This window comes from Homalodisca vitripennis, chromosome 6, assembly GCF_021130785.1.
Source record: "Homalodisca vitripennis isolate AUS2020 chromosome 6, UT_GWSS_2.1, whole genome shotgun sequence".
In the NCBI taxonomy this organism is placed as follows: Eukaryota; Metazoa; Arthropoda; class Insecta; order Hemiptera; family Cicadellidae; genus Homalodisca; species Homalodisca vitripennis.
The window spans coordinates 7,385,919-7,458,007 of NC_060212.1; the positions used below are offsets into that span (position 1 = coordinate 7,385,919).

At 32.6% G+C, this 72,089-nt stretch overlaps 1 protein-coding gene across 1 annotated transcript; it reads right to left on the reverse strand.

Annotated features, from left to right (window-relative positions):
• Positions 1–22,601: 22,601 nt before the first annotated feature.
• Positions 22,602–58,662, reverse strand: LOC124365139. The gene is given in 11 exon segments (XM_046821092.1): positions 22,602–24,032; positions 24,034–25,121; positions 30,296–30,464; positions 33,690–33,838; positions 36,868–37,025; positions 39,194–39,308; positions 41,412–41,541; positions 57,494–58,061; positions 58,166–58,260; positions 58,295–58,454; positions 58,547–58,662. Coding segments are annotated over 11 exon segments (2,778 nt in total). The 3' UTR covers positions 22,602–24,002.
• Between the last annotated feature and the right edge of the window lie 13,427 nt (positions 58,663–72,089).

Here is a 72,089-nt window from a genome sequence, read left to right on the forward strand (position 1 = left end):
TTTTAGTGGTGGTTATTAAAATTGAGCACGTTTCCTCTGCCAGTCATCAGGCTTACACTTGCATGGCGCTAGAGGTGAAGCGGTGAGATATGTGAGTTAAAAATTCACGTTTAAGTGTAGGGATGTCTGTTGCGTGTCAGACTTTGCGTTGGGACAAGTTTAATTTCTGATTACACTTCACTCACAACTAAGCGCAAGCAGAGTTTAACAGCCCTGAGCCTGTACGGATCAGAGTGTTATACTCTCAATTCTGACTAAACGAATATGTTGGCTCCATAAAAAGTTCGTAACTGATCGTGGCTATATGGATATTCAGTTACTCGCTAAAGCGTAAGATATCGATCCGAAAGTACGCTATATTTTGACAAAATACAATTATTTCAGCCTCTCCCACTTTCTCGACACGTTCATTCATTTAAATGTAAAACTTATATACTATTAGAGTAAGTTACTTTTAATATCACTTGTGTGAAAAGGGTAACATAATCAAATATGGATGAAAATTTGATTTAAAAGCAATAAAACATCCAGCGAATCCTATTATTAAACATTTATCGACGAAAGGTGAAACGTCATATTTGTATATCTACTTGTCAGCATAGGCTGAAGATGGATCTGAAGCTTTAACTGACATTTTCCACGCCACTTAAGTTCTAAATGGACAATAATGAGTTTGATGATGGTACATTTTACTTCCAGAGATTATTCAGACCGTTAGAAAATATTTTTACATTAATCTTATAGGTAACCAGGGTGGTAACAAAAATAGCAGAATATATAAAACTGTAAATAGAGTAAAGCCATGTGCTATTTTAACATAATACATATTAGTAGTATTAGTAATTATCTATCAACTTTTGGTGGCCTTTTATGTAGACTTCATTATTTAAATAGAGTTGAGTATAGTACTATAATGCTATTCTCAATTAAGATATTTTGTGAAAGATTTCATCTGCATGTAGACTTTAAAACTATATATGCAACACTTTATTCATACAATGAGATGTAGTTATGTCAGTAGGCTTATGAAATTTGCCATTAAGTGGATGGTAAATAATTTTTATTCTGTATTAATGTCTGTCGGTTTAAGATCCGCAATACATATCGAGAAGTGCAGCACTTCTAAATTTTAACAATAAGATTAATTATTAACCCTATCAATACATTTTTTATAATGAAAATGTAAATAAATTTAATTTGGTTTTGTTCTTAAATCAAGTTTTGGCCTGTTTTGTTTGAAGGCTTTCCTTTTGCTGTGAATGAGATTTAGATAATTAAAAAAAAACTAACAGGCTTTACCTGAGAGTATACGGGATATAATTTGCCCATGTGTGTACAACTGCAGTAGAAGCATCAATGTTTCCATTAACATATATTTTACACAATACTTTAAATACTTATTAGACTAAACATCTAATTGTAGTTTTTATAAATATAATTGCTACTGCACAAAAATGCTTAATCGTCATCATGACATACCTAAGATATAATAATTGGTAATGCATAAATGTAATGTAATTTGAATAACACTGTCTGAAATTTGCCCTGTGTAAGTATTCAGGCCAAGGGACGGAGCAGCCCAGGTACATGAGGCAGATGCGGGAGTACGTGGCGGGAATACGCTGCGGTTCTTTACCTTTCATCTAACCAGCTGCTTTATATAGGCAGGCTCACCTTCACCTTACATTTTCATTCACAAATTCTATATAACTGGATTCCTTTTGGAGTCAATAAAAGAATTTGTTTTAAACTTACGTAAATTCTTCAATTCCTAATATTATGATGTTTTTTTTTTAACTTTGTTACCTAATATCATACAAATGAAAACATGTTCTATGTTATAATCTGACAAAACAAATATAAAATTGAGATATTTATTGGATCAGGTTTAAAGATTTATAATTATTTATTAAATAATTTAAATGTAGAATATATTACTAATTTAACCGTTTTCTTACACAAATATTTGATTTAAAAAATGTTGTAGTACAGTAATGTGTGCTGTATCCTGTAGAAAAATATATAACTTCTATAAAATATCGTGAATATTTTGTTTAGTGTTAATCTAAGGTTTATATGAATTTACAATTGAACAAATATGTGTAATTGAAGCATTGTATATATTAATGTAAATGTTGAGATTAACTAAAATATGTTTATCTATGGATGTTATAACCTATATGTTAAAACTGAATATAAAAATGAAATGCGTATATTTTGTTAATAAATGAGACATTGATGTTGGTCAATGACTAATAGTAAAAAGGATTTTCTGTAATAAAACATAATCTATTTTATTTCTTACTTTTGTAGAGGCATATCATCTGTTATGGGCATCAGATATTACCAAAACAGAAACATAGCTTATACCAGAAGTATATTATTATGTAGTCGATTTTTGACGAAAGAAGACTACTCAGACCTACATAAACATATATATTTAATTTATATTTTACTAGCGACCAATGCAAACGCTTCGTCGGCACCAAACTTACCTAACACCTGTCGACATTTTTGACCGAAGTTAGCTTTTCATATCTACAAATGTAATTTTATTACGACAACAATGCAAAATATTCTTTAAGGTCTAATAATTCATAATTTTTGAACACAGAAGTGTTATGTCATACGTAAAACCTAAATAAGACCAGGAGTAGTTTTTCTTAACTTTTAATCCTCTTAACTGTGAACGCTGAAATAATGTAAAACATAATATCATTTACCTTCACAATCAAATTATTTCAAGGCTCTTTCATGTCACCACACTAGTGATATAGCCTAATGTAAATTATACTGAAATCACTGGTGCTTTTAAATTATATACAGTGGAACTCTGTTTGGAAATGTGTGTTTCTCTCTATTACTCTTAAAATCTCTTTCACTCTCCATTTTCCCGTAATTCCAAAACATTGCTCTTTAACTTAAAGATCAATTATATTGAAATGGATAAGGAGATTATAATATATTCCAGTGACCATTATCTATTTTCTTGAGTGTAAATTATGATATTTAATAAGTATATACCTACGACGTGACTGTTACTTAATAGGACATTGCGTGCCAATCTGCTAGTATAATATACAATAATAAGTTATATACGTATTTCCTTTAATTATTCTAAATATGAAGATATTTTAGCAATAAAGTGTTTTTAGAACGTATAAACGGGATTCCATGTTGACTATTACTGCCCAGAATCCTAATTTTTTGTCTACCAAGTATTTTGTTTTTAGCTCTTTATTGTCATACATGTTGTTTAAATGAGCAGACGAATATAGCATGGAAGACCAAATACCTTTAAAACCACTTTTAATATTTATAACATTTTACGAATCTCAGTTTTATAATTTAATTTAAGGAAAATTCTTTAACAAAATTACTCGCTCCAACGGAACTTTGAACTCGGATTGCCCACTTGCTGAGTTTTAATGTTTAGCAAAATACTACAGAGCTATAACTATACTCAATCCTTTATTCGCCATAACTTACTTAAACATATAAAACTTTTTAATTTTAAAGAGTTCTCACAACTGCCATTAAAGTGTACCATACAGCCAGTCTTATGAATTGATATTAAAATTGTAATTGGTTCAGTGAATACATATTATGACGTGTGATACCTATCAAGTAGAATCTTAAATATGCCTGATTATGAGTAATTTTTAATATAGACCAATACTACTAATACGTCGCGAAAATACAGAATTGCATTGAGGAAACACATTAGCAATCCAATAACATAATAATTATCGGCAATATTGATATTAATTTACTAAATAATTTAGAATACGTGTACTGTAATTGTGAAAATGAAAATAACGAACCAAGGGTAGGTAAGGATAATTGGAGCCTGCTTTACAAGTACTACTCCACGACAAGCATTTTATGTGTTTTAATCAGTGGGAACAATGTTCCATAATGGAAATAACCAAATTCTACTCGTTGTAATATGTTGCTTTGCGACTTCTTGAGTAATTTTATGTTGTATGTATGTGGGGTAGTACTAAACATTGGTTATTTTTAAGCTGATTCATTTAAGAGAGCTATAACGTTTTTTTGTCACGACATTTTTCCAAATCAATCACAAGGTATGATAAAAAGTTTTTTTTGTAAGATATTAAAAAGAATCTGAAATAAGAGTAGATGTACTCAACATAATCCGATAATACTGTTGGTACATATCTTAATGTGCATTGTTATTTTAATACAATGTATCGGATAGATTTAAACCGCTGATGTACTTATGTGATGTATTGAACATTTTGATGAACATTGATTCATAATATTCCCTATTCCCATTACTGTTGAGAATTGAATATCTGGTAGTGCGGTATAGCTCAGAGTTGAAATTTACGTTACTGGAGCTATTTTATGAAATATAAATACTGTTTTAATAGCATTTTTTAAGTTTGTAGTGAGTATGGTTTTATCCAATTTATATTATTGAGAACTATCAATGTTGAGTTTAGCTCCAGATCATCTTCCTCGTCGTCAAGTCTGGAATCTGAAGCTGCCACACGTTTGACTCCTAGAATGTGAATTCATTTTTTTCTGAAGGGTTTTGACGATGAAGAAGCTCACAATATACTTTTTATGCCGGTTCGAGTTCAGAGTCACCTTGACTAAACCATATAGTGTAATCTAGGTGAAGGGCTGTCCTATTGTCTCGTCAGATGCACAATTGAGTTCAATAGCGATGTTTTATACAAAATCTCTAAGCACGTTGGAGCATCCAAGAATTCTACACACAGCTGTGGTGGGAATTTTTGATTCAATATGAATGTAAAGTCAAGCTTTGTTTCACTTTCCTCTTAGTGCAGTGCCTGGAATCTGATGCTGTCACAGACTTGACTACTGGAACCTGACTTCTTGTCCGTCTGAAGAGAGACGGCGATGAAGAAAGTGTGAGGAAAATATTCTGTTATAAATAAACTCATAATGGACTCCTTATATCTTTTAGACATGACGGAAGGTGCGGTCTTGTTAAAGGCGCATTTTCATAGCCTCTTCATGTGTGCCAGATTCCCATAGTCAAGCATGTGGAGGCACATCTTTATTTTAAGCCAGATATTAAGATGTATGTCAATTTGAATGAATATATAGGAAGTGGTAATATAATACAGGTAATTAAAACGATTCCCTCCATTATTGAATGTATGAGATAGTTTTGAAACAATTATAGTGAAAATTATGCTGGGCTACGTAGTAATGAATGAAGCACATTGAAATAGCTTCGTAGTAATTTATAAAGATTAAATGACTACAAAACCAATTTCATTTACTGAGCCAAAACAACAGAAAATAAAGACTGTAATAAATAGTATTAATAAATGCAAATTTAAACGTTTTATGTTGTATATCTTAATAATCATTATTTCTTGGTGTAGTATGTGTTTTTTCTTTCGTGTATTATCTCCAAAGGAAAAATTTATTGGAATCCTATGGCTTCTTAAGTCTAAAGATATATTCGGTACAATTGCAGATAAAAAACCGATTAATTATTAAATATATAAAAAATAAATCTTTGACAATAAGTACATTTATGCAAACAACTGATTTGGCTTATAAATGATGAATAAATTATTGTTTAAAGAGTAGCCACCCAAATTATCAAAGGAAAATTACAATATTTATACATATTATATACTGTAATGTTTTATAGAAAGTTGTATTTTCTATAATTTCAATCCATAACTGATTTACACGTACTGAGTTACTATATACTATTATCTGTTACTAAACCTTAGAAATTAATACAATAAGTTCTTTTCCCATTTAAAACTAATCATGTAGTTCAGAGACACAAATACATTTAAATTTTAGTTAACATTGAATTTACCTAATGCCACTTTCAATCCTGGAAATGTGGAGTAGAAACACTATTACTTATTATTAATACCTCATAAAGCAAAACGAAACATTCTTGTTCCAATTATATCTAATCCTGCAGTAGACAAACCTAGATAAATTGAAATTTCATTTACTAATGAATTAAAAAATGTATCCAATGCCACTTTCGATACTGGTAATGTGGAGTAGAAACACTTTAAGTTAGCAACAGAGTAACGCGTTGTCAAAAAGTGATTTACTAGCGAGGCCCAACTGTTTCCTTCCTCCAGTTGACGAGGCAGTCGATCACCTCTGTGGAAGGGAGGGGTTATTTGATGTGACTGTAACTTGATCTCCAACTTGGCTGAACACACATTATATAGAGATAACATGAGTTCTAAGAAATGGAAGCAAAATTCTAAGATAATGTATTCGTACTGTCACAAGTAGCGACAATTAAGTGGGTGCAAAAGATATTATAATACACCCAGTGCATACAAGTATCCCTTTAATATTAAAAAATCATATATTTAATTAGGTAGATGATTATTCCTTGTCTATGCAGAACCAAAATGTCTTGAATACGAGTACGCTGTCTAATAAGGTTTATATATCCATTTGAAAACTAAGATGTGTTTTATCCATGTTCTGAGAGTGTAACTTGTATGTTGACCAAATACATTGAAGCTTATATGAACTGGAACGTATTTTACGTTATGATTAGACCGAGAGTATTTTCAGGATGTACATGAGGGAACTGGAGAGTTCTTTTGGTGAACATGATGGATTGTGGTACGTCGCCACAGTCATTGGCACCATGGAGTATTTGCAATGTTCCAACCATATACCAGACATAAAATGGGATAATATATTCCTTATTTGTATCACGTACGAATAGAAAGGAGCTAATTATAACCACCAGAATGTGGTTGAAAGTTGGTTATGATAATCAGTTAATTTCCATACCAGAATAAGCAATATCATGAGGAATTTCATTGTCATCTACGAATAAAGTGGGAAGCATTTCGCAAGTTTTGACATTTATAAAAAAAGTATTGAAGTTATCCAGATTTTTTTCAGAGGTACAGAGCTTTTCTGTTTATGAACAAAAAATTACGTAACAAACTGACATAATACTGTAATTTAAAAGTTAAATTATATCTCCTACATAAAGCTATTACATTTTAACAGCAAGTTATAAATTTGGCTATAAACTGTAAATCTCTACCTCAGTCCCCAAATTTGTATTGTCTGTTATTAAAGGAGAACCACTTGGCACACTGGTTCCAGATAATATAATATAAACATTGCTTTCTTTTTCATTCAGTTGGTGGTGTCGAGTGCACCAAACTGATCGGCGATGGTGATTTACCATAACATGCGCCCAGGAGTACACGTCTATTTTCTCTTGCCTTATTTGTTTTAAATTTCCTTATTACTTGTTACTTTTTATGAGCTTTTTGAAAATTGTTTACAATTTATTTATTTGAATTCAGTACGAAGCTTTAGAGAACCAATGTACAGTCATGTTCAGTAAATAACAGCAGACCTTCTAGAAGTGCTAAATTTCCTATCCACCATTTCTTTTTGGAAGTGTAAAGTCATAATCTTAATAATACCAATATAAATAAATTGCAATCTCAATCACCTTTAATATCACAAAATATGTAGGTGTCACGATGTCCTTGTAAACCCAGAAAGAGAGGGTCGTTCACGACTCTATGTTGACTGATACTCCTTTGTAATATTTAATCATTCAGTACTCTTCCAGGCATTTTCCAGAGCCATTTATAAACACGAAACAAAATATCACGGAGGGAAGTTTTCAAGGATATTACAAAAGTGTTATTGCACGTTTTACCTCTGCTATCATTGTCGTATTCAATTCACTTGAAAATGAACTTTACGTCCGTAAGCACTTATTTCTATACTGTTAAGTTTATATCTTTTTTATAATCTAGCTAACAGTAATTTTTTAAATTTAATAGTTTATTTTTAAAAATCAAAAAATACTTCAGAGATAGGGCATCTGAAATTTAAAAAGTATAAGCTTTTTTAATATTAAGCTTTTCAGCAAACAACCCTGTTATCTCTAAGAGTTATCTCCTACTTAGGAATTCAGAAGCACGGGAGCGAGAGATATCCAACCCTTATTATCTCCACATCTGGGTAGTTATGACGGCAATTCTCTGCCAGTAATGTTATACGTGACCTTTAATACTTGATTCTCGGTTTTTGTTTTAAGTGATTCATCGCAGCTGTGACGTAAATTATTAAATTTATAAACCTTGCCCATATTGACTGATCTAAAATAAAAAGAAAATATACTAACAATGAATATATTAATACAGATAATTCCAATATAACATATTAAAACATCACTATATGCTGCAATTTTTATTTAAAATTAAATACTGGTTTTCAAATAAAATTTAGTACATAAAGATGAACAGCCTGTTGACTATCCCTAAGATTACAACTTAGTAATCTTTCGTTATAAAAAGGTGTGTTTTTTGAAAGTGATATTTCTCTGTTTGATTATTATTATACAATGGACGTATAATAAAGCTCGGTTATGACCACTATTACCTCTATTCTTGTACATGTTGTTACTCATTTAAACTAAAGAAAAATAATATGTTGTATAATAATACCTCTAAATATTTAGTCACATTAATTTTATTTTTCTGAGGATTTATAGTGATCGTAACAGGAATAAATGGTACTGCGGAACAATTATTAAATAATGCAGTTGAAGATACATTATATTGACCTAAACAACGTGTTAAAGGTTTGATTGTTGTAAGATAAAAATTAAAATTCTCCACATATATCTTTAGATCCAGTATATTTTCCCACTCTATTCCTCAAAAACATTATATATCCGTTTCTATTCAAAAACGTATTGACAAACTCACTGCTTTAATATATATATATACTAAAAGCCATATATATATATATATATATATATATATATATTATTAAAGGATATATATATATTATATATTATCACTTCCCTCCGTGATATTTTGTTTCGTGTTTATAAATGGCTCTGGAAAATGCCTGGAAGAGTACTGAAATATTAAATATTACAAACGAGAATCAGTCAAAATAGAGTCATGAACGACCCTCTCTTTCTGGGATTCCAAGGACATCGTGACATATATATATATTATATGATTAATAGTTGCGATCTTTTTAAGCATTTGATCTCTAAGCATGCATGTCTGTCTGCACATATTCGGTCTGGGCACTTCAAATTAAAAATAAAGTTTACAATTAACAATAATTCAAATTTTCTCAACCAATCAGCTATTCTTAAACGTTTGGTGGTTTACAGGAAAACCATACTAAAAAATTGATGGATGTGTCTTTAAATGACCTTGCTGTTTTAGAAGGTAGCAGTGACCAACTACAGTTGTAAAAGTTGGTTGTGGTCGGGCGAATTTATACAAATCTTGCTGCTATAGTGGTAGTTCTGAGCGTAAAGAATAAAGATTCAATAATTAGAGTTATAAAAAAGTGATAAACACTAGAGTACATAATTTTATTGGTAATCAATAATCTAACAAGTTCTACAGATTCCCATACTAGCAAACTGTTCATAAGAGATACATTAGTGGTGCTGTGATGGCCTCCTGGAACATGTCCATAGTGTACAGAAGATTCGGCTGTGTCTGCAGAAGCAGTTGTCTGAGAATGGTGGCCATCGGCGTCTTTTTTGTCTTTCATGGTCCTTTATCACTGATTTTCTACAGTTATAGTGTGTGACAAATAAATAGTTGTTGTCAAATCTCCGCCGCTAATTTGATGTTTGGACAATGACGGAATCTGCATGTTTTTGTTCAAAAATAGTTCTCTAGCAAAACTTAAAGTACACTTTTAATTGTTAGATAATTTTTATAGTTGTCTGAAGTTCATCTCTAAGGACATTACTATTCCAAAATGTTAACAGGTAAGGAGTAAGTCATACCGCACGGACATAACAGGCTTCACTCAAGCTCCAAGCAACATTCAAAGTTTATACTTCAAAGTACTTACTTTATTATGTCACATGTTCAAATGCAAAGGGATTGTAAAGATTGATTTACAAACATATTTATTTCTCAATATTATAGTTCTCACTTTAATTACCCATAAAATCAATGTAATAAATATTGCCTAACTCTCAGCCAAATCCCATTGAGTGATATGCAGTATCATTTAACCCAGAGTTGATTAAATATATATGAGAAAACTCTGTGTATGAGTTCTTTTCCAAGATATTGTGTGGAAATACAGACAGATACGAAATTTTTCTAACATCTCAAGTGATAGGATTATATTTACTTATTAAAATGAGAAAATATCCATACAATATACAACAGGAATTTATCTGTTTGTGGCCAAGACATTGTTAACAATCAAAAGGACATGTGATTGGTTGCACGCGATGACAGAATTACTGCTGCAAATGCTGACTTTTTAATGTCATTGTAGATGAAGTTAGCCCACATCAATAACAGCGCCACAGCCCGGCGTGCCGGGCCGCTCGTGCTGACAAATCACCGCCCTGATCAATAAATCGTTTGTCTATTAGATTTATGATCTCACTTCTCTGCAGATTCCTTGTATACTTGTGTATACGGTGTGTGATACCATTGTTGATGAATAATAACAGCACCACAGCCTGATGTGCCGGGCCGCTCCTGCTGACAAATCACCGCCCTGATCAATAAATCGTTTGTCTATTAGATTATGATCTCGCTCCTCTGCAGAGTCCTTGTATACTTGTGTATACGGTGTGTGATACCATTGTTGATGAATAATAACAGCACCACAGCCTGATGTGCCGGGCCGCTCCTGCTGATAAATCACCGCCCTGATCAATAAATCGTTTGTCTATTAGATTTATGATCTCGCTCCTCTGCAGAGTCCTTGTATACTTGTGTATACGGTGTGTGATACCATTGTTGATGAATAATAACAGCACCACAGCCTGATGTGCCGGGCCGCTCCTGCTGACAAATCACCGCCCAGATCAATACATCGTTTGTATATTAGATTTATGATCTCGCTCCTCTGCAGAGTCCTTGTATACTTGTGTATACGGTGTGTGATACCATTGTTGATGAATAATAACAGCGCCACAGCCCGATGTGCCGGACCGCTCCTGCTGACAAATCACCGCCCTGATCAATAAATCGTTTGTCTATTAGATTTATGATCTCGCTCCTCTGCAGAGTCCTTGTATACTTGTGTATACGGTGTGTGATACCATTGTTGATGAATAATATCAGCGCCACAGCCCGATGTGCCGGGCCGCTCCTGCTGACAAATCACCGCCCTGATCAATAAATCGTTTGTCTATTAGATTTATGATCTCGGTCCTCTGCAGAGTCCTTGTATACTTGTGTATACGGTGTGTGATACCATTGTTGATGAATAATAACAGCGCCACAGCCCGATGTGCCGGGCCGCTCCTGCTGACAAATCACCGCCCTGATCAATAAATCGTTTGTCTATTAGATTATGATCTCGCTCCTCTGCAGAGTCCTTGTATACTTGTGTATACGGTGTGTGATACCATTGTTGATGAATAATATCAGCGCCACAGCCCGATGTGCCGGGCCGCTCCTGCTGACAAATCACCGCCCTGATCAATAAATCGTTTGTCTATTAGATTTATGATCTCGGTCCTCTGCAGAGTCCTTGTATACTTGTGTATACGGTGTGTGATGCCCTGGAGCAATCATCTATCAGATACATTGTAATGTAACAAGGAATCAGTGTTGAGATAAATGGGAATGTGCCGATATATCTATCTAGTTGGAAAGTATTCATCTCATTATATTCTCAAACGAAAACTTATATTTAGTGTTGCACTATCAATTTCAAAGATTTGGATCTGAATGTATTACGTAAAGATTGCAATACGCACGGGAAAAATGTCACTAAATTTACAATTTAATAACAACGAGATATATTTTTATATATCTTTAACAAATAGTAATAATAATGTTATAATAAATTAACTGTGAAAATTATTAAATACCTAATAAGTGAAAACAACCTAATAAATCTATTGAATAACTTTAAACAAAGAATTGCATGGTCACTCACTAACCACACACAATTTTTTAATAACCCTCATAAGCTCTACAGTCTATTCTTTTAAATTCTTTTGAAGAAAAATGCTTCATAATAATATACCCATAAATCCTATAGCTATATGTTTTTGTTTGCATCTTAACATTAAAATCCTTAAAATGTGTCAAAATATTTTCCTGACAATTTAAATTAAATTGGTAATAAAACGTTGATAAGTGTTTTAAAGGACATAATATTAAGTTATTTTTGAGTGACAACCAGAAAATCTGTTCTATATAATAATTTATTAGGCGTCGGAAATTTGTATTGTTATTCATGTAATAGTTTTAAAAACTACTATGAAACGCTTTAAAATTGAGTGTCTGTTTTTTCCCACTTAATAAAGTTCACTAAGATACTTATGCGTTTTTTTGTACTCGGCATGAGATTTTCAACTGGTTACTAACAAGAAAATCCTTTGTTTATCAAAAAGAGTTACAATTCCATAACACTATCATGTTAAAAAAATAAATCTATAGTTACAAATGGGGAAAAGTATTTTTCTGTTAAGTGCATTATATACCTAGGCTCAAATTAGGAATTTGAAAAACTCTCTCGGTAAAAGTACGTTTTTTATTGCTCGTCAACAGAATTCTTAGTTAGATTTATTGCGCATTATAGGCTCAGACTAATCGAAATTTGAATATAGGCGACATGTAGGCTCAGGTTTACGACACAAATTCTTGAACTATTAAAATTCATTTGACTTTAAAGCATTGTGTGTTCCTGGCATTTTTTAAAGAAATTTATTCTCGTATTTACTTATGTTATAAAAGAGCAAAGACATACAAAACAACCATTATGTTCCAGTGATCCACCTGGCTAAGAAAAGACAAGGTAGAAGTGTGCAACACCAGTGTCATGTATCACGCTTGGCTGAGGGTGTACTAAGTATATGGCGTTATAACTTCATGACTTATTATGATACATGTTAAAATATCATATAATTGAAGAGAATCTCTTATCAGCTTTAATTTCTCGTAGCCATTATGCTTAACAATAAGACCAATGTTTAAATGCTCACTTACGTTCATATATATCATATGGAGGGACGCATCGTAATCGAAATCCATTATGGCTGTATAGAAACGTTGAGTTTAAAATCTGCAAATACATTCCTATCAGTGATGTGGTAACTACATTCGATTCGAATATCATTACGGAGAGTAGTTTTATATGTTTTTATATGTTTGTAGTCTGTACAGAACGGATTATAATCTGTATACAATATACGGACATTATACATGCACACTATACATAGTGTATAATTTTTTCTAGCAGGAAACAGGAAATTTGAAATTACTGAAAAATTGTTTAGTTATTACTAAGAGAGGAAAATACATGATTGAAAATTTATTTATTAATATTTTTATTATGAAACACCTGCATAAGTGGAAAGCTGTTCGTTTATATTTTTCAGACAATCGTATAACTACATGTGCCAAGAAAACTGTAAAAATTTACTTGGAATATATGACTTATTTTTGTAAGTTCAGCTTGAAAAGTTCAAGAAATTCACAACTTTGTTCATTTTGATACTTACGTGAATTCACTCACCAGCTCACTAAATATTTAGTAAATTTTGTAAGGAATAGTGACTGATTCAGGTATAGTTTCTCGTTACGGGTCTCTATTATGTAAGAGGTCACAGAAGGGATAACACTGGAATGTTAGATCCAGTACAAACGGGAAATCAGAGTGCAATAATAGAGAAGCTGCAGTAGAGCAATGGAACAGTGGTAGAGCTCGCGATGTGCAAACAATGGAACAGCTGTAGTGTTCTGGCCACGAGACGGTTCTACATTTTACTCGTAAATGTTTCTCTCTCGTGCATTACCTATTGTCTCTTTTCTAGTGATAGTCAGTATGTTAGGCTAAAATAATACAATTATTCCACCTTTAATTTGTGTATATTTATCATGTTTATAATCATACAGAAGATGTTTTGATTTCTTCCTAAAGAATAAACGTTTTCTATTATAAAAGGGAGTGGATTTTGTAATTTTAGCTAGAGTTATGTCTTTTAAAACATATGTATATGAAGTCATTGTTAACTATGTCTAAGGACACATTCAGTTGATTCCAACTTCCATGTATTGTAGAACAATTACATCACTAAAATATGTTGTTTAAAACATAGTTCTTCTACCTAAGTAATAGTATATAAACATTATCAACCATGTTTTACCGAAATGGTGGCTGTTTGATGAACGTTCGCTGTTGGTCTGACAGACTTGCCATTTTATAAATGTGAAGTTTTGACTTATTATTAGTAGTCAGTACCATATTAGACCAATTGCTAATGTTTTAAGATACAGAGTGTTGTCTTGTTATTTCCGGAACATGACATCTAACTCAATAAATACGGTAGTGATAACACTGGGTATAAAGTATAATGATAAGAATTGGGTAAGTAATGGGTCAGTTTTAGTTATTGTAATGACAATAACGAAAACTTGGTGTATCATGCACATATTCTAGTTGTCAATCGTGATGGCCTTAAATTGTTTTGGTGTTCAGTAGAAATTTAATTGATGTGATGTTCCAACGAAAGACGAGAAGGGTATTTCGAATTTCATTGCTAATCTTCAGAGCAGTGATCTTATATCCTGTTTTTATCGTTACTCTACCATAGACTGGTAAGTTCAATTGTGGTTGAAACCGGTCGAAAACGAATAGAACTTATTTAAATAACGCAATATTGTGTCTGTTCATCTGTCTATTAGTTAATAGCAATTATCTTGAACTAAATATAAATCTCGCATAAATAGAATATTGGGAAGAGTTAAGTTTTTAAGAATTATAGCAATACAGTATTCATTTATTGACTGTTTCGTGAAACACAACGAAAATAATAATCAAAGTTAGTAGTCATGTATTGATTAAACTTAGCAATTATTTTTCCAGAAATGATTTAAATGATTGAAAGCTATGTTAAATAGAAAAAGATTATAAACATAATTTATTTCAGAAACGATGTTCCATGTTACTATAGAAAAGGCAGATATGATGTAAATTGGTTAACCAAGGTTAATAAGACTTGTACAAACGACAGGTTGATCCGTTAATTCGACTTTCAAAGTTATTGCAAAACAATCAATTTAAAAGTAACCATTAGAAATTCTTAACTTGTTCTTTCTGATGTAAATCTAGATTTATAACATCTTTTTATGTCCCAACTGTCAATATTATCACTAAATAAAGAGTGTTATAAAATGGGATATTGAAGATGGTGGATTTTTGAAGGTGAGGAACAGCTGAAAGCTGCCGTCATCAAATATTGATTACCAAGACAACACATCTTCCTTGGCCGTTAACGTTTTTTGATCGATTGAGAATCGTGATTAAATCAATACATTTTTTATTAAATATCGTACATAAAAAAGTTAATTTTGCACAAAAACGTTAGTAATTATGTTAATCATTAATAATGTATTAGCCACGTAGTGCTAAATCTTTCACATCAGACCAATAAACACTTTCTTGCTTGCTTCCTTTAATTTAATTTCATAATAGGATCTAGCAAATAAAGCAATAATGATGAGTTGTACTAATTATGGATTTCTCTACTAAGAAATTAAATGTAGGATGAACGGATTTCTTTCTTTCCACTTCCAGTTATTATATCGGCTACCACCGGTATGGAATTGATTAGTAGTTAAATGCCTTTGTAATGGAGAAAGGTACATTCCAATAATTTTTTTATTGGTATAGATTATTTTTTTAGAGTCAAAAATCAACTAACTTGTTATTCGTTGAAAGGTTTGTGATATTAGTCCTTGAACATTGTTGATATATAGTTCAGAATATTTAAGAAGCGAAAAACGTATATCCAAGTTAAGAGTAGTGACAGCACTACAAGCGGCTTGATCAAATGAGAATATTTGATACTGGAGTGTTTACGCTGCTAGAGACCTCCATAAATTTTCTATTTACGGAGTCTCAATGTAACCTTTAAACTCGTATTAACTTGGTAATGCGGTGATAAGTAACAATCTCATGGCTAATTTCCTCTCCAATGGATTCCAGTACTGCACATCATTGCCACTTCCGAGAAGAAATCTTGTTTAGAGCATTCTTAATTTGGCATGCTGAAGAACGATATAGTAATCAGAAAATATATGGTAAAGGTTTAACAGGTACTAATTCAAATAACTTTCATCTCCTTGGTTAGGTATATTATGTTTTGGGTTTATGTGCTTAAACATATGAAATACTCTAGATCTTGTGAAAGATGTGTTCTTTCTCAAGAAAGAATTTGAATACAGTCATGAGCCTGGAATCATTCTACGGCTAGTGCCTTTAAAACTTTCTATACATGACTTCTATTTAGCACCAACACGGGTTTTTAATATACACTGGTGACGAAATAGGCGACGAATTATTAGTAAATTTTTTTTCTTGCGCTTTATTTGAAACATTCAATCTAAAACAGGAAAACTTTTACAAAATTCTGTTTTTAACTAACACTTACAAATTCTAGAAAAAGGTAATGTATTTGAAACAGGTTTTTAATTGCTGGCGTAAGTTATAATGTTTGATAACAGAAAAATAATCATGTCAGGAAAATATAAATGTGCTTGAGGCTGAGTAATTTGCATTATAGACAATAAAGGGTTGACTTTAATGCAAATTATATTAAGCCATGGTGAAGGTAATATGCTTTGCTGATGACGTAACAGACATGTGTAGCCGTGCCACAGACACTATATCGTATTTCTCCTACATAGTTACACCAAAACCTATAGACTTTGTAACAAAAACATTTTTATTGCAAACCAAAGGAATTAGAGTGTTGAACATATTAATCAGCCTCGAATTTCTATACTACAAAGAAAATATGTAGTGATTTTAAATTCCTTTTGTAATGTAGAAACTCAAAAAAATACAACTTTCATAGAAGTTTTTTTTCTCAAACTTAAATCCTTGTATGTGGGGTCAGGTTTATCTGTAAAGGTCCAAAGAACGTAGGCTACGAATAAGCTAAAAACTAACATTTAAACGTTTTGACATCAAAAATTGCCACTTCACCTATTTATAATTGTTTTGATGTCGAAACGATGTAACATAAAAACAATTACAGGAAACGAAACGATTATACCAATAATCCCATATCTACGCAGGTATTATGATTATTTTAACATAATAAGTGGATAAATTATATTTATTGACATGATTGGAACTAAATGGTGCTTCAAGTTTATAAATAATTTCATTACCCTACATGTATTACCTGGTCAGATTTTAAAATCCGATATGATTTTATTTCATGCATTGACTAATTTAATTATTCAGAAATTATCACGTTGCCATAGTATTCACCCATAAGAAAAAAGTATAAACATGCAGAAAACACTTAGTCAAATCTCATAACGTGACAAGCACAGTAAAATTATCAACTCGATATTTCGTATATAGAAATAATGTTTTATCCAAAATTTCAAGTCTCTGAATATTCTCACTTTGGATGTATCTTGTGGACAGGCCGATATATACACACAGACAAACAGACAGGAATTACGGTTTTCCAGCCCCTAAGGTGATAAAAGCTCAACTAATAAAAGTGGAATATGCTAGAGTATTGTACCAGAATCTACGATGAACTTTTACATTCATTAAATTCTAGCCATGTTCCATAAATTTTAAAGAGGATTTGAATTTTTTTAATCGTTCTAAAGTGCTCGATCTAACTGTTGTGTTGTTACTTGGGTATTCGGTGTATAAGCAAAGTACCACCAATCACATATTTTAGAGGAGTTGGACTCTCGTTGTTCGTTTTGTGGAAATGAAGCTTTGTGCATAGTCTTACAGATATCGTTCAGTTGATTTTCAAGATATTTTGCGGGAAGAATGACTAATAGAGTGACAGGCGGAAATGAAACGTTTCCAGTTCATCAAGAGATAATCTGTGCTAACGCTAATGCAATAAAATGTTGTAAGCGTAACTTTAAATGTATTTTTATCACGTTTATCGAACTAAAAACTATTTAATCAATGACATTGTGGTTCATGATAATTTTCGTAGATAGGCAACAATGCAACGCGTATTTGTCCTCTACTAATCTGTTTTGCGTTGCCCATAGAGCGCTTTCCAATGGAACCCAGATAAGATGCAGTAATAAAGGTAATATACAAGATCCATCATTTATATGTTTAAATTACTTAAGATATTCTATAAAGATACTCGATAGTGTAATCAAAAATACCATAAATGCGCTTCACACAGAGTCAAAACCGTACTAATTTAAATGCAACCTTGATAAATTCTATGAAGGGGTACTTAATCAATATATGTTAAACTAACAGACAATCTCATTTAAACTCGTTTATTTAATATTCACGAAGCCTTGATTCTCTAATCTGTTACAATAAAGATAAATATAAAAGTCCTAAAAAGTTACAATATTTCAATGTTCCATTAGACAAATATCTTATTCAAAGGAAATTTTTGAAATTATCGAGCTGTTAGATTTTAATGAAGAAACCAAAGTCCTGATAGCCTCAGTCAGGTAATGGCCTTGCTGTAGGGGTGGGTAATGGTGTGGCTTCAGGTTGGGTGGGGGGTAGTTATTGATGGCAACGTAACGACTTGACGGCAGACACTTGACGTGGCAACTTCCTTTACTCCTTTGTCTTGCCATTTACTTATTCTTAGTTAATTCTTATTTAACCTTCATTTAATAGTAAACCTTACCATCTTGCTACCGGATAATTGTTTTCTATATTCAATTTCCCAACTCTTTTCCTCACCTAATCAATTAGATGGAATTAACTTTATTTTCTTACAGATTATATAATTTCGCATATAAGAGTACGGAATTTGTACCTAATCCTATTTCGAGTCAACAACTGTAAATAAATATTGATCACAGAATATCGATAGGTTTTATGTGATTTCTTTTCTTAAATTTTTACAAATGTATAATAATACTAAACGTGGTCTTATAATTTTAATTTAGAGTTTATATGTGGAAATGCAAGAATTTTAGAGGCTATAAACTAATATTAGGATGCAGGGTTAAGGTAAGGATACAAAGGTAAATATCTGAAAGACATCATAAGGATTTTTATTAGAAAAGGTTCTTTATACTTTTTAATTAAAAATGTTCAGAATAAATTACCACGGGGGAAAGTACTTTTGAATAGGCCTTAGATATAATGCATAATTTATATACTGCTATAGTATGAACATAACGAATAAATATACATGATTGGGTTACAAAGGATAAAGTTTAAACTTTTTAACTTACTAAACTCACATATATAAAGCCTAAATTTTTAAATTTAATTATTTATGGCACTTCATAAAATTATATTGTATATATTTAATGTAGTAACTTCTTGCATGATGATTTTGTTGTAGACGAATAGACTCTTTAAGAACAGCTGATAGATATTTTCGTTATGTATTGTTGTAGGATATAACACATCTATATAAAGTGTTCGTAATTATTTTATCATTAAAATTCTTAAATATAACCCTTAAAAATTTTAACGGATATTTTCATAAAAACCGGAGATTTAAAGATTGTTTTCTGATTCAGATAGTTTTTATGAATTTAAAAGATTTTTTATATTGTTCAAAATTAACTATACTTAACTTTAATTAGGCATGAAATAGACATCGATGCAGTAGGTTTTCATCAGTGGAACCCTTAAAGACTTCAAGTTAACTTGCATTTTACTAACATTCCACTAATTCCAGTAAGTTTGAGATGTGTATTTGTTTATCCTTCCTTAAGTCTATATTCAAAAATATAGTTCCATAGCCTCTACAATTCCGTGTAATAAATCGAGTTGAACATAAACCAAGACAAGTGAGTAAGGAAGGACCGAGCGCAATGAAAGAGGTAGTGAACAGACAGACCCACAAACGGAATTTTCGGTCTTATAATCAATATATTTTTCTCCGTCTACGAGGAAGCTCCATACCAAGTTATATTTCACTCACACATTTCTATTAAGAGTTAGCGCATCACGGTCAGGAGGAGTAACATACAACCCGTGTGCCCTGCGATAAGTTTCTTTCAAAAACAAAATGATTCTTTCTACAATAAAAATATATCTATGTACCAAGTTTCAAGTCTCTAGGACCTTTTTCTTGATTAATAGCACAGACAGACCTTACATACTTTCGGTTAGGCTCTAGAGGTTCTTAATAACGTATATGACTTTTTTAAAGTCTGCTGTATTGATGGTTCAAAAGAGTGGGAAATCTATAAATACCATCTAAAATATATTTTAGATTAGATTTTATTTCAGATAAAATGTATTTGACCTAGCAATACTATAGTATGACATTTTAATTAATCACCAGTTTGGTTTCAATTTCTTATAGAGACCACACCCTGGCTATTGCTATTCCTCCCTAGGGTGGAGCCTTGACAAGTCACAGCCTCTGTTATAGCTGAAAGTACGGCGACATTACACTGTGATGATAATGTATCTTTCACATAGTGTTCACGAATATATACACACAGATAGTGTTTTGTTAGTCATATCAGTTTATAAATTGGTTTATGGTACAACCAAATAAGATATGTATTCTCATAACATCCCTAAATAAGAAACCTCTTATTATAATAATATATTATCACATTAATTGACATTTTCCTTAAGACTAAATTAATTCCTAAATATTTCTGCCCTTTGATTTTGTACGTTAAGGAATTTTTTAAACCAGTAACATAGAGATTTCCCATATCACTTATGTGTGTAAGTTACTATATTTAAATGTTTTTTCAGATGTATTATGCATAAATTAACAATGCTTTTAAGTCATTCTACAATACATTCAAATATATACAGTGTATAACTTTGCAACTTTGCAATGTCTTCAAGATTTATTCGCCAATAAATACTCGGTAAGGAAATAGAGCGTCATCTATTCAAGTCTCAAGACATCCGTTTCTTATTTACTTGTTCAGGATATCCCATTCGCTGCATCAAATTGATACATATGAGACTGCCAGAGATAAATCGAAGAGCGAACTTCAATTTCCCTGATATGCCTACAGGTACAGGTAAACCTCTGGGGGAATCATGATGCAATCTCGTCAATGTAAACAACGTTTTCCTGCATCGTGTTATAATAAGTCGTCTCTAATATCACTACATCGTGTAGGATTATCGATTTGCCATGAAAATATATCACTCTATTGCTATTATCCATACACGATGTATTACGTTTAGGTTTTTTGCAAACACAATCGTTGTACCATTTTTCTTTAATGTTTACAAAAATTAATGTTTTACAGTTTATTATTATTTTTAATGATTTTAAGAGCCACCAAACTGTAACTCTAGACAAATATATAGTACTTTACCTTGTCAGCAGTTCCAAAATTCAATTGAACCGAAATTCACAAGCCGAAAATTATGTCACTCCTCTTCCTCTACTTCCTTGCCCGTTCATATCTACTTTTCTTATCAGTAGTTCAGGAAGTGTTCTTCATTACGACTTCTACAAGGAATGCAGTAAAATTAAATGTTTAAAAATGACATAAAAGAATTAAAAATAAATTTGAGTTTAGCATTTTAGGAATCCTACCTTATCTGATCATAGTATATATTTTACGACATTCCACATGTGTAAAACATGATATGCCTAAATTATGAAAAATAAGTCAGTATTATAAATTACAATACACTATCCAATTATTTTGAAGCAATTATAATAGACAAGTTTATTTTAAACATAAAACATAAAATGGTAATAATTAACGGTCACGATCAAAGAGATCGATAATAATGCTAAAGAATGTAGGTTTGTGTGGAGTACAGTCAAACTATACAACATTCCCTCAGCAAAAGACTGAATGGCTCAGGAATACAATAAATTAGAGTGTAAAAAAATAAAACAGAACACTAAATATTTTAAACAGACGAGACAATGTATTAGGTAATAGATTGGACTTATCTTTGAATACAAGTTAAAATTTAGGGACTGTAATAACATTTACATCAATATAGTTAGATTTCAGTATGTTTTTAGAACAAATTTTTTATACTGTCGTAGTCGACAACCATAAATGCAAGAACCATAAGTACAAAAACTGGTTTTATTGATAGTGACAGATGAATTTTTCAAAATAAAGCAATTGATTGTCATCCACGTTATTATATAGAGGTATTAAAATAGTAGAGTGTGTAAAGCGTTAAATATACTGAACTACAATATTTATCTAAACTATTTTTTTCTGTAGTTTTGTAAACTTAAAACTGACCATCAGGGACTTTTATGACACTTATATCATCATCTGACAACTAAATAAAGAGTCTAAAAGTTGCCACATATTATGTCCCTATCCTTTTTCTGACGCTGATTTAACAACTATTTACATGTCTGACGATTGGTTTTTGATATACCAAACTTAAACCAATAAAACTTTTATAACCTCTCATTTTGATTTTCACGAAAAGAAGCGGGGCTGACAATTATTTTACAAAAAAATCTTTACTCCAGCGGGTTATTTTTTACAAGTATTATTTAAAAACTTTTAATTAGGCTTAAATTAGCCAATCGGGCTTATTGTGTTCATACCTAATGAAATTTAGGTTATATTTGTTAACCTAAAACTAATTATAGACAGTTTAAAGCATATAAGCACTGTTCGGTGGTGTAATAAAATAAATTGCAGCAGTGGAAACCAATAAGCATTTATTTTACATATATAAAAGTACAACAGGTGAAGACATTTTTACGTTGCACAGTCTAAATTACAAAGTACAACCTTCCTCGAATAATTAACCTTCTTAAAATAGAAAAACACTCTAGATAACGTAATAAAGATCTACATAGAGCAAACACGATACAACAACATAAACTACTACAGAACAACAATAGCAACTAAGCTAAGTCGAGAACTATAATGGAAGTGGTTTCACTAAATTACTTTGGCACACCTTTTGGTACTTAGGTTTCCTGGAAGATTTCTCTCTAGTGAAGTATGGGTTGTACTACAATTGTAAATCGTTACAGTAATAATATTAATCAACTAGAGCTGAATAGCTATTTTGACATCTCCATTCAATTCGACTCTCAACGCAAGACTGCCTGCTAGCACTAATAAATAGTTTAAAAAGCTTCACTTGTAAGTTTATATCGTTCACAAATATTTGTATTAATTCGTTGTGTAAAATTCAACGGCAAGGTAATTTTTTGTACAGGGTTCTTATCACTTAAATATTTTTGATTTAATGACAAAGTGAAACTTCGTGTACATCACAATTGGAATTTTTAGAGGTGTCTTTGCAAACAGAATTTCAGTAGCAAATATTTGTTAAAGATCTGCAACACTGCCCAAACTGGAGCTTTCACTTAATAAACTCTTCGAAGCACTAAAACCACTTCCCTGACCTAACGAACACCTACTGTACAATATTCTCACATTTAACACGGCTACCTATGTTAAAATCTCTTTACACCTTAGCTTACAGATAGTTTATAAGAGTACGATTACCTATCACAATATGTTTGATTTACAATGGATCTAAACCAAGGAGCGCGGGAGAGTGCAGGGCCCGAGTATCCAAATGTATAAAATGTATACGACCGATAGAAATAGAAGAGCACTTTACTCCCACAGTGATACCCCTAGAAGCGCACATATAACATGAAATGCCGCTAGACTACCTGTGCGTTTAGATCGCTAGCTGTGCATTCAGGACGGGTCGAGATAGGACGGTGCATATTAATTGAACCGGTGACTGTGTATTTCTGAATGAGTGCCCGCATGCAGTTTCGAACATGGGATTCGTTGTGTCAAGTGATTCACATTTCATTTGGTGTGTTTTTTAAAATGATAGACAAGTTTTGTATCGACTCAAGCACGTGATTAGCTTTGATGTGAGTAAGTCGCTTTGCTCGTATAGTGGAAATAGATTTAGTCTGGAATCCGCAGATGAAACTGGTGTTTGCAACGAATGAGTACTTGAATCCCATATTCCAAAACCATAAGCAAAGGATTTACACTTATGCACCATTCAAAACCTAAAGGTACTAAGTCATACAATGAAATCAAATTGGCATGCTTTGTGACTATCTAACCTAGAACTCTATTTAAGAAGTACGGGATAGAATGAATGGTGCTGGGGTCTTATCAGAAGTCTTCCCCTATTTGGTCTCTCTGGAGCTTCAGGTTCCGCCTCATCTGCCATTTCTTGGTCCGGGGAAATACCAGAAGGTTTGTTTAAATCATCAACGGACTCACTTAAAATCGGAGTTTCAGCATCTTTCTTTCCTTCTGGGGATTCAGGCACCGCAGTTGGTGCTATCTTTGTTGATGATGATACTAATTTTATGGGAGTTTCCGTTACAATGAAGAAATCATTGTCAGTATTAGGTCTGCTAGTACTCCTCGTGCCTGAAAGTGGACTTGCAGTAGTCGTTGTTATCTCCTCTGCAATTACTCTGGTAAAAAACTTTGAATCACTAGATTCTTGGAAAATTTCTTTCTTATTTGGCTCTGACGAGGTATTTTGATCCGTCTCTTCGGCATCTTTCTCCACAGAACTTCCTTGCACTACTCGGGAACTGGACTCGTCAGGGTCACGGTCTTTATTGATGTTGTAAACAGATAGTGGAGGAAAGTTGACTTGTTTGGCTTCAGGCTTTTCAGGCTGCAGCGTGATGTCTATCACTTTACTCTCTCTGAAGACTTCGTGGGATTCCTTCTCTACTGGTTTAGGAGTTGTCAACTCGGCTGCCTCCGTGGTCGTCTCCGTTTTGTTCGAGACCGCGGTCTCCACAAATGGCGAGTTCCCTCTAAGGGAAGGTGGGAGAGGTTTTGACTGTACCACAACAACCCTCCGCTCCCCGGATTGGGGGCTGCCTTCCGCACTGCCCCCGTCTTCAGAGGTTATCCTTGAAATGGAGTTTAAGGGGATTTGTATAGGGTTCTCGTCAAAGAGGTCTTTATCAGCACTTTTTAGTGGAAACGTAATGTTCTGAGATGTCTGAGGTGACTCCACAAACCTACTGGAAGACTCGTCTGTAAGGACATCCACGGAAGACTTGATGGGCTCCTCAGCGGCCGACATTTCTTGTGGAAGACCTTGAGTCGAAGTTACCTCGGAGTCTTGTTGAGTATGGATGGGACTCTCCTTCACTTCAGCAGGTGGACTGTCATTAGTCACTTCGACGGAATTAACTTCGGTCAAACCTGAAACATTTACAAGAAATGTTAACTTAAGTTAGGAATCCAAGTCATCATACATTTTCGAAAATGGCATGATGTACTTTTAGTAACCACTAATAAATAAAAAAATGTTTGTTCACTTTTTTAATTTTAAAGAGTATTTAAATGTATACTATACAACTATAACATATAAAAGTATTTTAAGAATGAAATAGAAATTTAAAAAATCCCTTATATTATTTATAATTACTGTCCGGGCACAATTAAAAATAACTAAACACTATTATACCAAAACATGTGTAAAACTAACATTTTTGATATAATTTAGTTTGTATTTGCAAACAGAATATCTCCGATATTTGAATTTTTTTATACTACCATTAGTACTCACATTAGAATAAAAAAAATATTTCGCACCTTTTTAATTGGTTTTAAATATAAAAACATAACAAGGAAATTAAACTTTTAAAGGTAAACCTGAATTACCTAAATTAAGTAGAATTTTGATCTAAATACGTATAACGTTGTATGCGGCTATTTAATTATTGTATTGCTCCGATATAAATTTAGTTGGGCGTGAACAATGAACTAATCAAATTTCTCTGCATGTCTGTTTTAAGAATTTTAATTATCAGTTTCATGAAAACCAGGCGTTCAAACAACTTCCACCATGTAACTGTCTTGAGAATTTGTTTTTATTCGGGTAATATTGCTGAAATAGTCAAAGTGAAACGATTATTGTTATATTAAGAAACCTATTACAGAAGCAAATTGTAGTTACCATTAGTAAGTACCTAGTACCTTATTATTATTATATTATGTAGCCTGTCTAAGATGTTCTAGTAACAACCGTGCAGAATAAATAACATTATAAATCATCACCCATATATGGTAGAATACATGTTAAGTTGTCATAAAGTTATATCTTTATCGTTATGAATAAGATTTCAACTATCATTAATGATGATACTACTATCTTTATCATGCTTTGAATAGGACAGTTTCTTTGATTCCATTCTAAAGGTTTAGAATACTAAATACATCTCTCTACTTAAATACCTTAATATAACAGACATATATTTACAATTACTCAGAAATAGGTACTGTAAAGTACCAAAAGCGTTATATTTAAGAAACACAGCTCCTTAATTAGCTATTATTAAAGTATCAGTGTGAATATACTTCGTAAGGAGAAAGATGGATTATACAAAATTAGTAGCAATTGTATCCAAAACACTATCGTTGAATTTAATTAATCTGCACTGAACTCGACACTGCTCCATTACACAACAAATGGCATGTTATATTCAAGCCAGCCCCTAAACTCTGTACAATTGCAGGCCCAGCCACATGCGGCATACTACAGCACATGCCGTACATAAACTGGGCGGCATTAACCATGCAGCAGGTGTGGTACAGGCAGACCGATAAACCTCTCGGAGTTATTGGCTACACCTGCCACCACCAATACCAACAAAGCTGTGGAAATACCAACTTTTATACTTCAAATATGCTAAACTTTCCATTTACTTTGTTTTAAAAACTGTCTGCGGTTTGTAACAATTTTAAATGTAGTTTTTCAATAATTAAAGACTCAAAGAACTAAACAAAATATTCTACCTTACGATATATGCAATATATTTTATCGTTATCGGAAATAGTTCTTTTGTTATTTTAAAGCATGTGTATCTATTAAAAACTACAATAACAGTTTTTTTTTATTCTCATAAACTTTAAACTTGCTGTCGTTACAACTATCTATATTTACGCAAATAAGTTTGGCCTATCCTACAAAGTTTGTAAGATGTACATCACTCACTTAATATATTAATTTTTGTATAGTGGTAGTCAGAGAATATCGAATAATAAAAATGTTTTACTAGGATCTAGGGCGTTAATACAAAAAAAATCGTTTAAAAATAGACCTTACTGTCCTGATCCATAACTTAAATTTTTAAGATAGAGGTGACCAGGTATGTTTACGTGCATCATAAAATGTAAAACACTTAAAATAAGCATAGTGTTTGTATGTTCAGGCAATATAGAGGATATTCGCTTATTACACTTTCTTTGTGTAAAAAGTTTGAACCAACAAATCGTAATGATCTTGTATGTCCCTCGGTCTTTCATAATATCCATAATAATGGAATTGTTAGTTTAAATAACAACATCGAGTTTGTTTTTAAATATGGACCATTGAACGCAGTGGAGGTCTAGTTTTATAATATAGTATTTTAAATGTTTCGAATTTCATAAAGTATACCTATGTTTAATAAAATCTTCAAAATTAATATTATTACAAAGGTCCGCACAATAATTTAGGACATTTTACGGAGTTTCTACAGAGAATATTTACAGTTCTATAGCAAAATAAGTCCTATATGCTACTTGCTTGAGTGATAAATTTATCTTCACCCAATATATATTCAACCAATAAGTGTAAACCGAGCTTATTCGTTAATGAACTAAAGAAATAAAGGTAGGCTGTATGCTTTAGGAACCAAAGAATTCTAAATAAAAATACCACGTATATTTTATAGATCAACGTCAAACGGAGAGGCAGAGACTCAGGGTTAAGATAGTTTTCTAGTCTCCAGAAACCAGTGGAGGTTAATTGACCTATAAATGGTTAGTTTGGCGTCTACTCAGTTATAATGTTGGAGCCTTTGGAATGAAATCATTATAATTTCAAAATGTGAGAGCCTTAGCCATAATTATTCGGAAAATATGGAATAATACGACCCAGATATTTATTTTTTCCTCTATGAATATAAAGAATTTTAACCAAAATTTTCATGAAAATTATAAGTAAAGTTTATAACCGAAGGCAAAGACTAGCCTTCTCAGGTTTAGAAAGCATGATATGTTGTTTAGTTTGTGGTTTACCAATCCTAACATCGATAAACATTTGCTGTTTAAGCTTACATTTTGTTGAAGTGCAACATGTTTTATTGAAAAATGTCTTAGGTTTTTGACAACCGAAGAAGAGGATGGATTCCAAATCTCAAAATATTGTATTCTCTTTCAGTACCATACAACGATGGTAATTTTCCTAAAACCTGTTTCTCTTAAAAAAGTTGTATTATATCCAGGGATGGGTGTATATTTACTTTTAAAGGAACCTCTAGTTTGTAATTATAAAAGAATAGCCTCTGAGTTTATTTTATCCCTTTAATAACTAACTGTAATTAGGAGCCGTTCTAGAGTTACTGTAAATATTCTGAACTCTATTTAGAAGTTTAATACAAAAACCAAAAAAATCATGAAGATGTAACTAATATTGATGTCGTAATTTGTAAATATCACTTGATTCAGAATCACAAACAAGTTAATAATTATACTTTTTATTTTATTACTCCTTTCGATACTTGTTTACTTTTGTTAAGAGTCTAATGTAGACAACCTTTCTATCGGGAGGTCTAACGAAGACACTATTTTGACAACCGAAGAAGAGGATGGATTCCAAATCTTAAAATATTGTATTCTCTTTCAGTACCATACAACGATGGTAATTTTCCGAAAACCTGTTTCTCTTAAAAGTTGTATTATATCCAGGGATGGGTGTATATTTACGTTTAAAGTAACCTCTAGTTTGTAATTATAAAAGAATAGCCTCTGAGTTTTTTTATCCCTTTAATAACTAACTGTAATTAGGAGCCGTTCTAGAGTTACTGTAAATATTCTGAACTCTATTTAGAAGTTTAATACAAAAACCAATATCATGAAGATGTAACTAATATTGATGTCGTAATTTGTAAATATCACTTGATTCAGAATCACAAACAAGTTAATAATTATACTTTTTATTTTATTACTCCTTTCGATACTTGTTTACTTTTGTTAAGAGTCTAATGTAGACAACCTTTCTATCGGGAGGTCTAACGAAAATTAATTATGTGTACTAGTTTTCATGTGATTTTATATTAAGTGTAAACCTTTAATATACTAAAATACAAAACAATCAATTCTATTTGATTTTTTACATTTTAATTTTTATTATATAAGGACCTGTAGCGACACAATGAGCCAGTGGAGTTTTCGAAATGAACTTATGAATTAGTGCTAATTATAGTGATCGTGAAAGATGAAAAAGTGTCAATATTTATTTACTGTGTCAATGGTAATAAGCTTGTGTGTAAACAGATTGACAATTAAGTAAATAGTGGATTGTGACCGTATAAATTAATGATCATTAGTGAGTTTTATTAACAAATAGTTTATTTAAAGGCATCCTAGTTATAAGTTTTAGATATTATATTTAGACATATTTATAACATAAATAAATATTTAGTGGATTCCATATTCAGAGAGGTTTTAAGTGGGAAAATGCGTAGCAATACATTGTGAACAAACTAATTAAACTATTATTTAAATGAATATTTATGGAATATCAGAGGATTTCAATAAGCTAGTATATATTATATTGGTAGTTTCATTGTGTTTGGTAATAAATCAAGTTAAAACTGGTTGTTTAGATTCAGAAAGTGTATTCTTAAGTTATTGTTTATTATCTTTGACATAATTTCGATCCAAAATTTTAAGTGGAAGTAACGCTAATACGTGATAAACCTTTCTTTATGTGAAAAATATGAGTAAATAAACGATAATTGATCTATTTATATTTTGGTATTTTAAAACTCTCTTCCCTTATTATTATGAAGTTTAATTTTCTCGACGGAAGGATTGTTCAGTGAAAAGAATAACTAAAACGGTTGAAAAAAAGTATTATTGCGTGTCACAACACTCTGGTATGGTTTATTTGTTTTAACCTATATTGTGGTTATGTGTTAGGTTATTTGTTCACATTAGGAAGAGGTAACATTGGACATCTCAAAACGTATGTTTTTTGTATCACTAAATTTTCGGAAAACCCCCATGTTACCCACTTCCCGTTTTGTGGTACTTTTGTAGCAATATTGTACAAATAAAACTGAACGTACCTTCAGTAGTAGGCACCAGATGCTGAGCGCTCGCCATATCCACGGTGACGTCAGTGTCTCGCCGGTGTCTGATGGGCAGGTCGTCCTGTAGTAGTCTTGTAGAAGTATTGTACAAGAAATTGAACGTACCTTCAGTAGTAGGCACCAGATGCTGAGCGCTTGCCATATCCACGGTGACGTCAGTGTCTCGCTGGTGTCTGATGGGCAGGTCGTCCTGTAGTAGTCTTGTACAAGTGTTGTACAAGAAACTGAACGTACCTTCAGTAGTAGGCACCAGATGCTGAGCGCTCGCCATATCCACGGTGACGTCAGTGTCTCGGCGGTGTCTGGTGGGCAGGTCGTTGTCCCAGGTGTTACTGCTTGTAGCCTCGGTCTGGCCCTCGGTGGACGATTCACACGACAACTGCTTCATCATCTCGTCGCGGTTCTGGGAACATCATAAACAGGTGCGTCGTGTTAAAGAATAAAACAGATGACATAAGGTCCGAATGCCACATGTTTCCTTATGCTAGCATTTGTAAGACATGTATGAAGTGTTTTGTAATGCAAGTCTATACTTTGTAAACAAAATCAGCTAGAGTATTAATTAAGTTTAAAGAGGTGACTCAGTGCTATTTTTTTAATAAAGGCCAAAGATGTAACTTATGTTTCATCTTGAGGTATGAATTACATAACTCTATTTGATTTTGTATATCGCATTTTGTTGAAATAATCTTTTATCAGTTTCCTGATACCGGCTTCGGTACTTATTGTTATTGTAAGGAGGTGTTTTTGCCCCAATTTACTATTTGCTAATACGATATTAATAGGTTTAAATTAAGTCATAAAGAGAATACATTACTAGTACAATACATACATAGAATACATACATACATATATACATATATAGTACATACATAGTTAGAATTACATAGGCTAAGCGGTAACGTGATCTGAGTTTGAGTTTAGGTAGTATTTTGAGGAATGTTTTTTTATTTCGCAAAAAGTGCAACTTAGGTCGTTTTTCCAACACAAATTGACGTCGGAAAAATTGGACTATCTCAGACATGTTCTGAAATTGGGTAAGTATCGATCGGAAACAGCCTTGGCTATCAGTCCTAAAAATAATACCTACATTAAAGCTCAGATCACATGAGCACTCGTAAAGGTTAATTTCAACTTTTTTTATTCATAATACGTAAGTTCGTATTCACCTACATTCTTCCAGTATTAGGTATGCCTAATGTAAGTTCATGAAGTCTCTGATAGCAGCGACGCTAGGTCCTCAAACTTCCTCTATCACTAAATATCCACCGTTGTCCAGGAGTCTCCAATAACCGGAGAATAATTAATTATATGTGATCTAGTGCCTGAACTTCTGTTCTTTAAAGTTTGAGAAGCATTAGTTAGTATCAATAAGTACATTTAAATTTCTGACATTGAATAGAGAGCACTCGACTTCTTGTAAAAATCTTACGTTTTACTGATGACACTTAGTACTAACATCACATTTAGTATAATTGAAATAAAATTACTAAAATGTAATTTTTTAACTAAACTTCTCGGAACTTATCTTGACATCTTAAAAATTACAAATTCTTAATTTATATTTTTGGATTGAACTTTGTACAGTAATTTTCCCGATGAGTTTTTATCGAAGTAAAGCCCGTGGTGCTTTCAATATAAAATTTGCCTTTCCTTGAAACACAAAATTCACTAACTATTTGCTGTCCCACAGCTAGTAATGGTTACTAGATAAAATATCAGATTTTACCGGAACCGTAGTACCCAAGATAATATGTGTTTACTTTTAAGGGGACTGTTACCGCCTATCTTAGTCCATATAAACTTAATGCAGGTTTCTAAAATAATGAGTCATAATAGAGCTTTGATTTTTTTTGTCTTTTAAAGCACACCTTTTTATAGTTCGTGACCAACCAAAATTACAATTTTATCATCTACACATCTTTTAGTATTAAAAAACTAATTTTAAAAAAAATTCACCTTTTTAAAACTAAAAAAATCACAAAATATATTTTATTTCTAAGATAATACTTTTTATTTTGTAAAACCCTTTGGTCAGGACCTAGATTATAGTACAAAGTACAAGTGGTAAAAATTTGAGAGGTCTAAGTTCATAAATGGCTGAGAAAACTTGCATCTAAATAGAAAAAAACCAACTAACGGGAATTGAAGAAAACGTCTTTAACTACAATAGCCTAGTAGTTTCCTGAGCTGTAGGATGGATTATTTGGGTCTTCAATTTGTGTAAACATGTCTTCAAGACGTTTTCTTTTCGAAGCTTTCTTGTTCCTTATTTTCTTTTCTAGTTCTTGAACTTTCTTTTCCGCTTCCTTCACTCGCACTATTTCTAGGCACTGCATCGCTTTTACAAAATGTTTCCCTGGACGTAGGTTTAATGCTTCCAAAACTTGTAATTTACTACAAAAGCCGTCACTAAAGATACAAACTGCAGAGTAAACACCAAATTTAAGAGTAGGCAGAGTTACAAAAGTTCTTTTTGGTATTAGGGACCAAATGACACTATTCAATGACTCATTTTGGTTTTGAGTTTTCCCTTTCAAACATCCAACAGTTTGGTTTCTGAAAGGTCTTTGAATATGGGTTTTTTATAAAACTCATAACACACTCAGGGATGTGAAAATGTTTATCATGGTCATACATTTCATTGGTCAGTAAACTCAGGTTATATTTACACCACGTCTCATTGTCTTTAGGGCATAGCTGATGAGTAGGTTTATCATTTGATGACATCGTGTGAAAGTACACTGCCCATATTGCCTTTCTCATCTCTTCAACACTCTGCACATTTCGCCTTATGGCCAGGCCATAATAGGTCTGCAGTTTTTTAATATTAGGCTCACTTAGCCCACCCTGCCCACCTAATCCCTTACCATCCTCAAGTTTTACTTTACCCGAGACAGATTTTAATTTTAAAAGCCGCTTTCCCATCCTCTTTTGACAGTAGTAACAATAATAGTAACCTGAAATAAAGATGCTAGACAGTATAGCCAACATAAAAAGTTAAATACAGCAAAACAATGAAATATATGAAAGTGTTAGCTAGTGGAACATGACTGATGTTCAGTTAGTGTCGAAAAATGAAATGCAAGGGTTTTCAATAATATTTTTTTTTACCAACTTATAGTAATCATAGGAAAAAAACAAATTACTGCAATGAAATCAGTACATTCCAAAGAAAAATAAGGAAAAATAAAAAAAAGTTATTATTTTATTTATTTTTTGGGTAACAGTCCCCTTAACAAGTCAAAGCAATGAGGTAATTAAACCTCCTTGCAAACATTATATAAAGATACTCAATTTAGACCAAACTCATACAGAGGAACACAGTTATTTGACATATATGATAACAACCTGATACCAGATACTTTAATTAGTCCATTAATTTTTCGTTCTTTTGCTAACTAACTGTTAACCCTAGTAACGAATAAGTAATTAGCTAATGGACCTAGTCAGAATCATTAGTTTTTAATTAGGTTTTAAAAAGGTAACTACCTGATATAAAAATTTTATTTCAGAGTAAGTATTAAATTTCCGACGTGTGTAATTTGATATAAAAAATATTGTAAGAATTCCAAAAGAGCTTATTTAAATCTATATCTGAGATGCGACCAGCTGTACTTATACTTACGGCCTGACCCTTGCAGGCAATACGTCTGGTGCCTTCTAAGCCACAGTCGGAGATCAGCTCCACAGCTCCTTGCTCTGGTAGATAAGTGACGGTTAGAGACGGCAGTGACGTCAGCATACAGCCGTCCTCCTTCCGGGCCCAGGCTGGCACTGAAATATTAGTCTGTGAGTAGAATAATAATAACAATTACTTACCCTATTGGTAATAGCTTCTTTAATATAGCTTCATAAATAGTAGTGATCGTTTTTATACGTACTTGTCGAAATGTCAATATACACTATCTTTAATAGCATTATATAGCGAAATGTTCAGTAAGAAGACTTGGATAGAATTTATATCTATTCATCTGTCAAGAAATTATTAATTGTATGAGAAGATATGAGAGTGCCATACTAAGCATAGTTAACATGTTTGGTTAAATGACAATGCAAAATACTTAATGTATAGCTCATTTCATTCATGAAATTTCCTGCGGATAGATAGAGCTTTTATGAAGAAAAGATACACGTGACAAAAGATAAATTATGTCAGCCAACTGAGTGACAATGTTAATTGACGATCTTCAAAATCCCATGGATAGACACACACTATTGCACCGTTATCATGCTCATTTTGCCTTTAATTCTTTTATAGATAACGTTCAGATATACAGAGAGATAGGAATATAATTTTTACAGTGTCTAGAGTGATACATTTCGCCCACGACTAGACAATTGGTAACGCTCTAGTAAACTCTAATGAAAAATGAATGGAATTTTTTGTAACGCGTTACTGAACTGTATATTGTGTTTTTATATTTTCTATATGTTTACCCAATTTAATCATTATAATCTAGAAATTTTACTTCCGTAACATAGTTTAGTATATAAATCTCTATATTTCATTTTAAGGAGTAAGAAAGTACAAGTAAACATAAATGTTTCATTGGATACAATATGATTACTTTATCATATTTAAATTTTATGGAAATTAGGGAGACCAATAGAATTTTGACATTTTAAATCGTTGTACGTTACAAACAAACAAAAACGTTATGATCCAAGAATTGGGATCAATCCTGTTTATCAGGAGAAAAAAAGATTCTTTAATACCTGAGAAAGGGAAGGGATAACCATGCACGAAACGTAGATTCCATTATGAAACAAGTAGCAATCATGAATGTCTAAAATATTATCATCCTTAACTATTCATCTTCAATCACAAAGAACTAGAAATATTAGTCAATCTTCAAACAATGAATTAGAAAGATCAACCTTAAATATGCTGGTTTTTGTGTATTAGAGTAAAAAGGCAGTCCGTCTGTTTGTACTCTTCTGTAATGTCGACACTCTGTGTTTTGGTTTATTAGTCCAATTTTCACAGTTCATTATGATAAATATCCAGACAATATTTGATTAACTATAAAATACATATAATATCTTACTCGCCACTTCTTATTACCCTCTCTACAGAGCTTCTAATCTTAAAGAAGTTACCAGCTTTATTGCTAAAATCTTTTGGTTTCTCCCATTTTTTTTGTATTATAATTGGCAAAAATTGGACAATTATGAATTATAGAGAAAAAACATACTTTTTTCCAGGTTAAGTATAATAAAAAGTAATCTACACTCGATTAAGAAGCTCATATTAAAAAAGAGAATGATACTATCTTTTTATGGTACTGTTGTGTCGGGTCATCTCATTACAGGGCGAAAAGGTCAAAGTGCACGGCAGAGAGATCTGATCTAGTGTAGGTGGTTGCCCTTCGAATAGGGTCGATAACCCTAAATAAGGTGATGCCAGTGCATAAAATTTCGGTAGTTAGATTAAGTCAGTTTCCATTGTCTTATATCATGGAGGAACTTAACTCTTCTGTTTATTATAAGTTTATTGTATGGTAAGTTGCACAATACAAGACTCTTTTACACCTGATAAAGACAATGGGCCTCAATCTGCGAAACATGATTGTATGTTTGTAACAATAACATATAATAAAGCCATATGTCCGATAGCTTATTATTTTCATATGTATGATTTGGTTACATTGAAATATGAGTGGGTGTATTAATCCACGTGGATGAGTGTTTTGGTCAGTTAATTATGTATGTTTGCTACATTTAACAACAACAAAAAGTAAGAAGAGGTTAGTCTTATCTATGAGTTAGATTTAACAGATTTCATACAACTATAAACAATTGGTTTAGATTATATTTTAAGCTAGAATGGTATCACGTAATTATTATAAAAGACAATTATTATTAAGTTACTAAAATCTGAATTAGGGCATTTCATATCTGTAGGAGAATAGCTTTAATGGACACTTCAATGTAACCGAAATCTCATAAAAATTAATTTATTAATACATAAGTTATAATACAAAATGTGTCACAAATAAACAATTTTACCTGGCAACTAATGCAAAACTTCAATTTGATAAACATATGCTTATATTCCATAGAAAAAACAGCGTATTATGTTCATTTGTATTGCACTTAAAATATCTTCTCATTAATCAAAAGAGTTTGTTTTATATGCAATTAAATACTTAATACTATTGATTATAAATAATTAAGAACCAAACATAAGTAACCATATGTATTGTTAGTTCTAAGGAAAAAGGCTACATAGTCCTTTATCCTGTCACTAGGCTCCTTGTTAGATAGCATCTAACAAACTTAGTCTCACTTAAGAACATTGTTCAATAGTTAGCGCCGCTACTTGGGCGTCCTCAAGTTCTCAGAAAACTATATTAGGAACACTTTACACTTTGGAATAGTCTATGTTATCTGTATGTTGAATGGTGGGGGGGGGGTGGAATGGAAGAGCGTCAGGTCAGTAATGTTAGATCTCATCTACACACGAACCTGACTGTGTCCGTCTAACTGTTAGGTAGTCTACGCGCAAGCCAATTGGGGTATCGGAGTGGTTTATTGTCGTCATACGTCTGGATATACATGAAACAATTGTTTTAACAGTAAACAACGTAACATTAAGCGATGATATGTCAGGTGTCAAGTGTTAGATGCCAGCTATACAGAGCCTACTGACAGGAATCAGGTATACAAGCCTAATGGCGGTTTAATTACAATTTGGTCAAAACGGTTTATTATAAATACTCATATTTAGAACATGGAGATATTTATAAAAATAATTTATAACTACCAAGACATAAATCACAATTAATATATTTCCAGCCTACCCTCAAGTTGGCAGATGAAGGAAGCCACTTCCGGTCCACCACAGTTGAGAGGATGCCACCGGAAGTCAGCGGCAGGATCAAGAGCGGCACACACTGGGTTGTCTGTCATAGGGATCTGCTCTTGCCAGTAGCCGCCGTTCTCTAGTGGCTTGTAGTCCCTAGGGAACATCCCACAATGTCAGGAGACATAAAAAAATTTATTGTGCTACTTCACCTAACATGTCATATACAAGTAAATAAAATCATTGAGCCAGGAGCAAAATATGACATCGTGTTTATACTTTGTAATTTAATTGATAAGGACACGATTTTATATTTTAATTTTCCTTGGGCTATAACTGTGCAACATAGAATATTTTTATAATGAATGTTTTGTTTATAACGTTCAACTATGTATTACTTGTACATTATAAATACAAACATAATGCAATAACCCTCATGAAGATATTTCAGTGCATTGCTCTTGTTCGTGAATCCCAGAAGACACATTCATGCCACATTTTGGGTATAAAAATATAAGATCACTTCAAGTAAATGAACTGCAGGTTTAAATTGCAATTGGCTGAGCTCTAATTTCATTTATAAAATATGCTGTATTTCCAAATTCACTGAGTACATTTATTTACGTTATGAACCCAAGGTAATTTATAATTAATAAAAATTAATAGTATCATCTCAGTATTCCGGTTCTCTTGTGATTACAATTAAACATTACGAACGAAAACACTTAGATCATATTCATGACACTTTCGAGTTAAATCTAACAATAAAATTATAATAAACGTAAAACTAATGTTTTTTTTTTACTTTTAAAAAGCGCTATACTACTAGGTACATCTTTAAGTTTAAGTTCAAGATAATCAATGTTAAAAAAAATCTCTTTGTAAAATATATTGTAATATTACACTTCCACCCCTTTAATTTATTAATGGATAGATATTTTAAAACGGCAGTGATAGTAAAATCTAAGTTTTTCCTTTCCTGATAGTTTAGAGTTTTACGTGATAATATTTTAATGTTATATTGAATAAAAATGTAATGCTGAATAAACATTTAAATCTTTAACAGTATAAAATGTGTTAATGTACAATGTTTTGCAAAAAAATTATACACAACTGTGTCCATGGATCTTTATTAAATGTTCATGTAAATTGGGACGAAAAATGAAAAAGAAACACTATTGAAATGCGTCACGGAAGCTATAAAGAGAAATATGTCACGGTTAATATCTGGTATAATAAATATCTAATTATCTATATATCTACGCTGCACAGGTAATTCAAGCAAATAACATCATTTGCAGAACGCTTTTGCAAATAGAATATCATTAATTTCACACACACAAACACACACACACACACACACACACACACACGCACACACACACACACACACGCACACACACACACACACACACACACACACATGAGTAACCCCAATTCCTAGCATTACTTTAGTTTCCTTAGTGTTGAGGCCAAATGCGTTTACGCCTCTAATGCATACCGATGAGCCAGCTTAAGTCTATGAAACGATGTTGGTAGTAATAACGTTTTGGGGTTAAGAATACAATTTATATATTCCATTTAAGGAACGTTATTGTTTTAAACTGTAATCATTTAGACATTTCTATAAAAATAGGCGGACAATACACACAAAACACACACACACACACACACACACACACACACACACACACACACACACACACACATAAACACACACAAATATGAAATCTAGATCGACCCAATAATGGATTTAAATGGTCACTTTTAAATATTTCATGAGGTTTTATGACGGCGTTATTATCATCTTATTTTCTTAACGTAAGGTTTGAAAAATGTTAAGCTAAAAAGTACTGTTTGCGAAAAAAATTGTTGTTTTTATTTAAAACCCTTACACAACACCGACTTTTACCAAAGTATTTACACAGCAGACGATAATTTTGTTTCCTGATCAAACGCAAATAGACTCTTAGCTCCTTTAAAATTACATGTAACATTATTATACAGGAGTTGTGAGTATTTGCAACGTGACCTTTAGAAATCTACTTATTTATCTCAAAGGATTTTTCTCGATAAAATATATTTTGCTTTAAATTTATAACACCTGGTCGTGGTCCATATTCCACAACGTTTCATCCAACTCGTCTTCACTTCTCCAGATCATTAACTTATAATTTTGGTAATTGTACTTTAGTCACAACATCTGAGCCCCGGAAGTAAGTAAAAGCCTGGCGGTCGGAGGTGGATCTTAAGAGTGTTCAACCCCTCCCCTGCCGCAAGCCGAAGGTAAACAAAAGACTGAAACAACAGATTGAGTAACTTACGTCCAAGTGAACTCCCCTTCGGAGCCACTCCTCTTGAGGCCAACCCAGACGTTGTTTACCACGTCCAACTCCTTGAGGTACGCCCGGGTCGCATCGTACTGCTCACTCGAGTCCACTGCAACACCAGAAAGCTTTCAATTATATGAAGGATAACACAAAGACACTCAGTGGTGAAAAGTTACGGTCCTAGCGCATCTCATATGTTTAATGCTACTATCATGTGATAAACGAGAAACTACTAAAATCTTTGTTTGAAAATTGTTATTCATAATAATGAGATGTATGAAAAACTAACAGTAGTTCGGGCATTTGCTATCGTTATGTGTTGTAAAATTTATAACAAAACGTTCCGAGGTTTTAAATCTGTTCTCTTCTGCAGATGAGAAGACCGTTAGTACATATGAGTATATTAAGAAGTTGCAAATTGCGGCAATGTGCTACCCCCAATGAAACAAGAAGTTTTTTTCAATAATAATTATACAAAAGTTTTTAGAGAACTCACAATTTACGTAAGATTTTGCCGCTGAAATATCTTTTTCTATATCAGGACAGGACAGTTACTTTACCTCACTTGAAATGTGAACTACAGATTTGGAGCAACACAGTCAACCACAAATGTAGCAATTCTTCCAATGATACCTAGAAATCTTTGTTTCACAACTGTTAACCGTAACGTGATTCGTCCAGAACTGTTTACACGCTATATGAGCATCTCCTAATTAATAAATAATCTGTTTATTTACAACTGTATTCTCATCACTACGTTGAGTGAAAACGATTCCTGATATAATATTAATCACTTTTCCAATTAATTAAGAATTTAAAACTACATTTATTCCCGTCAATATCTTTTTATCCGTACTTAAACAAACTAGTATCACTACTTTTGTCTACTTCGTGTCTGTAAAGAAAATTAAGCTGTTGTTATAACCATAACATTCAAATAAATTGTATCTGTGAAAATCGTAGTTATCACGTTACGGATTATTTTACCTCCACTATAATTTGGGAACCAATCTATTGCTGCATATTGTAGAAGATCCTGCAGTACTTTCACTTTAAAAACGACAAACAGAACATATCAACTGTTTTATTTTAAAATCGTGCCGTGTTCCCTTCTTAACTTTACTAACTTAATATCGTATTCCCAATGTTGTTCATATTTCAACTTGTTTGGTGTAAAACCGGTATTTAAATCAGTTTATCCAAACGTTTCATCAAAAAAGTGGGAAAAATTCTAAGTAGGAGCACGATTCCATTGGAAAAACTGCAAACTCAAAAGCCGTATGTAAATTAATGTGCCACTCAGAAACAAATTCATATATGTTTGTAATATGGCACTTAAGTCATTTAGGAGATAATTATTTAATTTGGTTGCTTAGAAAACATTGCCAGCTCCAGTGTTAAAACCTTAAGTTCCAAGACGCCCTAAGTGGGAAAGTCGCTCGATATCTTGATGACGTCACCGCTGGGACAGTGGGTTACCTTTGCATGCTCGTGTCTTTTCTGCTTCAACCACACATTTGGTATAATTTCTTTCAAATACGTAATTATTAGTTGGCGTTTTAAAAGTGGAATTTGTGTTTAATTAGTACCAGTATTTTATTAAAGTTTTATAGTATAAGTTGATAATGAAATAGATTCTGGTTTAATGTCATCTTTTTTTAAATACTCGTTTTAAGTTTCTTTAGATTCAAAACAATATGAATTAACACAACAACTCTATAGATAAAATCAAATAAACTCGTTTTTACTATATATTTGAAGATTTTTAACATTCGGCATTAGATTAATGATAGTTTTATATTTTTGTAATACTATTTATTATTTGTGCTTACATGAAGAATGAATTAAATTAGTTCTAGTTTACACAACGATAACAGGTTTACAGTGCCGTTAAATTTATTAATACGTTACAATGTGTTACGTCACTGTTACAATGTATCGTTCAGAATCACTAATTATAAACTTTTTGAGATGATAAGTTATACAAAACGAAAAATTGTTGTACGCTACAGGTCTAAATGCAAAATTTATCATTTGAGAATTTATCAGTTCTTTTATTTCTAATAATTCGATATGACTCAATAAGTAAGATTGTTACTAAATTCTTTCATAATAATTACAGATTCTATTACAATACGGGAGGTGGTAAAACGTAATTTAAAACATATAATTTGAATGATTAGTTACTGTTTTCAGCAAAACAAAGCCATACCTGTAACGAGGTTGGCGTGGTGGAACTGGCACACAGCATCCGCCTCGAACCATGTGATACGGTCGCGGAAGTAGCGGTAGAAAACCGGAAACCCTTCTTCCGGAAGTAGCCATACACTGCTGATGTTCACCTGAAACAATTGCAATATTCATTAGTAACTACAATTATGTAACTTAATTATGTTAAACATTAGAACTGCAAATTGTAATATATTAACTTGTGAATTTGACTGTCAGGTATAATTTGCAATATATAGATACAGTTTATTATATGCGTTACAATGTTAATATACATTAATTGTTAAATTAAATTATTTTTGTAATAGGTATATAAATTTTAATGCATATTTCGAACATCATGGATCACTTCTACTAGTTGTATACTCATAAAACATTTAACTTAAAAAATATTATTTTACAAATTAAAAAAATTATTTATTTTAAATAATAAATCCAGTTACTTCAGTTAGTAAACAACTTTTTATGTATAAAAAAATGTAGAAATCATGTTATAATTTTACAGATAGAATAAATTGGTATTTCATTAAGATTCTCGTCAAACTAATTACAAAAAGTTGGAAATTACATTAAAAAAACCTTATAAAACATATCATTTTAATATTTGTGATGTCCTTCAATATAAAAATTGCAATTACGTAATCACAATGCTATTATGTTTATATACATATAAAAAATCTTATTGTACGGGACTAAAAAGAAACAAAAAAAACAAACAAATAATAACTCAAAATAATTTTTCCTAATAATTAAATTATTTAATTTCAAATAATTTTATGCGTAAAAACTTGTAATCACTAATTATATTTGAATCATTTTTATTATTGTGCAGAATATCACAATTATTTGATATTAAAAATTGAAATTGAATTATTTTATATATATATATATATATATATATATATATATATATATATATATAAAATTTAGAATAATAAAATCGTAAACTAAAACCCTTTTAAATTCTTTTATTTCAGACACGTGTTTCGGTATAAACCATCTTCAGTGTGAACAATAACCTCTAATTAAATTATAAACAAAACAAATAAATATACACCTGTCGACTATTTAAACAGATGTTAAACTTATATGACACAGTTGTAATTTTGATTAAGATTCTGTGTTTGATATTTTTTCAAAGATAGGATTTGTTTTATTTTTTAAATTGCTATTTAATATGTTGTGAGGATCTTTTTTATAATTTAGATAAATGTGTAATTCTTCTTTAGTGTTTAATTTTTCTCCTTTCCCTTTCGATATCCAAAATTTCCATGTTCTTTTCAATATTTTTTGTAGTTATGTCCAGTTTTCTAATAAATGTTCAGCGAAATTTGATTTTATTGTAGACATGTTGTTTGTTTTCAAAGCTTGTATATGTTCTTTAAACCTTTTATTAAAATTTCTGCCAGTTTGTCCAATATAGTAGCTTTCACAGTCACTACAGTTAATTTTGGTATACTCCACATTGTTTGTATAAATCTTGTTTGTCATCTTTTTGGCTTATTTTTTGTTTTCAATTAGTTTTAAACGTATTATTTCTTGTTTGGTAACTGATGGAAAATTTTGAATTTTGAAGGTTCTTTTTCGAACAGCTTTGTTTATTTTAGTATTGAAAGGTACACATATATATTTCTGAATTTCATTATTTATTAGGATTAGGCCGTATTGTATTGGTTTTATTGATTTTTTCTAGTTTTTTTCTGAATCATTTTGTCTACAATATGGGGTTGATATCCATTTTTGACAGCTAGATATTTTATGATTTCCATTTCCTTAGTTTTATTTTCATCACTCATTGGTATATTTTAACATTCTGTTTATCATTGAGTGAAATGCTGCTAATTTGTGTTTCCATGGATGGTTAGAGGTTGATGGTATTAGAAGATCTGTTTGGGTTTGTTTTTTCTATAAATTTCAAATGAGTGGTTTCCATTAAGATTAGAAATGCTTATATCAAGAAAGTTAATTTTGACTTTTTGGATTTCTTTTGAAAACTTAATTGTTGGGGATATAGAATTGAGGAATGTTAAAAACTGGTCTGCTTGCTTTCTCATCTCCTTTGAAAAGACATAAGATATCATCAACATATCTAAACCAGTAAATTATTTTATCTTTAAATGGATTAGTAACACTCATTATTTTGTTGTTTTCTAAATGTTGCATATATATATATTTGCAAGAAGGCCTGAAAGAGGAGATCCCATTGCCAACCCATCTTCTTGTTTGTAAAAGTCTTTTTTGTATTGAAAATAATTTTGATTAACAGTAGACATTGTCAATGATAAAATATCGTCAATTTCATTTTCATTTCAAGTTGACTGTATTTTATTAGATTTATCTTTTAGAATTTGCATTGTTTCTTGTTTTGGAATGTTCGAGTACATGTTGTTAACATCAAAGGAAATGAAGAACGAGTTTAATGAATTTGAATGTCTTTAATTTGATTTGCCAGATTACTTGAATTTAATATACTGTAATTGTCTTCAAATTGCATGTTGGTTTTTTATTTTGTTATTTAAAAATTTTACATACCTTGTAAGTAGGAGCGTTACGAAAGTTGACTACTGGTCTAATTGGAATATCCGGTTTATGAGTCTTTGGTTGACCTTTTAGTGTAGGAGCTTTTGGATTTGTCATTTTGAGTTGGTATTGCTCTGCTTTTGTTAAACTTTTGCATTTAGTTATTGTGGAATTTATAAGTTTTGTGTATTCTTGGGTTGGGTCCTTTTTTAATTTTTTAAGATTGTTGCTGTCAATGAATGTTTCAATCTTTTCTTGATATGTTTGGCTGTCGATAATTACTACTGTATTCCTTTGTCGGCTTTTGATATTATACAGTTATTATCTTTTTAGTTTTCTTGAGATGGACGATACTAATTTCATATCATTATTTGACGTTTTAATTAATTTGGGAATTTGTACTTTTAAATTACTTTTGTTTAGTTCATGGACAAGATTATATCGGAAAGGTTCTTGGAGTTCCTGAGTCTGTTTTCCTTTATGGCTGTTTCTAAATTAATTAGGTCATCTTTGATTATTGGTATTTTATGATCCAGATTATATTATATTTGAGGGATTTATCTAATAGTGCCATCTCATCATCATTAAATTGAATAGATGATAAGTTTTTAATTCTTGGGCAGAAATCTGGATTATCATCCAATGTATAGTGTTTTGAATTATTGTCTTCCTGTAATTTAATCAATTTATTAATCTTATTAACATGAACCTGTTTTTTCTTTAAAAATAATAGGTTTGATCCATTTCTGTGTATTAATATCAATTTCTTCAATGCTCTCTTGGTGAAACGTTAATTTGATTTCTGTTTTAATATCTTCAATTGATCTGACTATTACATTCATTTTTGCATTATAAACTGTTAATTTCTTCTTTTATCCATATTATTTTCCCTCTTTTTAATGCTTTTAGCGCAGCTCTTGATGTAGATTTAGTTTTTAATTGAACATAATTTGGAATAATATTTTCACTCAGGCATATCTTATTAAACTGGATATCTTCTCTTACCTTTGCCAACTTAAGTGAGAGGTATTTGTATTTTGTGGACAATGGATTGATTGTTAGTCATATCTGTTATATTATGAACTCCACATTATAGGGTTATCTTTATGTTAGAATAATAAATCGTAAACTAAAACCCTTTTAAATTCTTTTATTTCAGACACGTGTTTCGGTATAAACCATCTTCAGTGTGAACAATAACCTCTAATTAAATTATAAACAAAAACAAATAAATATACACCTGTCGACTATTTAAACAGATGTTAAACTTATATGACACAGTTGTAATTTTGATTAAGATTCTGTGTTTGATATTTTTTTTTCAAAGATAGGATTTGTTTTATTTTTTAAATTGCTATTTAATATGTTGTGAGGATCTTTTTTATAATTTAGATAAATGTGTAATTCTTCTTTAGTGTTTAATTTTTCTCCTTTCCTTTCGATATCCAAAATTTCCATGTTCTTTTCAATATTTTTTGTAGTTATGTCCAGTTTCTAATAAATGTTCAGCGAAATTTGATTTTATTGTAGACATGTTGTTTGTTTTCAAAGCTTGTATATGTTCTTTAAACCTTTTATTAAAAATTTCTGCCAGTTTGTCCAATATAGTAGCTTTCACAGTCACTACAGTTAATTTTGTATACTCCACATTGTTTGTATAAATCTTGTTTGTCATCTTTTTGGCTTATTTTGTTTTCAATTAGTATATTAAATTCAAGTAATCTGGCAAATCAAATTAAAGACATTCAAATTCCATTAAAACTCGTTCTTCATTTCCTTTGATGTTAACAACATGTACTCGAACATTCCAAAACAAGAAACAATGCAAATTCTAAAAGATAATCTAATAAAATACAGTCAACTTGAAATGAATGAAAATTGACGATATTTTATCATTGACAATGTCTACTGTTAATTCAAAATTATTTTTTCAATACAAAAAAGAACTTTTACAAACAAGAAGATGGGTTGGCAATGGGATCTCCTCTTTCAGGCCTTCTTGCAAATATATATATGCAACATTTAGAAAACAACAAAATAATGAGTGTTACTAATCCATTTAAAGATAAAATAATTTACTGGTTTAGATATGTTGATGATATCTTATGTCTTTTTCAAAGGAGATGAGAAAGCAAGCAGACCAGTTTTTAACATTCCTCAATTCTATATCCCCAACAATTAAGTTTTCAAAAGAAATCCAAAAAGTCAAAATTAAACTTTCTTGATATAAGCATTTCTAATCTTAATGGAAACCACTCATTTGAAATTTATAGAAAAAACAACCCAAACAGATCTTCTAATACCATCAACCTCTAACCATCCATGGAAACACAAATTAGCAGCATTTCACTCAATGATAAACAGAATGTTAAATATACCAATGAGTGATGAAAATAAAACTAAGGAAATGGAAATCATAAAATATCTAGCTGTCAAAAATGGATATCAACCCCATATTGTAGACAAAATGATTCAGAAAAAAAACTAGAAAAATCAATTAAAACCAATACAATACGGCCTAATCCTAATAATAATGAAATTCAGAAATATATATGTGTACCTTTCAATACTAAAATAAACAAAGCTGTTCGAAAAACCTTTCAAAATTCAAAATTTTCCATCAGTTACCAAACAAGAAATAATACGTTTAAACTAATTGAAAACAAAATAAGCAAAAAAGATGACAAACAAGATTTATACAAAACAATGTGGAGTATACAAAATTAACTGTAGTGACTGTGAAAGCTACTATATTGGGACAAACTGGCAGAAATTTTAATAAAAGGTTTTAAAGAACATATACAAGCTTTGAAAAACAAACAACATGTCTCTACAATAAAATCAAATTTCGCTGAACATTTATTAGAAACTGGACATAACTACAAAAATATTGAAAAGAACATGGAAATTTTGGATATCGAAAGGAAAGGAGAAAAATTAAAACACTAAAGAAGAATTACACATTTATCTAAATTATAAAAAAAAGATCCTCACAACATATTAAATAGCAATTTAAAAAATAAAAACAAATCCTATCTTTGAAAAAAATATCAAACACAAGAATTCTTAATCAAAATTACAACTCGTGTCATATAAGTTTAACATCTGTTTAAATAGTCGACAGGTGTATATTTATTTGTTTTGTTTATAATTTAATTAGAGGTTATTGTTCACACTGAAGATGGTTTATAACCGAAAACCACGTGTCTGAAATAAAAGAATTTAAAAGGGTTTTAGTTTACGATTTATTATTCTAACATAAAGATAACCCTATAATGTGGAGTTCATAATATAATATATATATATATATAAATGTTATTTTCATGTTACGTAATGTTATACCTTGTTTTAAATATTTTAATATCCTGTTAATTAAAAAAATTCTTTTCTAGGAAATTAAGTATTTCGTCCTTGGTTTTACATTGTAAATGTTTTTAAGCAATGCGAAGTTATTGCAAAATAATTTAATATCTTAATTTAATACATACACTCGGAAGCAGCTATTTTAATAATATTTACAACAATTTGGGTTTTGGGGAGGTTTAATTCTAAGTAAACCTTTGTTACAGTTTAGCGGTAATTAAATCTAAGACGTTTAATCTTCTTTTATAAATACGATTTTCCGTCAGGAGATAGAGACGTCAAGTCATCTGTCTCATCAATAATCGACCTTTCCTCCTCCACTTATCTATATTACATTTTCTCTTTCCATCCCTACCCAAGTATGCCATTTTGTATCCTTCAAGTTTAACAATGCTATTAAGGAAACAATATAAAGACTAAAATAAGTTATCTCCAATAACGTACGAAAGTAATATATATATATATATATATATATATATATATATATATATATATATATATATATATATATATATGGAAAAGAATGTATTACTTACGCAAGAAAACTTAAATTATTTTCCCTCTTCGAACGCTGACATAAATAATATAATATAAAAAAGACAGGCCACACCACGTTCCGCGTAACAGCCTTCACTAAGGTCGCATATGAAATTTCAGATCAATATTTATTAATACTTGACTTGTTATATGATATTATTGACTTTGTAAATGTATTTATTTAACGATGTTTTATTACCATCACGACTATCCATAACGCAAATTTAAAATTATTCACTTGCGCTCAGCCAATTGCCATAGAGTGACGTGCAACATTATAGGTCTCGGTATTACTTATGGAGAAATGAAGCTTCTTCTCAAATTCTAAGTTTATAGACTAGTTCGTTTTCGAGATATCTCGGAGATATAAATAAAGATAAACAGAAGGACTGACACATATAAATGAAATCTTTCTATTCCCGCTAGTGATAGAATTCGCTAACGCTCAGCCGAATATAATTCCTTTGAGGGCTGCTTTATTTTATTGTAAATATGCATCCTAAGTTTATAGGTTAGTTTGTTCTCGATATTAAGTGCGGATATAGTCAGATACATATGCAGACATATATGTAATGTTTCCAGCCCCTTGGATGATGGGTTATTACAATTATTATTCGCTAATTACGTAACACTGTTAAAGATGTAACAGAATAACTGGCTGTAACTATTGTTTGTTTGAAACTGACGTTTCTTCCCTAGAGTATCATAACGTGTATTTCAGTAATCTAACTTCTTATAACATTAACATAAGGAAAGCATTTTCTAAGGGAATACATTTATTTTGAACTTTATTAAAATATACTGAATAAATATTTATTATAGCATTTCCTATAACTGATATTTAACAAAATCGCACAAACGCCAATTCCTTACATACATTTCGTCAGATATTAAACGTAATTTTAAACACAAGTTAAAATGATGAACTCTAAATTTTGTATAAAATGTTAAATCATCTCCAAAACTCATACGTACATATACACAAACCAATTTATACAAATATATGTACAATTACTATTTTCCTATGGTACAAGGTATTAATATTTAAGATTAGAACAATAAAACTAAATATACAACGTTTCATACAAAAATACAATTACATTATTAGTCGCATTAGTAAGATAACGAGCGCTTGTCAAATAAGGTGAAAATTACAACAGTCGGAGAGTCCACAACATTAATATCTTATTACGCATTACGATGAGGGAACAGACGGATTTGCCTGTTCTCGCAGTGTTCTTACTAAGCCGTCTTCCGCGCTCTTTGTTGTTTAGATATAGCGCCTAACAACTGGGGTGGTTCCGTTTAAATAATTTTTAGTCCACATAATAATTAATGGTCATTATATTTACACTTTTATGGAGTAAATTAGTACACACTTAAATTGTAAAAATCGTTTATAATTATTTGATATAGTTATTTATAAACTAATCCATCTATATATAAATGATTTTTTAATCAACTTATCTAGTTTTAATCTAAGTTTTAACCAACTTAAAATAGTTTTAAATAAACTTATAAATACGATAGTTGGCGTATCTATTTATACAATAAAAAAACCTGTTTCTAATTAGTTCAATAATTCCCCGTCAGTTGAGGAGCTATTCCATAAAACACAGTAGTAATCGCATCAATAATGTGAAAAATTTTACTTTAAAGGTATAACGATTTTGGGACAGATGCAATCGCAAAAGTCTGTCTTCCACCATTCCTAATGTGTGTAACAGGTGATGTTGAGTGCTCTTCATTCTGTCCAATGGTGTCATTCACAGTTCATTCTGAATTTTATGCTGATTTGTTACCAGTTAGGTATACCTTGAGTGTTTCACGTTCAACATAGTATGCTGATAGATTTATTTTAATGTTTGCTAAATACGTTATGATGGAATAACAGTTTTAATTTTTGAACAGCCAAAAACATTTATTGAAGTTGGAAATTTTATTCATTAGTATTAAAAAAATTCTTGCATATCTTAGGCAGAACTTAACATGTTTTACTGTAATGTTTAATCTACAAGTTATCTGCAAAGTTGCTAATATAATCACAGCAACAGGCGTTTGTTCAATTAGATAGATATAATTTAAAAGTCCACAGCAGAATGTGTTGCCAGAGATAATCACTAGAAATTTTCAATCTCCAAAGTGTAACACACTAGGGACGTTGTTTCATGTTCAAAATTATTACAATTAACAATAATTTGACGAATGAAAATCAATCTCAACAAGGCATAACCTACCATCACATTGAATTTGGAATACACTGTTGTACACTTCTGATTGAAGGACACAGGGATGAATACTGAACTATTTGTCAAGACCTGAAATTATTCCAATTTGACAATACTTCAACGAATATACATCAGTCACAACAAGGCATAACCTATCTTATCGAGTCAAGACTACACGGTTGTATACTTCATAGACTTGTCGCTGTTATACAGTATTTTCCTGAATTAGAAATTTTTCTAGGAATGATCATACATGGACATAGGGATTATCCATACGTCATAAACGTGAGATTTTATAGATTCAAGGTAAAAGTAATCAGGCATCCAAACCTGAATTGCCTGAGGCATCGTTTTTGACGTTGAATATAGTCCTACATGTTTTTCCTTCCTACATATTTTTCTAACTTGCAGTCTGAGGCGTGGAAAATAAGTTTAAATTTATTTTCAGATACATATTTGATGCATTTTTTTGTAATTGGCATCATGAGTCAATAACAAATAACGAACACTGAAGTACATTCCCCGCCACAAAACAAGTGAACACGTCAATAATGTATACAGTAGAAACACTCAATCATACAGCTACAGTTCCCATGAGGGAGCACAAACAGTAGCGTAGCGCACGGCATGCAGCACACAAGTTACTCGTGTATCACAATTCAACAGTAGCCAGTCACAATTGTGTTGCTATTGCTATTATTAACAGTCTGATATCGATTCTTTATTGGAAAATCATCCCAGTTGGAATGTTGAGTTACTTTATTCAATGGAGTGATCTAGGTGGATTGTTTTGGAATTGGCTATAAAAATATCTTTTGTGAACTTAAAAATTGTAATAACTAGTCGGCTGATAATCACCATAAAGAAATACCCTAATACTATATTTATTAGTGAATTTTTAATTAATATCCGACCAATATATCTGTCATGGGAAGCTCTTTTAGACTAAATAAAAAAACTTCATAAGATAAACAAAAGATAATTTGGAAGACCATGGGTCAGAGCCTTTGGTAATATATGTATTTCAAATTTCACAAAAGGCACAATTAGAATGTAAGAGCCTTTGATCAAATTTGAATGTACAAATAAGATAATAATATTAACATAGGGATTTTTAATCTTCTAAACACACTACATACATCTTAGAAAAATTACCCAACTCAGTGTTAAATTTGCAGTAATATTTTTGAGATTATAATTTTCATAAGTAAACTTTTAGGCCAATAAATAATATTTTGAATATGATATCAAGTCAGTAAATGGTTCAGCAGTGAAATATAAAGACTATATGCATCAGCTGATATAGGTTCTCCATAGTTGGCGGAATGCATGATGCGATTTCTATAAGATCGTTGATATTTTATAAAGGGCTATTTTTTTCAAACACAGCACAGATGAAACGCAATCTAAACATGTTACAAAATTTGAATTCTATTAGCATAGGTTATTCTATTTGTCTACACATCCGGTTCAAATATTTATTTTATATAAATTATTTTATTATTTTATTTTATAAGAAAATATGTCCTATAAACAAACAAAATTAAATTTGCGTCAAAAAAGTTAAAGAAAACTACATACTACATTAACAGAACAGTATAATATATCATATAATAATATATTTAGCTTAATGAGGAAAATAACAAGAAAGTACCAGATGAAGTAACCAGTCTCATGAGAAAACGTCAGGCGTGACAAAGAAACCTTATTTTATTTATAAATTAAATTAAATAGATTTATATATTTAAAACATTTCCCAGAATTCCATTCTGTATTGATCACATATTGAATATAATTTTGTATAAAAAGGGCTATTTAGTGATTTGATTATACATTTTTTTAAGTTCTGTGTAATAGTTGTGTTAACAAATACAATGTTTCTTTAGCAGTATTTCTTTTTGTATAGGTCGTGCGACGAATAAAATAAATAAATTATTTATTTTAACAACATGCAATTGATGTGGCTATAAAATTGGGGTCGTGTATTAGGATATGTAAGCTTCCTGTTTTTATTATTATTTTTTTTAATTTTAGGGTAAGAAGCTGAACAATTGCACTTAGGTGACTCTTACGTTGATGCAAGGCTGCCACCTGTCAATATCTACGAGGAATTGTTTTGGGCATAATTCTCGGTTATTTCTCCTTGGAAGGAGGGGAAGGAAGCTCTCTACCAGCCTCTTCAGTCTAAGCAGGCAGGGGTGGCACGCCCTTACGTCTAGACTAGCGACACCCCTTAACACTTAGGGTGCTCCACCAACTCCAACTGGCATCTGCCGCAGGAGACTAGATATTTCGATCTACCCTTGCATCCCAATATCTCGTTATTTACTGAGTACTGAGTGCCACTCCTGGTAATATATAAGTAACACCAACAATGCAACGTATAAACCAACCAGAAGTGAACCCTCCTTGGGAATTGTCAGTTTAAACTACCATGAGAGTAAGTAATACTCCCAAAGTGTGAAGATTCCTTTACAAGTATTAAAAATTTCAGTCCCAGGCGTCTTGTTACTATATAAAAAGAGGGGATATCCTTCCAATAATCTTCACGTGAGGTTGAAGGTGTTAAAAACCATGTGTAGTGGAGGGACCGCCATTTAAACACTATGGAAACACTATGTACTTACCCTTAGTAGTAACATTAAGAGAGAAGTATAACTGTAAAGATGTTAAAGCATCCAATCGATGTGTATTTATTAACAGTATATACTTGAAGGATTTTCTTTTGAGCATTGAAACAATTAAAAGAAAAAATCTTAAAATATAAATGGAAAATTAAAGAAAAAACCAATAATCAATTATATCTCTAAATTGACAATCCTGCGCTTAATCTTGGATTAAATACAAAGCTGTAAACCTTTCGAAGGTTTAGTTGTGATCCTACGAGGCTAAAATATGGGGAACAAGTAAAATGATTAGTAAGTAGGCTTATAAGTAATCAATAATAATAAAAATTTTTAATTTCTTTTATTTGCATGTTTATTATATAAAACGATATATAATGTATGTGTGTGTGTTTGCATGTGTGTATTATACATTAAAATGTTTCATATTTAATTTGTATAAATGATACTACATTAATTCGTCTCTTCAATCTTCACTATTTATCGTGACATTTAAAGTATGACGTAACACTATAATTATAACTGTAAATGGATAATAGTACCTTTTTATATTTTCATATAAGAATCAATATTAAATACGTTTTTATGTGTGTTTTAGGCGGTGCTTAATATTATATGAGAAATATAATCTAAAATGACGTAGGTTGAGTAGGGAGGATGCGGGAACAGCTTACCGTGGTAAAATAATTAGCCACTAGAGTGGGTGTTTAACTCGAGTTAACGGAGTGTGAAATAGCTTCCCAGGCCGAGCTGAACTGTCGCTTGCGGCAAGATGTATCGTCTCTCTCTGTTATGATAACTTTCACAGTAGCCCGACTGATAGTGTTTTATGCTACGTAGAGAAACTTGAGCGAGACATTATTTAGACTTAGTATGTTTTAGATATACGGTCTTTCAAAACTCAATGATGAGAAATGAAATTAATCAACATTGGTCCAGCCTAGAAGTTCTGTATACCTGTGAAATGTAAGGTATATTAGCATTTTTCTTGTCCTCTGACTCATATTTGTACTTTAATATCACGTAAGATTCACACAATCGAGGAAATCTTTTCTTCACATAAGGAAAGGACTAGGGGCACTAAAACTTTGTTCTTTTTGATGTTGTTTTTCTCACTTAGGACGATAAACTGAGGAATCACTCATTGTACTTAGCATTATAAAACTATTTACGTTTGCATCTATGACAGCCGATTGATAGGATACTTTGGGACAGCTAAAGTTGGGAAAAGGGGCCGCATCCCTTCAAGATCCACGAGGAAGGATTTTTGGCATCATTCTCAGTCATGCCTGATTGGAATAATGGGAGGTTAGTCCTGTTTCCAGTAGGGGACAGTACGTTCTCATGTTTAGACTAGAAATATTATAAATTTTACTCCAATATCACGACGTTGACGGTTAGTTATGAACCGTTCCTAGACATCCTTGTGGTTGTAAGCGACGTCAGTTTTTTCTGTAATTACAAAGTATACACCAGCCAGAAGTGAACTTTCCTGGAGAAGTCATCTTTATTACTAATTGTTATCTGGGTGTGAAACGATGACTTTTTATATCACTTTAAAACTGTATTTTAATGAAAAGTTTTTATTTTTGGCTATTTCTGCAAAGATATCACATTCTTGAACCGACCAAGAGCTGACCTAGAGCTATCATAAGATTAAATGTCAAGTTACTAATGAGAGATTACCATAAGCTAAACATGAAGAATTTCTTGGTTAAGGTATATTTATCAAGGTGAGAATTATTTTCTTCCAAGATAACCTTCCCGAAACTGTATAAAATGGTAATAATTTGCAAACCTCTTCCAATACAAAATTATCTAGTATTTGTGCATCAAGACACTTCCTCTTTCACTTTGCCTTAGGCGATCACAACTCAAGCGTTCCCAGATAGTAGCGATATTTTCCGACTTGTACATCTCAGGATTTCGCGTTGCTCTCTCAACTGGCTGGCTGATAGTTCTTCACTACAACATTAACTACTGTCACTCAAACCTGAGCGCCCCAATAGTATTAGTCTACCGCTCTACCACTCTACCACTACCAATCTAGGAAAGAATAGAAAATAACCAGAATCACCGACGTGACTCCACCTGACAGTCAGATTTTCTTCACTCTGGAAGCAACGAAGCTTCTTGTCACTGAGGCCATACTTTGCATTGCTAGATGCTCTCTCAGTTTTTCTCTCTACTTTTACATTCATTAAGTCTCTAATAAAATCCCCTTTTATGCGTAGTCACTTTAATAGCATTAAACAAAAATAACCCTTTCGCTCCCCCTTGCAAAGTGCTACAGTCAAGCGCGGGTCTTCACCAAGGATCGTTACGCGCTTCCGCGGCTGTGTATAAACTTGTTTCAGCACTCCATTTGTATAAGGATTTAAATAGGAATAGTGGATAGTGTAGTATCACACCTGAAGAGAAACGGCAAAGTTGAAGTATGTAATATTGTTACAGTACGGATGTATTAGTTATTACTTCGTTAATTTATTGCTTAGGAAATAACTTAAAACTATTAAAGATTAAATATAATTAAGAAAGTTACGCGTTTTTAACATACAATGATATATGTATGTATAATACCTTTAATTGTTTTAAGTTCATTTCTGACCCTAAATTATTTGTGAAGGTGTATCAATTACCCGGTTTTCATTGTTAAATATTACACGATATCAGTGTATTATTTACGTTTCGAGATCTAAAATATGATCTCTTCTTCAGATACAATTTTTAGTACCTTTTACGGCAAACAGTCCAACATCTGTATCTGTCCTTTTTTCAGTGCTATTCTTGAATAGTATAGCTTTGTATATAAGGTACGAGTTTTTTTCGATCTGTAAATGGCAGGATATTTTTATAGAACACAATTTGAAAGGCTGAACAATACTTTATGCGATAACAGTCTAGAGGTTTTTGGGGCGAAAGTAATGGAAAGAAATGTTAACAGAATTACTATAACGGTTGTTGACATCCTTATAAAATGATATTGTGTTATTCTATTACATGCAAAAATACAATTAGATTCCTTGCCTATCAATAATATTATTACACGTCTCTGAAGATCGCTAAAGTGTTTTACTAGTGAATAAAATTTAAGCAACTGTAACAGTACACAACGGAAGTTTTGTTCCTAAAAAGCGGAATTCCAAGACTTTTAAGAGCCAGTAAAAATGTATGTGTTTCACTCGTGAGTTTGGTAAGGTGTTCAGGTGTTCAAAGAGCGACGTCGTCTGTACGATACTGAGCACTGAAAGCACGACTGTCAACCGACTGTGTGACAAGATTTACTGTTAAATATCTAAAGTTGATGAGTAATGTGCATTTAAGTTTAGACTTTTGCTAACGTCTCTGTTAGATGAGTAAAAAGGTACAAGTAGTACGAAGTAGATAAGTACAAAGCATAGCCGTTACATAATTAGACGCTACGGTGAGTGTTTAAATCGAGTAAATGGAGTGTAAAATAGCTTTCCAGGCCGAGCTGAACTGTCGCTTGCGGCAAGACGTATCGCCTCTAACTTCTGTAACTTTCCCCATGCGTTCAACAACACGAAGTTTTTTTTTACGATAGGAAAATTCATTATGCACCATCAGGGACAGGTGTTCGCCCTGGTGTGTGGGACTCTCACCCACTAAAAACCTACCGGTCCAGGATTTGGAAACCCTCTCGGGAACGCATCTCTGCAACTACTTCAAGAGGGTGCCATCTTTCGCCCAATGGGCATTACTTCATTCTAAAAATCCACCAGCATGAGCTATTCTGGTGCTTTATAGCTGCTCTCTTCTTTTTTTCCCTTAGCACCCTCTTGCAGAAACGCAGCGACAGCGTTCCACGATTCGGGACTGGACAACATCTCTTCTATAAGAGTCTCCGGCGAAACATGCCCGATAGCTGCCTCCAGCTCCCTTCTCTCCGTTTCCCCACCTTCTACATTTGAAGAAGGTTTGCAGGGCATCGTCCGCATCCGAATCCCCGTACTGGCATTCCGGACTCGGATCTTCCCATTCTGTTAAGGTAGAAGCCGAAACAACCGTGCCCAGTGAGAAGCTGGGTAAAGTAGAAGTCTACTACCTCTCCATGCTCTCTTTCAGTCCATCCCCTCAGATCACCTATGAGCCTAAAAGACCAACGTCCTCGACTCTCCGTCTCCCATCGAGTTTGCCACTCATCCATTGTGTGCGAACGGGCAGTAGCACGGCTGACAGTGCCATTCCCATCGTATACACGCTTCCGCTCAAGAGCAAGAAGATCGATGGGAATTACCCCCGCAATCACAAGGACGGCCGGCTCCGAAACGGTACGATAGGCAGATGAAATCCGGAGAGCTCCTCTCCTCTGCACCGCCACGACCTTCTTCCTGTAACGCTTCTGCCGCAAGGCATCCGCCCATATCTCGCAACCGTTGAGGATAACCGAGTTCGTCACGGACACGAGGACTCGGCGCTTAGTCTCTGCGGGTCCACCGACGTTGGTCATGTGGAGATTGGCCACAATCTTTTCAGCTTTCTCGGCCGCACAGGCGATGTGTTCCAGAATGTCATACGGGAATCCATTCTCACTCCTAGATACTTGACGCAGCGTTTGGTATCGATGAGTTCCGTGTTGACGTTTAGCTGCACGACGGGATCTATCCCTCCTCCTGGTGAGAAGCACGATCTCTGTCTTCTCGGTGGCCAAAGACAGTCTATGCTCACCCATCCAACAGAGTATTCGCCTCAGAGCTAGACTTAGCAATCTCTAGGCCTCATCCAACTCTCTCGCGGTTATGAACTACGGCAATGTCATCTGCATAACCTACGAGGAAGGTGTCGTGCGGCATCTCCATACGAAGAACCCCGTCGTACATGATGTTCCACAGGTCTGGGCCAAGAATCGAGCCTTGGGCAGCACCTGCCGTCACTTCCCTACTACGAGGTCCGTCCAACGTTCCAAAGACCAGTTTCCGATCCCTAAGGTAGTTATTTAGCAGCCTCAAGAGATACGGTGAATGAAAAACGTGGACTGTAGGGCACCCGAGCATGTCAGCCCAACTGGCCGAGTTAAAGGCGTTCCTTACGTCCAGTGTTACCAGCATTACCAGTTTGCGGTACCGATGGTCTCCCTGCTGTACTGACTCGAACGCTCTGACAACCTCACCGACAGCACCAATCGTAGAACGACCCGCGCGGAAACCGAACTGGCGATCAGAAAGTCCTCCAGCCGCTTTAACAGCCTGGATCAGCCTAGGTTTGATCAAACGCTCGAGGAGTTTTCCCCGCTGTGTCCAGCATGCAGAGGGGTCTGGTATGCGGACGGGCTTGTGGGGTCTCCTTTTCCCTTGCTGACCAACACTAGGCGCTGGATCTTCCCACGAGGAGGGAACACGCCTTCCAGCAGGCAGCGGTTATACATATTAAGCAGCAGCTGCGGTGAACCACTAGCCACTACTCTAAGCACTTCCACTGGGAGTCCATCGGGCCCGGGAGCCTACCTACAGCGCATCGAAGCGATGGCGCTTTTCAGCTCTAGTTCACTGAACGGAGGTACCTCTTCGGGACGGACTGCGATATGCTCCTCCGGCCTAATCTGGTGAGACGGAAACAGAGCATCAACTATTTACCTCCAGTTCGGCTGCGCTCATGTTAGGGCTAGCAGATTGGGCACCTAGCCGTCCGCAATGACGATTTGGTAGCCCAGGCCCCAAAGGATCGGCGTTTAGATCGTCCTTGAGTTCCTTCCACCTGGAGGCCTTGCTCACCGTGATCGCCTGCCTGAGACCTCTACGGGCATCCCCTGTACTCTTGCATTAGAGCTTCGGGAACCAGACCCCCCCTCCTTCTTCCCCGGGTGACCTTCCGTCTAAGCCTCAAACAAACTCTCCGTCGATTGGCGATATCCTCCGTCCACCAGTAAGCCGAGCGTCTGTTTCTCCCCAAGGACCTTTTCCGTGGCATTGCGGCGTCCACAACCGCGCGCAGTGAGACTCATAGTGGCGTCAACAATGTTTGTGTGTACTACCCGCTAAAGAGAGAACTGTCTCCTTGCCCTCGTCAATCGCCAAGGACAAGGATTCAGCACTGAGCCAAGAAGCATTCCAGCCTGAAGCCCGAGTTGGTGCGATTCGGCTCAGTCTGCTTCCGATAAGACTGAAGGTGATGTACTGATGATCGGAAACGGTATAATCCTCGATCACCCTCCAGTCCGTGATTCTTCCTGCGAGTCCCTCCGACGAAAAAGTGACTTCGGGGATGGTCTGTCCGTAACCTGGTCTTCTGAAAGTGGGTGCCACTCCCTACATTAGAGACCACTAGACCGGTCCGGGCTGCCATCTCCAAAATCCGGAAACCCCTTACATCCGTCGCAGGCATGCCCCACTCTACAGACTTGGCGTTAATGTCTCCAGCTAAGATTATCCTACTGTTACCTAGGGTCAAGATAATATCCTCTAGGTCATCCAGCTGATTCTGGAAATCTGCTATGTTAACATTAGGTGAGAAGTAGCAGCTCACAAAAATTGCGTCGCTGGCATTGACCCATACAATTCCTCTGCTCCTACCGTGACCTTTAACCAACACGTTTGGTATTCGAGACCCAGATGGCAGTTGTCCCCAGATAGTCCGGAAAACCAGTTGGGTCCAACCCGGTCACGATACTGCTCGCTTAAGATGAGCAGACGATCTGTTTTTCCAGAATAAGCTGGGAAAGAAGATCGTTAGCTACTCGACTACGATGGAGATTGCCTTGGAGGACACGCATCACTTTTTTTTGTTCTAGACGCCTCAAGAGCTCTCTTTAACGTGAGACAGGTTCTCGAGCCAGGAGTGTGCTTGGTGTCAACGGTGTCCTGATCTTCGTTAGCACACAGAAAGCACTTTGCTTTAGCAGCACAGGTATCTCGCTTGTGTCCGCTCTCCCCCGCACTTCAGGCAAAGGTTTCAATGCCTTCCTGTCGGGTCCCTTGCAGTCCGTCTGCAGATGGCCTTAGCCCGAAACATCTGAAGCATCTGGTCACTTCCACCCTTCGACGAAATCCTGCAATTGACCCACCCAATTTTGATTTTTTGAAGTCCTCAGCAGCTGATTAAACTCCCCGCTCAGACAGAGAGACAACTGCGAGTTTCTGCTTCCTTCTGTTTGGTTGTGTCAGGAACACCTTGACCACCCCTGCGCTAGCAACACCGAGCTCCCTTTCAACAGCCTCCTGAACCTCTTCCGCCCGTAGAGAGACTGTCCAGGTCTCGGATCTCGATAGTAGTTAAATAATTAGACTTTAGGGTGTGTGTTTAACTCAAGTTAACGGAGTGTGAAATAGCTTCCCAGGCCGAGCTGAACTGTCGCTTGCGTCAAGTCGTATCGTCTCTAACTTCTGTATTTTCCCCATGCGTTCAACAACACGAAGTAGATAAGTACAAAGTATAGCCGTTAAATAATTACACTCTAGGGTGTGTGTTTAACTCGAGTTAACGGAGTGTAAAATAGCTTCCCAGGCCGAGCTGAACTGTCGCTTTCGGCAAGACGTATCGTCTCTAACTTCTGTAACTATCTTCATGAGTTCAACATCACGAAGTAGATAAGTACAAAGTATAGTCGTTAAATAATTACACTCTAGGGTGGGTGTTTAACTCGAGTTAACGGAGTGTGAAATAGCTTCCCAGGCCGAGCTGAACTGTCGCTTGCGGCAAGACGTATCGTCTCTAACTTCTGTAACTTTCCCCATGCGTTCAACAACACGAAGTAGATAAGTACAAAGTATAGCCGTTAAATAATTACACTCTAGGGTGTGTGTTTAACTCGAGTTAACGGAGTGTAAAATAGCTTCCCAGGCCGAGCTGAACTGTCGCTTGCGTCAAGTCGTATCGTCTCTAACTTCTGTATTTTCCTCATGCGTTCAACAACACGAAGTAGATAAGTACAAAGTATAGCCGTTAAATAATTACACTCTAGGGTGTGTGTTTAACTCGAGTTAATGGAGTGTGAAATAGCCTCCCTGGCCGAGCTGAACTGTCGCTTGCGGCAAGTCGTATCGTCTCTAACTTCTGTAACTTTCCCCTAGACTAGTAGGTTATGGACAGTTTAACAGTTTAAAATTAGTATATTCTACAATTAATAGATGATTATTGTTATTAGTATTAATGGGGTACAAAAAAACTCTTTAACTATTATTTTCTTACAACACATTTTAAAAAATATAATAAAAACTAATAAATTGTAACCATTTTTTAATAAGTAGGGTTTAGTAAAGTATTTGAAGTAAAATATTACTGAGAGTACAAGTAAAGTTATTAGCTGTCTAATATACTTAGTTTTTTTCATAGCAATAATGTTTAAAATCTTCAAATCCTGTTATGGCATTTTAAACACTACTTCCGAGATTCAACGTCCCTTTATTACACTAGATAATACATTTTGTCCGTACACAGCATTTTAGCGGATATTTACACTGATATAGAAGTATTACTTAATAAAGAGAATATTAATTTATTAAGACACACTATTTCACACACACATTATTACACAACAAATTATCTTGAGCAAATTCTTTCAGTTAGTTTAAGATCAAAGCATGAACACTAGAGGCCTAATACTTATTTTGATATTTGATTTATTATACTGTTTTAAAACTTTACATAAAATAAAACGTGAACTTAAACTAAACAATAACACTAAACAACAAACTAAAAATAACATTGTAAAATTTTAAATTTGTGTATGGAAACATTATAATAAAATATGTACCATAAGGCAAATCAAGGATTGTTTTACCGTCACTAGTAACATTATTTTCAAGAAAAGTTGCTATTTTTGATAGAATTAATATGATTTAATTTTGGATAAAATATGATAGTTAATTTGGGGTAAGCACAGGTAAAATCTACCACCATGGGTGAAGTTTGGCCAAACAAACTTGAAATATATAACAAGTATGGTTTCTCATTATTTACGAAAATGTTGTGTCTAGAAATTAAAAACACCGTCACTCGTAAAACAGTAATGTTGAAATATTCATTTATCGATATTTGAGAATATAAAAAGAAATTCTGAATAATATTTCTTCAACCTTCGTGAATGAGAAAAGCAAACATTTTGCAGTATTAAGATACAGCAAAAAAAGCCTTTGTGCTAAGTAAATAACCGTTTAACACGAAACACATCGATATTTATAAGAAAAGTCCTTAAAATTTACTGCGCATATTAGGTATCTTTAGTGTCTTTACTAATGAAAATAATTTAAAATGTCTAAGAAGTATTTTAAATTTTTGATTAAAATCCATGTTGCTTTATCCAACACACACTCCTTATTTTATTTGTCCAATCGTGATCCTGCTAATACAAAATAATGAATGGTACCGTCTACGACTTCCGGTGTTCACAATGTAAAACATTGTTCCCAAAGTTGGTTGACCTACATCTTTCAGTGAAGAGATGACGGCTGACGCCTGTAATAACAGTGTTGGCAAATGGGTCCTTCATTGAGCTGGTTGACCTACATATTAAACCTCACTTCAGTAAAGAGATAACTGCTTACTCATACAATTTTGTTTAATGTGAGCCTTTATAGATCACATTGACCTACATACTAGCCCATGCATTAGTGAATACAAGGCTGTAGCGCTAGTACTAAAGTTATTATACATTGAGGGCCAGGTTGATCTATACATACTAAACCATACTTCAGTAAAGAAATGACAGATGGTGTCTGCATTAATAGTATTTGGTAATGAGAGCCTTCATATGGCTGGTTGAATACATACGAAACCATTATTTAGTTAATAGATTGTAGCTAACTCATGCACTAACAGTTTGGGCTAATTCGAGGCTTTATTTAGCTGTTTGAAATACATACTAAACCATTCTTCAGTTAATAGATTGTAGCTAACTCATGCACTAACAGTTTGGGCTAATTCGAGGCTTTATTTAGCTGTTTGAAATACATACTAAACCATTCTTCAGTTAATAGATTGTAGCTAACTCATGCACTAACAGTTTGGGCTAATTCGAGGCTTTATTTAGCTGTTTGAAATACATACTAAACCATTCTTCAGTTAATAGATTGTAGCTAACTCATGCACTAACAGTTTGGGCTAATTCGAGGCTTTATTTAGCTGTTTGAAATACATACTAAACCATTCTTCAGTTAATAGATTGTAGCTAACTCATGCACTAACAGTTTGGACTAATTCGAGGCTTTATTTAGTTGTTTGAAATACATACTAAACCATTCTTCAGTTAATAGATTGTAGCTAACTCATGCAATAACAGTTTGGGCTAATTCGAGGCTTTATTTAGTTGGTTTGTTTATAATACATACTAAACCATTCTTCAGTAATAGATTGTAGCTAACTCATGCACTAACAGTTTGGGCTAATTCGAGGCTTTATTTAGCTGTTTGAAATACATACTAAACCATTCTTCAGTTAATAGATTGTAGCCTAACTCATGCAATATCGGTTTTGGGCTAATTCGAGGCTTTATTTAGTTGTTTGAAATACATACTAAACCATTCTTCAGTAATAGATTGTAGCTAACTCATGCACTAACAGTTTCGGCTAATTCGAGGCTTTATTTAGTTGTTTGAAATACATACTAAACCATTCTTCCAGTTAATAGATTGTAGCTAACTCATGCACTAACAGTTTGGGACTAATTCGAGGCTTTATTTAGTTGTTTGACATACTAAACCATTATTCAGTAATAGATTGTAGCTAACTCATGCACTAACAGTTTGGGCTAATTCGAGGCTTTATTTAGCTGTTTGAAATACATACTAAACCATTCTTCAGTTAATAGATTGTAGCTAACTCATGCACTAACAGTTTGGGCTAATTCGAGGCTTTATTTAGCTGTTTGAAATACATACTAAACCATTCTTCAGTAATAGATTGTAGCTAACTCATGCACTAACAGTTTGGGCTAATTCGAGGCTTTATTTAGTTGTTTGAAATACATACTAAACCATTCTTCAGTTAATAGATTGTAGCTAACGCATGCACTAACAGTTTGGCTAGTAAACATATTGTAGCCGACGCATGCACTAACTGTTTTGACTAATGAGAGCATTCACAGATCTGGTTTAAAAAGATACTAAACCATTTTTCAGTAATAGATTGTAGCTAACTCATGCAACTAACAGTTTGGGCTAATTCGAGGCTTTATTTAGCTGCTTGAAATACATACTAAACCATTCTTCAGTTTATAAATTGTAGTTTATACATGCAATAACAGTTTGGGCTAATGGGATCATTTATATAGCTGGTTGAATACACACTAAACCATTTTTCAGTAAAGAGAGTGTAGGTAACTCATGCACTAACAGTTTGGGCTGATTCGAGGCTTTATTTAGCTGCTTGAAATACATACTAAACCATTCTTTAGTTAATAGATTGTAGCCTACACATGCAATAACAGTTTGGGCTAATGGGATCAGTCATAGAGTTGAATACACACTAAACCATTCTTCAGTAAAGAGAGTGTAGGTAACTCATGCACTAACAGTTTGGGCTAATTCGAGGCTTTATTTAGCTGCTTGAAATACATACTAAACCATTCTTGTTTATAAATTGTAGATTACACATGCAATAACAGTTTGGGCTAATGGGATCATTCATAGAAAGTTGGTTGATACACACTAAACCATTTTCAGTAAAGAGAGTGTAGCTAACTCATGCACTAACAGTTTGGGCTAATTCGAGGCTTTATTTAGCTGTTTGAAATACATACTAAACCATTCTTCAGTTTATAAATTGTAGTTTACACACATGCAATAACAGTTTGGGCTAATGGGATCATTCATAGAGTTGGTTGAATACACACTAAACCATTCTTCAGTAAAGAGAGTGTAGCTAACTCATGCACTAGCAGTGTTGGCTAATGGGGGCTTTCATAACGCTAGTTGACCCATATACTAAACCGTACTTCAGTGAAGAGATGACAGCTGACGCCTGCACTAATAATGTCCAAGTAATGAGAAGTCGTTTTACTTTATTTGCAACAATAAATTTCAAATTATATATATATATATATATATATATATATATATATATATATATATATATATGATATTATTTGTAGCAATATTATCTTTTTTTATAAAGTAGTTAATTTGGATAATACTATTTCTTGTTTTACTGTTTAAAACCAACAATACACATTTTGCCGTTGTTGATATATCTTACTAATAAAAATTGGATATAATTACCCAAAAAATTAAAATAATGTTTTTCATTTGGGTTTCTTAAAAACACATTTTATTTAGCTGTACAACCTGTCACATATTAAAAGTGCTTCTATAATATCTATACTTAATTACATCCTGTGCGCCAGTACCAGCTTATTGAATAAGCTTTGTCACTAAAAGACTTATTAGTCATGCACAAAATGTAATATATTATAGTTTCTTACAAAATTATTTCCACATATATTTGATTATGGTAAGAACTGAATAATTTAATATATTTCCTAAGTGTTTCTAGTGATATTTCTTATAATAATATCAGTATTTATATTATAAAACAAGATCTGCAATAGTATATGTAATACTAAAATATGTAAGTTTTTTAACCATTTTTGAAGTTAAAGTAAGACATAAAACCTTATGCTGCTATCAAAATAAATTTTTTCTGACTATCCCCAATTTACAGATAAAGATTCTTTACATTTATATAACAAGTATTACTGGTGATATTTAGGAAAATTACGTTTTCAATATTAGTGTTTAAATAAAATATATCTAAGGATAGAAGTACTAGGCATAAACTTAATAAATAATCTCAAAATTTGCAAAGTAATCTTACTTATAACTTCTTACTTATTGACAATATTATAGCTTTTCAAGCTGAAACCAATTCATACAAAATTTTATATCAGGATGGCCAAAAACCTAATTCCTGTTCAAGAACAAATAATATAATGATGCTTATAAGTTCAAGATGGCTATATATTTAACAATCCCACGCTAAGGTGTTTCCATGAAACTAACAGTGGTAACTCATGTTTTATAGAAATTAGTCAAAAAGGATAGCGTACATCAGTACATAATGTCTCTGAAACTGGAGGAGATATCTCCAGAGAACTGAACATCCGGGACAGTTGCTAACTTGGTTATGAGGGATCAAACCAATCTTGTCTCTACAGGGATCGTCCGAATTATCCTTTGAATCAACAGACTCTGCAACAAATACCTTTAACTTTACAAAGTTAAACCTAACTTAGCTCATTGGATGCCGTAACCTTATTGAAGTTTATTTCGAGGAAACTAAAGCTAATAATTCAAGTAAGGGAGAGATAGACATAAACCAGGTTATTGCCAAGAAAAGCTATATTATTATAAAAATTCAAACTATAATTCGATTGAAAATGTTCTAGTTGTCAGATCAAATGTTCTATCCTGCACATGAAAGATCTTAAACGCAACTGTCATGTCAAGTTGGTTCATTTTTAAGAAGAGTAATTTTCTTCTTTTGTAACGACGATTAGTTTCAATATATTAATATTGAAACCAATACAATATATTAACCAACAGTAATATTGAAAACAAAACACTACTTCTAAAACAGTACATATAAGAAATTTTATCCTAGGGTGATATTTAACATTACATATTAGATTACAATAGATTTCACTAATAAAGCTATAAAATTCTACTTTGGAGTTTGTCTAAATTAGTCAAAAATAGTTTTTGTTACTGAAATTGTGGGAGCAATTGAATAAAATGCATGGAATGTTGCATTCAATTCAGTAGTCAGTTGATATTTTTACAGGTCTACCAACACACATTAGGGTAGAAATATTGGTAGGATAGTTTTATTTTTGGTTGAGAGACGACTGATCCTCACGTATTTAGATGAAATAAACGAACACATTAATACTAAAAACGAAGAAATATTTATTCTCATAAATTATATGTTCAAACACTGTCCTACAGGTAACATACTCGTATACCCAGTAAGTACTAAAATTATATTATATAGTTTTAGTATGCTATTTACATACAATTTGTTTGTAAATATGTGCATATATACATAATCTATTTGCGAATGAATGTGTTTTACATTTACAAACTAAAATTTATATCATAATACAATTACTTACTTCAATATTAAAGACTTACTTTATTAGTTAATAAAAGATATTTTGTGGCATATGTTCTTTATTAGTGTTGGACAACAAAAGTTTTACGTACATTAGCTATCCATGTTGTTCATAAAACTAAAAACGCTAAATTTAAATGTTGAATATTTCCAATAAATCTTTTAGCCAAATATGTATAAAAAATTACTGTAAAGTTATGTCATAGGTAACAGTTACACACGAGTAAACAATATGACAGTTTCGTTAATTCCAAATGGTATTCAATGCCATGATATCATACAGTATTAAACTTTAGATCAGCAAGCAAGAGTAAGGAGCAATAAAAAGAGCCAATACACTTTTCTCAGTTCTCCTATTGTACTACCCCCTTATGAATTTGCAACGAAGTGCATAACGTCCATTGTGAGTTTTAAAAGTACCTCAACCAACCTCTTCTAATGTTTCCTTAGATAACTACTATAGAGTAACACTAATTAAGTACCTTTTAGTAGGGTCACATTTTCACATGCTATTTTATATTATCAATATTATAATTACTTGCAGATAAATTATTGCCAAACAATTTGTCCAATGAATTATATATTAATATTGCCAAACTCGATACACTGGCTTCTTTATAGTGTAGGATTACGGAATAGCAATACCTTTTTTATGAATTAATTAATAGCGCTGTATGCAAATTAAAAAAAGGAAATTTTTCGTTCTAATCATACATTTTATATTTATTTATAAAATATATGAATTGCTAAATTGCAGGGGAGTGCTACAAATAGTCTAAGAATAATAACTGAAATATATATAGTAGCTCCTATGTTCATATGCACATAGGAGCTACTACTTATGTACGCAAATACAATTATACAAATATTAGAATATTCATTGGACAACAATGCAGATGTTGCTGCACGGTTCCTGTGAAATGGATGTGGCACTTTTACCTATTAAAATATTATAAGACCTAAACATTAAAATATTTTGTATAAATTTACCATAGTTATAAGACCACAAAACTAACCCTAATTATCAATTATTAATGAAGTGAAAAAGCTTTGAATGTTTTCTAAAATACCTTCAAGAATAAAATCATGTCTGGAAGCTAAATCATTAAAGCGTTCGCATTGTAATTTTTTTTTTTTTTGTGAATCAAATAAAATGACCAAACAAGGTTGATGTGTAGTTAGAACCCGTGTAGACTCCCAGTAGGGCTAGGAGCAAGGTTGTAACAATGCCTTTCCGCAGGTTGGCCGTACAAGTCTGTATGTTTGCCCTCCTATCTGCGTTGTATCATGCAGTATTCAACTAAACCTTAGTTCCCTTACAAGTTTCTACTGAAGGTGAAAAAATGCATTCGTTTTAAATTCATCTCCAAATTAAAGTTTGTGTACAATAACACTTTAATTGATAGAATTTGTGATGTTTGCCTCCAACTAATAAGTACAGAATATTGCTTTGTGGCAGAATTTAAAATTTTTTAACGCTGATCCAAACTCGAAAAACACTTGTTAGTAATGATATTCTGTTTCTAATAACTACCGTTGAAAATGTATTAAGAGTTAATTAAAAATTGTACTTATTTTTGTCATGTTTTTGAGTAGAGGAAAATTGAGACTGTAATCCTTTAAAAATTGTCATTGGAAATTGTGGATTTTGAAACAATAATTTATCATGTAGTAGCCTATGCATATGTTTAAATTAAAATTTCATGCCCCACTATAACATAAACCCACGTATACCATCAGGAAACCAATAAAAATTTTTGTATTTTAAAACAACATGACAGTGTGTACTTTGTAATATCTCATACAACATAATAATGCTACTGTAATTTAACATGTTTCGTTCATTTTAGTTTTAAATCCGACACTTCCCATTACAAATTTGGTTCTACGGATTATATAATCATGAATTATTGTTTTGTTTTTAGTAAATAAATTCTGGCCGACCAAACATATGAGTCCATAATGATAACGTACCAATTAGCAACTGAGCCATGTTCAATATGTATGCCACGAGTAATACCATTTTAAGGAAGCAGGGCAATATTTTCTTAACGATTCAATGTGACGTATAAAATAATAACACATTTTACACAATATTTCATATATTGTGTAAAATAAAGCAAACTGTTACGAGAGAGAAACGCTTTCTATTTATATTGTTTCAGTATGATTTATTAAATAAATGAAGAAAATCTCTGTATATGGAGACCAGAGTAAATGTAAAAGTTAAATTTGCTTGCTGTGTGACAACAATGAGAGATTTGTAATTATTATTTTAGATTGAATTATAGATAATCAACATAACATTGTCAGTTTCTCCATATTGATCGTCAAAAATACCAGTTGCATTCATGGCTAAACATTTGAAAAGGACATACATTCTTATACAGTGTAAGGAATTTAATTTACAAACGAAAAGAGAAAGTTTCTGTTAAACGTTTTGCAGCCTCCTCTCCACCATTGATTGATTTTGAACCCGGCAAAGTTTGAGCCTTACAACCAAAAAACTTACTTCCAGGTGTGAAGTTTACCTTTTTTGAATGTAATCTTATAACTGTTGAAGTGTTACATTTTTAACCTTGTATTATATATCTTTTACTAATAAAATTATTATTATATACATTTGTTTAAGTTACTTGTGGATTTCACTCGTTTTCTGTAACGATTGTCACGATTGTATACATTTTTAATGTGTAATGTTACACTTTTAATTTCACAGGTGGTGACGTAAACCCATCCTTGTTTCAGAAATGATGAGAGGCAAGATTTTTTTTGATACACGATAAAATATGGCATAATTTTACTCTCGTGATATGAAATCATTTGCGGTTAACGTAGTCACACTATATGGTACTATTCACTAAAGCATTAAGTTCTTGAAAAGGTGAGTTTTTGAATGTCCAAAGTAAGAAATTATATTTTTCTAGATAAATATCGTAAGTGTTGAAGTTTACAGCTAGATTTATAACGGAATGGTGGTTATATTGAGCATGGAACATAGACAATATAACTCCACACATCCGGGCTAACTTTGTCATACAACTGGTAGAAGTCGGATAAGTAATAATCGCCCAAGTTAGCGCAGCAGCCGTTTGTCGAGATAATGTTCAAAGTTGAGTCCCTAGATTTCCCGGGAGTCATTAAATCCACTATATACTCGTATATTCTCCACGCTCAATAATGTCATTATGAAAGATTGCAAATAGATATATCCCATTTGGGAAGTACATAGCATCCATATATCCCAAACATATATCATCTAGCTAGTGTTATAACAGGATATTCTCATCCTACTATTATTGATGATGCGAAAGTGTGTAGATAATGACGTTTTGATATTTATAATTTTTGTTAGTTTGATACCGAATTACACAAAATCATAGTCGGCACATTTAGACGAAATTGTGTGTCTGATTAGTAAGTACATAACTTCTAGACTGAACTGAAAAAATAGATTAAAAACTGAGCAGAGATCTGGTTTTAAAGATATTCATGTCTTGAAGATTTCTTGTCTGACTACGGCAAAAATTACTTTTCTCTCTGACTTTCTGTCTGTGAACAGGACATGTCGAGAAAAAATTAGTTACAGAATTGAAACTTTGCATGTAACTTAAACGAAGCCTTAAGCGACAGGCGGTGTGGAGTAATCCTGCCTTTTTTATTATATCTATTGAAATCATAAAAATTGATATTTAGTTACTTGCATTCCTGACTAAAAAACAAAAATCCCTATGTGCACTGGAATTTAAAAATACCATTTTATTAAAACAACTATTCTAGTTTACTTTTTATTTATAATATGTGTTTTATTGTGAAATAAATAAAAATATATGTAGAATTTTGGCATATTATGATTGTATCTGAATTAGGTCACTTCTAGATCAATAGAAAGAAGTTAACCTTTACTAAAGTAAATTTAAGACAAAAGGTAAAATCTTGGAAGATTAAATTTGCAAAATTATTAAAACTTTATTCACAAATCCTAATTACATGTAATGTTTAATACATTTGTCAGGATTTCGCATATATATTATAATTGTAAACTATCTCATTTTTGGGAAGTGTGTATTCTAAATAATATAAAACAATATTAGTTCCACATCGACTGCTATGAGAAGAAGTTTGCTATTGTACAATATGGCAATCTTTCCTCGATCAGCAGTTTAGTGGATGTGGGAGGCAGACATGGAATTTATCCAACTTCAAAAGATTTAATCAACTCGCCTGAGAACATTTTGCGTGTGTCGGCTTGGAGTCATCAATTCTGAAGCAATTTTCGCGATTTTCTATTTATCTTAATGGAAATGCTTTCATAACGGTACAGCACAATCATTAAAATGTAAAAGACTAAATTTTTAAAAACAGCGTCATTTTAAAAACACCCTACTATCAGGCAATAATAACTAACGTACCATTTTGTGTCTTTAAGAGATATTGGTTAAAAAAATATATCGAGTGTGAGTCATACATTTACAAACACATTTTTTCCAAAAAGTTAACGCAAGTAAGGTTACAGAGTAAACAAATCTGTGTGTAACATATTGAAACAACGCTGTAGAGTATTGAATTGGTAACCTTATATTGAATTTCAGAATTTTAGAGTTCAATATTCCTGTAACTATACTGGTGTATTTCCTGGTTTTTCGCGTGTTGGATCACTAAAACTTTGTGTAATTGCCGGGATGGACTTAGAGTTAGACAGTCTTAGTTAGAGATACCACCTGTGCAAATCCTGTCTGTAACCACAGCACTTGTAATCAATATCATTGACCTTGTACTGTATCGACTCTCTACTTATTGTCTTTGATAAGAACCTCTTTAAGGCCAGTGGCCCATGAGGTTGAGCATACTAAAGCTCAGAAGGAAATCGGTCTCTCCTTAAAAAAGTTAAACAAATCTACTAGAGTTAAGATATTGGCATAATGGGCACACTGAGAATTATTGAAAATATTCATTCACATGAAGAGTTTTTATTCATTGAAATATATTGGTTGATAATTCATATTTTATTTCAAAATCTAAAGACTATCATTATTATTATTCACCTGTCCACTAAATATGTGTTGAAAGTCACTTTCAGCAAGTTCAGTGAAAAATTCTGAGAATGTATCTATCTGAAAGGCTAAGTGCAAGTTATCATCCAAGATGCTCGAGTAATTCATCTTAACGACGTTCCAGGAATGAGCAAAGTTATTTTCGCACATTACCAAGAGTCTCTAAATCCTTTCCAAGTCCTTACGTTCCGTAACTTAATTTTAACTATATTTCATCAGATGTTCCAAGTTCTATTTAGTAACGTTAAAATAATGGCATATATTTTACCAACAA